Here is a 60,077-nt window from a genome sequence, read left to right on the forward strand (position 1 = left end):
GTCCTGGAGAAAGAGGAGATAGTGTCACATCCTAAATGGAGTCACCCTTCCAAAATTAACCAGAGCCAGGAGATCAAAAGAAAAGAGTTGGGCTGGGAAGGTGGCTCAGTGGTAGAGTGCTTGCCTTGTATGCATGAGGTCCTGGGTTTGATTCCTCAGCACCACATAAGCAGAAAAAGCCAGAAGTGGCACTGTGGCTCAAGTGGTAGAGCACCAGCCTTGAGCTGAAGAGCTGAGGGACAGTGCCTAGGCCCACAGTTTAGGCCCCATGACTGACAAAAAATAAAAAATAGTTAATAAGCTTGCCCATCTAATGTCCATACTTGCCTACCTTCTAACTAGACAGGAACTTACATTCTTACCTTTGTTACCTGCTATTTACAGGAAATGATCAAGGCCTCTCACTGGACCCTTAATCACTCTAAATCAATATGGACTCACGCTCCAAATAGAACTTTTCTAGCTTGTGCTCAGGGTGTGTTTTACTGTCATTCATATCAACCATCCTGCCACCTTGTCAGCCTTTCACCTGATCTCACGTTTTTCAAAGGTTTCTCTTTAACAGTATAACAGCTCTCACTCAAAACACAACCTGGGAGCAAGTCAAGGCCATCCTATTACTGCAGGCAACCGGAGGACTCGCCTGCACTGCCCTGCCCTGCCCAGCACAGACCTAGACCCTGAAGACCCCAGCCCCAGTGACTCCTGGACGCACCATGTCAGCAAGAAGTAGCCAAAAGACAACTTTGGGGGGGGGGGGAGGGAAGAGCTTTCTTCAGTCTCCCCTCTGGGCCCAACTTTTTTTTTTTTCCTGAGGCTTGGGTGCTGTCCTGACAGCACTATTTCTGGTTTTCTAGTGGTTTTAACTGGAGATAAGAGTCTCATGAACTTTCTGCTTGGGCTGGCTTTGAACTGCGATCCTCAGATTTTACCCTCTTGAGTAGCCACTGGTTCCAGGCTCCAACTTTTAATGTATCCAAAGATGCTATATGAAAGACTTGCCTCTCTCCCCTCGGCCCAATCTTTTTTATATATCTAAAGATGAAATATGAAGGATTGTTTCCTGACTTATTCCCCCAGGTCAAGCAAGACACCAGGTGCACACCAACAGGCTTGACCACATGCCTGGCCGCAGGCAGGTTATTCTGACCTAGGCCGGCCACCAGTCCCCCTCACCCCAGGCAGAGCCTAGGCCTGGCCAAGGACAGCGCCCTGGGCCCCCAAGAGACCATGTCCCTTTTATTATTTTATTTTTTTCTTTCTAGCTGGGTGCTGGTGGCTCGTGCCTGTAATCCTAGCTACTCAGGAGGATTGTGGTTCAAAGCCAGCTCCGGCGGGAAAGTCCACGAGACTCTTATGTCCAATAAACGACCAGAAAACCGGAAGTGGCGCTGTGGCTCAACTGGTAGAGCATTTGCCTTGAGCTGAAGGACAGCGCCCAAGCCCAGAGTTCAAGCCCCACAACCAACAACAACAACAAATCTGCTTCCTTATTCAGCCCTACACAAAGCCCACCCCCAAATCCAGTCTCTTGCACAACCTCCGAGTATGTGGGAAGGTCTGTGCCCCTCACTGGCAATGAGCAGCCCTAGTCTGTTGACAATTGAGTCTAGCCTATTCCTTTTCCATTCTCCTCCATTTTCCTAAGGATAAGCAGCTCAGGCATGAGTCAAACAATCCTCCTGTCTCAGCCACCTGCATGCTGGGGTCACAGATCTGAACCACCACAACTGGCTCTGGGACATGAAGTTTGACTAGGACTCAGCCCAGTACTACTTGACTTTTTCTTTCTTTCATCCTCTCCCTACATCTCAGACAAATCTGTGTCATGTATGTGGGACACGTGTGTGTGTGTGTGTGTGTAAATGGGGCTTGAACTCAGGGTCTAGGGACTGTCCTTAGCTTTTTTCACTCAAATCGGGTGCTCAATCATTTGAGCCACACATCCACTTCTGGCTTCTTTTTTTCTTTTGGTCCTTGGGCCTGGGTGCTGTCCCTGAGCTCTTCAGCTTCACTTGAGCCACAGTGCCACTTCTGGATTTTTCTGCTTCTGTGGTGCTGAGGAATGGAACCCAGGGCCTCATGCATGCAAGGCAAGCGCTCTACCACTGAGCCACCTTCCCAGCCCCTTCCTTCTTTCTTTTCTTTCTTTTTTTGGTCATGGGGCTTGAACTCAGCCTGGGCGCTAGCGCTCCACCACTTTGAGCCACAGCACCACTTCCGGCTTTCTGGTGGTTAACTAGAGATAAGAGTCGCATAGACTTTCCGGCCCTCCGTCTTCCTCTGGAGCAGCTAAGATTACAAGCATGAGCCACCAGCACAGCCCAGGCTGGTCTGGAACCCAGCCCCTCCCGCCTCAGCCTCCCGGGGGCTGGGATTGCAGGCAGCCGCCACGACGCGGGGCTGACTTGATTATTAACGTCACAGAGCAGAGAACCCAGGCTACCCAGCCTGATCGTGGACGCAGCGCGGAGCCAGCCGGAAAAAAATAAACACAAAAAACCCATAGGGCTCGATGGCCCGGTCGGGTCCCACGGAGCCCACGGGTAGCACAGATCAGTCACACCGGCCCCACGGGTCTCAGGTTTCTGGTCGGCTCTTCCTGTTATTCTAAAAACTGCAGCCGGAGAGGAGAGTGGAACGGAAACTACAACTTCCGAGAGCCCTTGCGGCCAAGGACCGCGATGTCTACCTAGGCGAGGTTTCCCGAAGCCAAGCTCCACCTTGTTGCCCTTAGCACTGCCTTCCCAAATATTGCTACATTTAGGCATTCTCTGGGACAGCCTTCCGCGGAGCGGAGTAAAAGGAACTAACCCGGCGTTCGGCGCAGGCGCAGTGCCTACGGGTCCTGACTGGCGCATGCGTGGTTGCTAAACCTGGCAGCGACATGGACGACGAGGAGGAAACCTATCGGCTGTGGAAGATCCGCAAGACTATCATGCAGGCAAGCAGGGAAATCCGGCCATAGCGCTCGTGGCGCGTCTCCTTCCCCCGGGTGTGGCCGTCACTGCGAGTCCCCTTCCCCGGGCCGAGCCGTGGTTGTGGGTCCCCCTCTCCCTGGCCTAGCCGTATCTGAGTCCCCCCGGGCTCAGCCGCGGCGGGGTCGCTCCTGCGGGCGCAGTGTGCGTGACACCCGGCCCGGAAACTATCCGCAGCTCGCCCTGGCCTTTTTATGCGTGTGCCAGTCCTGGGGCTTGAACTCAGGGCCTAGGTGCTATCTTTTGTGGGGTGTTTTTGCTTAAGACTGGTGCTCTTCCACTTGAGCCACAACTACTCGTCTGGATTTTTTTTTTTTTTTCTGGTTAATATGGAGTCTGCTTGGGCAGGCTTCAAACCATGATTCTGAGATCTCAGCCTCTTGAGAAGCTAGGATTCCAAGCATGCGCCACTGTACCCGATTCCCATTCTTTTTGTCCTGTGTGTGCGCGCACCAATACCAGGACTTGAACTCAGGGCCTTATGTTCGCTTACAGCTGGTGTTCTACTTCCAGCTCAATTTTTTTTTTTTTTTTTTTTGCCAGTCCTGGGGCTTGAGCTTGGCCTGGGTACTGTCCCTGAGCTGCTTTTGCTCAAGGCTAGTGCTTTTATCACTTGAGCCACAGCACCACTTCTGCTTATGTGGTACTAAGAAATCAAACCCAGGGTTTCTTTCATGGTAGGCAAGCACTTTCCTACTGAGCCACATTCCCAGCCCTCAGCCCAGTATTTTTGCTTGTTAATTGGAGATAAAGTTTCTTAGCCGCCAGGTGCTGATGGCTTAAGCCTGTAATCCTAGCTACTTGAGAGGATTTAGGATCACAGTTTTAAGCCAGTCCAGGCAGAAAAGTATCCCTGAGACTTATCTCCAATTAACCACTCAAAAACCACAGGTGGTGCGTGGCTCAAGTGGTAGAGCACTAGCCTTGACCACAAAGAGGCTTAGGCGCAGCACTCAAGCCCTGAGTTCAAGCCCCACAACTGGAAAAAATAGTCTCTTGGCCTTTTCTGCCCAGACTGGCTTCAGACCTGAATTGTTGAGTAGATAGGATTATAAGTGTGAGCCACCAGGCTCTGTATCTTTTCTGAGTAAAGTACCCACCAGCCTGATCATCTCTCTGTACCCTCACACTAGCCAGAAGTTACAGCTCTCTCCATCTCTGTCTTTGGAGTCACTTTGCAGAGCAGCAAAGGATTGGCTATCACTACTTGAGTATAGTCCCAGACAACTGTGGGGATAGGTGATCTTTGTCAAGATTGAGGACTTTGGGGCTATTAGTCTCACCCTGTGGGTGATGAGATGGTGGCTCAGTCATTTGGCCCATAATCTGTGCTCTGTGACCTCTCTATCTTAACGCTCAACAGCTAGCATCACTGAGGCTGTGCTTCAGCCATATTGACCTTCAGGATTTGTTTACTGCAGTGGTGACTTGCTTGGGCTCCTCCTTCTGCCAAGGTCAGCTGGTTGTTTCTCTCTGCAGCTGTGCCACGATCGAGGCTACCTAGTGACCCAGGATGAACTGGACCAGACACTGGAGGAGTTCAAAGCCCAGTTTGGGGACAAACCAAGCGAAGGGCGGCCACGGCGCACTGACCTTACTGTGCTGGTAGCCCACAATGATGACCCTACTGACCAGATGTTTGTCTTCTTCCCAGGTGAGGCACCTTGGTGGTCCTGGTCGGTGACAGTAATTTTCCCCTGAAGGTGTCATAGTTCTCATGGTTCATCTCCGCAGATGAGCATATCACAGGCCCAGACCCCTAGTAACCTACCTGTGATTTCAGGACCTAGTGATCTGGCTTTATCCCTTTCCTCTTGCACCTGCCTCCAGAGCCCTGGCAGTTCCTCCCTCCTTGCTTTGCCAGCCTTTGCTCCTCTGGCATTGGCTTCAGATGCTTCTTCCAGGAACAGCACTCAGTCTCATCAGGACCCCTAGTTCCTGTCTTGTTACTTACTCAGCAGTGCTGCTCTTCTCCCCACTCTACCCCCTTTCCTGTCTCACTGTAATGCCCTGGAAGGTCGGAGGCATGACTCAGTGTTTGAAATGAAGGGAATGGGCAGGCAGTAACATACTGAATGGCTTCAGGTAACCCTTTGCAAGGGGTCCTCTGTGGCTGAATTGTTTATTGGAAGATACTGGTACACAGTTGCTTATCTCCGTATTGAGTTTGGTCTCGGGACAGTGGGACATCACTACTATCTGGTATACCGTAGTGCAGGGTTGAGGCTCAAATACTAGACTTTTTTCTCAAAGTCCTGAAGGCCAGAAGGCCCAAGTCAAGGTATCAATACAGCTGGTTGCTCCAGAGCCTCCTTTGCTAATAAGTGGCTTCTCCCTGTGTCATTTGGACTGTATCTATGTGCTGGACATCAGTCTGTGCAGTAGGACACTAATCTTCCCTGTACCTTTTTTTTTCTTTTTTTGTCAGTCCTGGGGCTTGAATTCAGGTTCTGAGCACTGTCCCTGAGCTACTTTTGCTCAAGGCTAGCACTAGCACTTGAGCCACAGTGCCACTTCCGGCTTTTTCTGTGTATGTGATACTGAGGAATTGAACCCAAGGCTTCATGTAAGCACTCTACCACTAAGTCACATTCCCAGCCCTCTTCCCTGTATTTTAATTACCTTAAAATTTCCTGTTCAAAGCCTGAGGCTGGTAACGTATGCCTGTAATCCTAGCTACTCAGGAGGCTGAGACACGAGGATTGCAGTTCAAAGTCAGCCCGGGATAGAAAAGTTCCTGAGATTTTTTTTTTTTTTCCCCCTGTGGTGGGGCTTGAACTCTGGGTCTGGGCACTGTCCCTGATCTCTTCAGCTCAAGGCAAGCACTCTACCACTTGAGCCACAGTGCCACTTCTGGTTTTCTGGTAGGTTAATGGTGATAAGAGTCTGACGGACTTTCCTGCTCAGGCTGGCTTTGAGTTGCAATCCTCAGATCTCAGCCTCCTGAGTAGCTAGGATTATAGGCGTAAGCCACCGGTGCCCAGCTGAGACTTTTTTTTTTTTGTCGGTCATGGAGTTTGAACCCTGTGCCTGGGTGCTATCCTCTAGCTCTTCAGTTCAAGGAGAGCACACTACCACTAGACCTACAGCACCACTTCTGGTTTTCTGAGTAGTTTTTTTTTATTGGAGATAAGAGTCTTGCAGACTTTCTTGCCTGGGCTGGCTTTGAACTGTGATCCTAAGATCTCAGCCTGCTGAGTAGCTAGGATTACAGGCGTGAGCCACCGGCACCGGGCCCAGCTGAGGCTTTTTTTTATCTCTAGTTTTCCCACAAAAAGATGAAAGTGGAGGTATGACTCAAGTGGTAGAGTGCTAGGCAGCCTTAAGGGGAAAAACCAAGCAAGGGTGTGACTTCAAGCCCTAGTACTAGCCTCAAAAAACAAACAAAAAGAAAGTTTTTTTTTTTTTTCAAACAATGCCATTGTGATGTGGGATTCAGGGTTTAGTGTGTGAACTTAGAGAGCACAGTCCTGACATAATGCCCCTGCCTGAGGAGAGTTACTGTGAGCAAGCAGACATGTTTATCATGCACATTAATTTTTTTTTTTTGGTTGGTCATGGGGCTTGAACTCTGGGCGTGGGCGCTGTCTCTGTGCTCTTCAGCTCAAGGTGAGTGCTCTACTGCTTGAGACACAGCTCTACTTCCAGTTTTCTAGTGGTTTATTGGAGATAAGAGTCTCATGGACTTTCTTGCCAGGGCTGGCTTTGAACCATGATCCTCAGATCTCAGCCTCCTGAGTAGCTAGGATTACAGGCATGAGCCACTGGTGCCCGGCAGCACATTAATTCTTATGCTCCTGGGTGACCTGCCTGTGCCCTATCTGAGGGCAGTGTGGAAACCAGTGGCCCTTTTCACCCTGGTCACTCAGCCAGCTTTCATCTCAATGTGAGCAGCTGGCCATTCTCTCTTAGGAGTCAGTGAGACATGACTCAGATGACTCCCAAGTCTCAAACACTTGGGGCCCCAAGATCCAGGACAGGAACCTGAAGACTAGGGGAACTCAGTTCCCTTTGGCTTCCTAGTGCTGAGGCAGCCAATCCTTGACAGCTTTTTCAGCTCAAGTGTTGCCTGGTGAATGGGGAAACTGACTCCAATGAAGGCTAGCCAGTCCGAAAGCAGGCTAGAACCAACTTGGGGCTGGTGGGTGTGGGTGGGGGGGACAGCAACCTCAGGTGCTTGTGTCCCCAGAGGAGCCCAAGGTCGGGATCAAGACCATCAAGGTGTACTGCCAGCGCATGCAGGAGGAGAACATCACACGGGCGCTCATCGTGGTGCAGCAGGGGATGACGCCCTCTGCCAAGCAGGTGGGTAAGGGACAAGTTTGGTGGAGGGCTGGAGGGAGGTGACCGGTATTCACAGGGGCCCAGCTATAGTCTGTGTACCTCGGCCCCTGTGCCTCACTTCCTTTCCCCTTTCCTCATCCCAGGCTTCTCACGAGACAGTTTCATCTTGGGTATTTATTGCCCTTCCAATTGGAGGGGGGCTGGGGTGGCAGGTGCCATACCCTTCAGCCCCTGAGTGTTGGTGTGGTTGGGACACTCAGAGGCTCTCTGTCTGGTAGGCCTCTGAGCTGTTGCTTTGCCTGGGTGGGGTGGGACTCTGCAGAGGGGCCCTGCAGTCCCACGCTGGCTTGGTCAGGAGAAGGACCAAGGCCTGGGATCCCCAGGGAGGCCTCTGCAGTGTGTGACATTGGGATAGAACTTAGCCCAGAAGGCTTGTGGAGTCGCAAGCATTTCTGTCCTTGGCCAGCCTGGACTGTGGTGTTCAGGTGGTCACAGGAAGGCACCTCTTTATTGGGGAGAGGGTCATCATATCTCAGGATGACTTGACCGGCAGAAGGCATCACACGGGTTGCCTGGAATACTGGTCTGGGCAGTGATGAGGTGGGTGGGAGGAGGAACATAGACGGGGGGGACTTAACTCAAGCACCATGGCCAGGCTCCGTGTGACCAGTTTGTATTTTGCAGTCTCTGGTGGACATGGCTCCTAAGTACATCCTGGAGCAGTTCTTACAACAGGAGCTGCTCATCAACATCACGGAGCACGAGGTGGGCAGGGCGGCTGGGGAGGGGTGGGCGAGGGGACTAGAGCAGGTTCCCACCTGCTGCAGAACAAGAGATGGGTTGGGGGCAGAATCTGTGCTTGGGTTGCAGTATTCATTCCACAGAACCCCTAGGTGATTTCCTGGCCCCTTCCACCTCCCTCTTGCCCCCACCATCTCCCTGGGGTCCCAGTGTAGTCTGTTTCCATCCCTCAGTGATGACTAGGGGCTTGCTTTCTCCACAGCTGGTCCCAGAGCACGTGGTCATGACCAAGGAGGAGGTGACAGAACTTCTGGCTCGATAGTATCCTTTATCAGGTCCTCCTGTGTACAGCCCCTTCCTGCCCTGTCCTTGGAGCCCCTTAAATCCCACCTCCACCCAGACTCCTGCCTGGCTTTTCCCTGACTGCCTTCCAGTAAACTTCGAGAAAACCAGCTGCCCAGGATCCAGGCTGGGGACCCTGTGGCCCGCTACTTTGGGATAAAGCGAGGGCAGGTGAGGCCCTACTGCTCTGTACCTGCCGACAGAGGCCGGGACTTTGTTCCCATACCCTTGAGGCCTGGAAGAGCCTTGGGACCCAACTGTTCACTTACGGCACAGCAGAAGGCTGCTAGGAGCTGGCGCCTGGGCCATATGCCCTGCCCACTGTTGGCATGACCACAAGAGGCCCTGCTGCTGCAACTCTGCGCATTCTTCCACAGGTGGTGAAGATCATCCGGCCCAGCGAGACAGCAGGCAGGTACATCACTTACCGCCTGGTGCAGTAGCGGCGCCCCATCAGGTGAGACGTGGTGAGGTCACAGGCCGGCTGGAGGAGGCCGTCTTCTCCATACTGGCCTCAGGCAGGTTTCAGCTCTGTCCTTGGAAGGGATCCATCTGTCACTCAACCCAGCCAGGATTCTGAGTGAGGCCTGCACACTGCAGCTCCTGCTTATGCCCTGCCCCCCCTTCCGGAACTCAGGTTCCTGACATGCAAGGTGTCCCTACCTTCACTGGTGTCTTGTCTAGGTTAGAAGTAGGAGCTGAGCTGAGTGCTGGTGATTCATGCCTGTAATCCTAGCTCCTCAGGAGGCTGAGATCTGAGGGTGGCAGTTCAAAGCCAGCCCAGACAGGAAGGTTCATGAGACCTTGTCTTCAATTAATGACCAAAAAAGATGTGAACCAAGTTCAAGCCCCATTATTGCACACAAAAAAACAAGAGCTGTCATTCATGTGGCAGGGGACTGAACCCCCCCACCTCCATCTGGGCCTGTAGGAAGGAGACTTGAAACCCCGCTCCTGGATGGACGCAGAGTTAGGAAAGCAGCATGTGTGCCAATGAGAGCTTCCCCTGCCCCTGGGCCCTGGCAGGCTGTCCTCTTTGGCTCTGACTAGATGCAGCTGTGGTCCCTATGTCTGGGTGGCCTGGTGGTTGCTGGGTTCCAGCCTCTGAGTTCAGGGGTTGCCCTATAGTTAGATGGTCTGGGCATATGTGCCTGCCCTGTGCCTGGCTCATGTGTCATTTTACTCCTCTTGCCCAGCCTCCAAAATGGATGGGACAGATGGATGTGAGCTCTATCTCCTCCAAGATGGATGCCCCCACCTGCTCTGGAGGGATCTGCCTGTACCTCCCTCCCATCGTGGCTACCACCTCCTTTTACGTGTCCTGGGGTGAGGGTGTCTGTAGCCCACTGGGCCCGGAGGCCAGCTGGTGTTCAACAGTAGCCCCAGGACCTTGTACAGGCCAGCGCTGGCTCCACAGGCTGAACCCACAGGGAAGCTCCCTGACCCGGGTGGCCTTGGAGCTCACGGTGAATCAGCCTCCATGTGTGCCTGGGCTGGGATGTACACCTCACTTGGAGTTCAACTATCAGAGAACGTTTCGTGTTTGAAAAATGAAAACTATTTTGTGTAAATAAAAGTTTGAAAAGCCAAGAATACACAAGTTTTTTTTCCTTGCTCTGATCCCAAAGGGTCAGCTGGGTGGGTTCCTAGCTGGCTTCATCTGTCTATGGGGCCTTAGGCTTTCCAGTAAATCCTGTCTCGCCTCACCCCAAGGGGTGCTTACTTAAGTGATCCTGTCCCTTTTACAAGAGCAGATGGAGGCCCTGTGCCAAGGACTTTTCTAGTTCTCTAGTTGCTTCTGTGGGGAAGGTTGGTCTGTCCATCTGCTTATTTCTGTTTGCCTGAACAGGGTCTTGAACTCTGGTTCTTATGTGCCCTTGGCTGCCATCCTACCATTTGATTCATGCCTACAGTCTAGCATTTTGCCAGTTAGAGGTGAAAGCCAGGCACCAGTGGCTCATGCCTATAATCTCAGTTACTCAGGAGGCTGAGCCCTGAGGCTCACAGCTCAAAGCCAGCTCAGACAGGAATGTCCATGGGACTCTTCAATTAGTGGAGCTGTGGCTCAAGTGGTAGACTGCTAGCCTTGAGCTGAAGAGCTCAGGGACCAGCACCAAAAAAGGATGGAAATGACATTTCAGATTTTTCTGCCCAAGCTGGCTTCAAACTTTAATCCCTCAGATCTCAGCCTCCTAAGTAATTACAGGCGTGAGCCACTGGCACCTGGTTCAATTGTTCTTTTTAATAACCATGTGTGTGGGTGTTTGTGTGTGGGTGAGAGAGAGAGACAGACTGTCATGTAGCCCAGGCAGGACTGAGAATTCTAGGCTGGTCCTGGTGTGACTGAGTGGGTGAACCACACTGGATAAAGGGTGCTGTGCGTGTCCATCAGTCCATGGCTGCTTATCCTGTCCCCACCTGGCTGCTCTTCATGGTACTGCCATGAACATCCACGTGCTAGCTGTTTTCTCTTTTTTCCTCTCATTCTGGGGATGGGTCCCAGGCTTCCCTCACATGTAAGCACTAGGTAAGCATTCCGCCACTGAGCTCTTCCACCAACCTTATTCCTGTTTGACATGGAACATCTTCATTTCTTTTGGGTACACACCAGGCGTGGGTGGCATATTTGAGGCATGCCAGGCTCACGTGGCATGCACTTGGCCTACCAGGCCTATACCGATATCTGCTGAATGTGGTTGGTTACGTCTTAGGAAGGAGGTGTATTGTGGCTTCAAGTTGCTTTTCCCAGATTGAGCTGGAGGAAGTGGAGGTTAGCTCAAGTAGTAAGAGTATCAATCGAGTGAAAAAGCCAAGTGAGAACATGAGGCCCTACGTTCCAACTCAACAATAGTTTACCTGTCTAGCAAGTGTGAGAGGCCCCAATATCATCAGATCAATAAGATTTTGGAAAGCATGTATCTGGTGACATAATATCTATAATATTTTTTAAAAACTATGATTCAATAATAAAGACAGCTAGGCATAGTGATGCATGCCTGTAGCCTTAGTTACTTAAGTTGAGGGTAAGAGAATAGAATTCACTGGTGTGGGTTCCATAGCAAGAAAAAATACAAAGACCAGCAATCCAATTAATAGGTAAAGAATGCAGATATGTGGGTGGGGAATGTGGCTTAGTGGTAGAGTACTTGCCTAGATGCATGAAGCCCTAGGTTCGATTCCTCAGTATCACATAAAGAGAAAAAAGCCAGAAGTGGTACATGGCTCAAGTGAGAGAGTACTAGCCTTGAGCAAAGAAGTTCAGCAACAGTGCTCAGGCCCTGAGTTCAAGCCCCAGGACTTGCAAAATAAATAAAATGCAGAGATGGCTGGGCACTGGTGCTCACATCTGTAATCGTAACCTCAGGAGGCTGAGATCTTCCGATTGCAGTTCAAAGTCAGCCCAGGCAGGAAAGACCATGAGGCTCTTTATCTCCCAACTACTAAAAAGCAGGAAGTGGCACTATGGCTCAAAAGGTATAATACTTAACCTTAAGCGAGCAAAAGAACTTAGGGACAGAGCTCAGGCCCTGAATTCAAGCCCCATGATTGACACAAAAGCACAAAAAAGCCTGTTTCAAAACCAAAATACGAGCTGAGATGACTCAGGTAGAGGTCCTGCATTCATCTCTGTCACACACACACACACACAAAAGCTTCAAAGCCCTGTTTACAAGAAGCACAAGGTTCTAGTGGCTTTCTCATGACATTTACTGTGTGAGTAATGCTAAGCACTGCACAGTTCCATTTCCTTAATTCTTGTGACCTCTCAAAAAAACGTAAATTGAGCTGAGGTTGTGACTCAGTGGTGGCTACACTTAGTGTGCACAAGGTCCTTGGTTTCTATCCCTAGCACAAGAAAAACAAAACTGTAGATTGGGGATCAACAAATTTGTGTGTGTGTGTGTGTGTGGTTTTTTGTTTTTGTTTTTGTGTGTGTGGGGGGGGGGGGGAGCTTGAACTCAGGGCCTAGTCACTGTCCCTGAGGTCTTTTTTTTTTTTTTTTGTCGGTCATGGGGCTTGAACTCTGGGCCTGGGCGCTGTCCCTCAGCTCTTCAGCTCAAGGCGAGCGCTCTACCACTTGAACTACAGCACCACTTCCGGTTTTCTAGTGGTTTATTGGAGATAGGAGTCTCCCGGTCTTTTCTGCCCGGGCTGGCTTTGAACCACGATTCTCAGATCTCAGCTTCCTGAGTAGCTAGGATTACAGGCGTGAGCCACCGGCGCCCGGCTGCCCCTGAGGTCTTTTGCTTGCTCAAGACTAGTACTGCTACCTACGACTTGAGCCATAGTGCTGTTTCCAGCATTTTAGTAGTTAGTTGGCGGTAAGAGCCTCACGGACTTTCCTGCTTGGCTTGGAATTGAACCACAATCCTTATATCTCGGCCTCCTGGGTAGCTAGGATTACAAATGTGAGCCACCAATGCCTGGCTCTGTGTGTGGGGGTGTGTGTTGGAACTGGGATTTTAACTCAGGGCTTGGGTACACTGTCACTTGCCTTTTTCACTCAAGGCTTGTATTTTACCACAGCTCCATAAGCCTGGCTTAACCAATTATGGATTTTTGTTTTTTTCAGTCCTGGGGCTTGAACTCAGGGCTGGGCGTTGCCGCTGAACCTCTTTTGCTCAAGGCTAGCACTCTACCACTTCTGGCTTTTTCTGTGTATGTGGTACTAAGGAATCAAACCCAGGCTTCATACATGGTAGGCAAGCACTCTACCACTGAGCCACATATCTAGCCCTGTTGTTTTCTTTTGGTAAAGAACCAGACAGTATTTTCAACTTCACATGTGAGACAGTGTGTGACACATTTCCTCAACTCTGCTTGTGGCATGAAAGTGACCACAGGCAACTTGCAGGCACCAAGACCTGGCTGAGTGCCAGGTGTCTGTTTACCCAGAGAGCCGGGCTCTCTGCAGCATGCTGGCTATGCATCTCCTCACCCCCTCCCAAGGCTGCTCCTCCGGTCTTCCCAAGGAGTATCAGGTTGCTTATCTGGGCCTGACGGCTACTGCTTCACAGGAAGGACTAGCAAAGCCAGGGCCTGCAGGCGGTTATCTTCAGCAGCCATGAATCCCGCCAGCTTTCCCTGCCTGTAACAGCCCCTAGGCCCATCCCCTGGGTAAAGACTGGTCCAAGGGACAGGAACCCCTATTCTTGGCCTGAGGCTCCCAGCTGAATGTGTGAGAGTGTAGCTGAGTATCGAGTGCTGCATAGCATGCAAAGGCTTCGGGCCTGTCCCCGAAAAAATCTGAAGGCAAGTGTCAGTGTACATCACGCCTGATTCTAGCTACTCTGGAGTTAGATCTGGAGATCTGTGGTTTAAGAGCCAGCCCAAAGAAAAACAGTCTGTGAAATTCCATCTCAAAAATAACAAGGCAGCCAGGCACTGGTGGCTCACACCTGTAATCCTAGCTACTCAGAAGGCTGAGATCTAAGGATCACAGTTCAAAGCCAGCCCAGGCAGGAAAGCCCGTGAGACTCTTATCTGTAATATAACCACCAGAAAACTGGAAGTTGTCCTGTGGCTCAAGTGGTAGAGTGCTAACTTTGAGATGAAGAGCTGAAGGACAGTGCCCAGACCCAGAGTTCAAGCCCCCTGACAAAAATAAATAAGGTGGGCACTGGTGCCTCACACCTGTAATTTTAGCTATTCAAGAGGCTGAAATCTGGATTGTGGTTCGAAGCCAGCCTGGTCAGGAAAGTCTAAGACTCCAATTAACCACCAGAAAGCCAGAAGTGGATCAATGCGTGACTTAAGTGGTAGACTGCTAGCCTTAGAAAAAAAGAAAAAAAAAACCCAAAAACTTAGCAGCAGTGTACCAGTAGCTCATGCTTGTAATTCTAGCTACTCAGGTTGAGACCTGGAGGATCCCAGTTCAAAGCCAGCCCAGGCAGAAAATTCATGAGACTTATTGCCAACTAACCAGCAAAAATCTGGAAGTTCTATGATTCAGGCAGTAGAGCACCAACCTTGAGCTTTGAAAGTCAAGTGGGAAGGGGATGCCCTAAGTTCAAACTCTGATACTAGCAAATTTTTTTTTAAATTGCAGTGTCCAGTTCTACATTGGTAATGATTCTAGCCCTTGGTGTCCAAAGACCTGACACAGGGACCCCATAGCTGGAGAACATAGGCTGCACGCAAATGGACAATTCCACTGCACAGTCCCAAACTGTGAGTCAGGAAGCAGTCATCTGACAGCCATGTGGGCTTGTCACCTCCCTGGGACAGTGGCAGGGATTTGTGCCCCACAACCCTGGGCTTTGAGGAAGTGAAGACATTGCCATAGCCGCCTCCCCATTGTCCCCCGCACTGGCCTCTGCCCCAGGCTGCCACTGTCACAGAAAACAGACAAGATTTTAAAACTTTATTGTAAGCAAAATAGATGTGTGTCAGAGAACTACATAGTGACCTGTAAGCGATTTTGCAGTGTTCCTAACCCCAGGTGTCCAAACCAGCCCTGCAGCCGCATCTGCTGGCTCAGCCTCCATCTCCAGCCCCACAGCGCCCAGCATGGGCACCCACTCAAGGCACTGCACTTCCCCAAGACTACAGCAAGAAGAGGCTACGATGGGTTCTGCACCCCCAGAAAGTAGGAGGCGGGGTGGAGGGAGTTCTCTGGGTGTGTCCACACAAGCTTGTGGTATAAGAAAGCCAAGACTTCACCCAAGAGCAAAGACTTGCCCAGCTGAGCCAGGGCCAGCTTGGGTGTGGAGAAGACACAGGTGCCTTCCACAGGCCCACTGTCCCCTGTGTTGCCGGAAGCTTCTGGGAGGAGGTGGCCGGTGATGTCCAATTCCAGTGATCCTGGGCATCAGACTGAGCCGTGCTTCAAAGCTCAGGATAGTCCAGAGAGGCAGAGCCCAGAGGGAAAGTGGCCAGCAATGGTCCCTACCATCATCTCTTACACAAACTGAGGCCTCCTTTGCTGGCAGATGCCCGCCGCAAGATGCCCACCTCGGAGCCTCATGGTGGGCAGTGGGGCTGGTGCCACGTTGTTGGAATGGTTGGTATTGTATGTGGACAGCTGTTGAGCCCCACCCACCTCATCCTCGCTACCCAGCTGCTCCTCGCTGCCCCTGTGGCTTTGGGGACCCCCTTCCAGTCCAGCCTCATCCTCCTGCTTGTCGGAGAAGCTAAGCTGGTGCAGGGCGCTGGCATCTGACGATGACAGGGGGTCTGAGGTCTCCTCTAGCTCTGAGTCTGAATCATTGGAGGCAACTTGGGATTCTAGGAAGGCAAGGTAGAGACAGACAGACATCCTGTGATGAGAAGGGCACCTGGCTTGGACACCCCAGATAGCCTTGGGGCTGGAACGCCGCACCTCGGTGCTGTCTTTGAGCTTTTGCACTCTACCACTTGAACCACAGCTCCCCTTCCAGCTTTTTGGAGGTTAATTGGAGATATGAGTCTCATGGACTTTCCCACCAGGGCTGGCTTTGAACCACAATCCTCAGATCTCAGCCTCCTGAGTAGTTTAGGATTACAGGCGTGAGCCACCAGCACCTGATTATCCAGCTTTATTCCCTCTTGAAACCTAGACTTCAGTAAAGTGTCCTGGCCTGGTGCTTGTACCCAGAGACTCAACACACACAGGCATCATTCATTATATGCTCCTTTTCTGGCACAGGTGACCATCTTGGAGAAGAGCTGTGTTGCTTGTGCTTACACCACATTAAAGGAGCCAGTGAACAGCTGATGTCCCACAGGACATACCTCCCACTGTATCACGTGTACTCACTGGTCAGAGCCACCCACTCACCTTGGCCTCCATCCTCAGCCTCCTCCTGTAGGGTGAAGGCAGCCTCCACACCCGTCTCCAAGTGGGGCATCAGCACCACCACCTCGGCCCGCTGGTTACATGGTCCACCCTGCAGCAGGGAAGGAGTCATGGAAGAGCCTCACTCACCCAGCCCCATCCTAGCTGTTTTCTTCCAGGGGAGTGTTTTTAAAACAGGCCTGGCCCTGCTTTTTCTTTTGGTACTGCTACTGGGGCTTGAATTCAGGGCCTTGTGCTCTTCCTTTGCTCTTTTGCTCAAGGCAGGCACTTTACCACTTGAGCATTACCTCCACTTTTGGCTCTTTACTGGTTAACTGGAGATAAGAATCTCTGGCTTCAAACCTTGACTCTCAGATCTCAGTCTCTGGAGTAGCTAGATTATGGGCATGAGCCACTAGCAGCGCAGCTAGTCAACGCTGGCTCTTACAGGATCAGGAGACACCACGTGCCTGTCCCCCAACCCCATGGGAGCTTCTCCTCAGTGCTCTTTCATTGAGTAGATACTCTAACCAGATGGCCAAGCCCAGCACAGATGCCGGCACTGGAGCCCCAGGCTGCAAACTCTGGGGTTCGGGACTCACAGCTTCCCGGGCTCATAGGGTCCCACTTAGGTTGGCAGCCAGAGGAAACCCAAAGACACCAAGAGATACCCAGAGATAGGTAACAAAATACAAGGGAGAAAGAATAAACAGTTTCTAAAGCTTGAAAAAAGGGGGGGGGGCAAAAAACTAAAACAGAGCAGTAAGCCAGGTACCAGTGGCTCACGCCTGTAATCCTAGCTACTCAGGAGGCTGAGATCTGAGGATCATGGTTCAAAGGCCGCTTGGGTAGAAAAGTTCCTGAGACATCTCCAACTAACCACCAGAAAACCAGAAGTGGAACTGTGGCTCGACTGGAATAGTGCGAGCCTTGAGCAGAAAAGCTAAGGGACAGTGCCCAGGCCTTGAGTTCAAGCCCCAGTACTGGCACCAAAAAAACAAAAAGCAACCCATAGGGCTGGGAAGGTGGCTCAGTGGTAGTGTTTGTCTTGCATGCATGAGGCCCTGGGTTCGATTCCTCAGCACCACATAAGCAGAAAAGGCTGGAAATGGCGCTATGGTTCTAGTGGTAGAGTGCTAGCCTTGAGCTGAACAGCTGAGGGACAGCACCCAGGCCCAGAGTTCAAGCCCCATGACAGAAGGGAAAAAAAAAAACCCATCAATGAGGTATAGTGCTCATGGCAGACACTGCTGGGGATGGACAAGCAATAGGAAATAGAGTTCTGGTTTGAGGGAAGGGACCACAGGGTCTTTGCACCTCCTATGGCTCTCCTTTTTTTCCTGCTTATGTGGTGCTGAGGAATTGAACCCAGGGCTTCGTGCATGTGAGGCAAGCACTCTACCACTGAGCCAACTTCCCAACCCCTCCTGAGGCTCTCCTTTAGGACTCACGTTTCATCCAGTTCTCTGCTTACCACACCTCACTGGCCTCTCTGGCTGATTAGTCCAAACCAGCCTTTCCAAGTATGCTTTGTGTCTCCATCCCATAAGTCAGTGGTACTCATTTTCCCAGGAGGACAGCTCAGTCAGACCCAAGCCTCACCTGGCCCTCGGGTGCCTCCTCAGACTCCTCCTCAAAGACCAGGCTGTAGTGGACGATGAGGGCCTCGATCACGCGGGCCTGGTGGGGATAGTCCACCAGGGATGAGAGGGAGACGGTGGCCTCAGTAGGCCGGGGCCGCAGCAGCGTGGGTCCAAAGACGATCCCCAGATTCCCTGGGGTCATCTTGTTGTCCTCCTCTACCTCCACGATCCTGAGGGTCCAGGAGGGTGCAGGATGTTGTGTGAGGGGTTTCCCAGGGATTCCTGCCACCCTGCCTGGGGATGGGGGGGGGGACTCACCTGCGCAGGTGTCGCAACAGGTACTGCAGCGTGGCCCGGTTCTTGGCTGGCAGGTCCTGCAGGAGCTCTCGTAGGCGGCCCACCATGGCTTCAGTAGCTGCCTCGCTCTCGGACCCATCCTGCCGGCCCCGGGATGCGGCTTTGGCCTCGGCTTCAGCCTTCAGGCTCTCCTTGGCCAGGCCCACGAGCTCGTGGTAAAGGCGAAAGGAGATGAGCGGCTCGGGTAGCTACAAAGCAATGTGTGTCAGGACCTGGTTAAGTGGCCTATATCCTAGCAAGACTCCTGCTCCAGCCACACCCACCAGCCACAGGGCGTGGCTCCATAGGCTGTCCAGCTTCAGGCCTGAGTTTGCCTTCCTTGCCCGCCCCCACACCCCAAGCCAGACTTGTATAACGTTCCAGGTGCCCCGGCCCCGCCCCCTCTCATCAGGCCCCACCCACTGCTGCACCAGCCACTACCTTATCCTAGCAGTTTTGCCCCTGTCAATTGCTCCTGCCCACCCAGTTCTAGCCTCACCTCCACCGATCCTGCCCACACTGATCCAGCCTCGCCGCCAGCCTAACACACTTTGCCTGGCCACAATTCTCCCCGTTGCTAGCTCTGCAGTCAGCCTCGACGTTAGCCCACCTTCCCATCTCACCTGGCGCAGGTAGAGCTTGAGGACGTTGCTGATGTCGTGGGGCAAGGCCTGTGACAGTTCCACCAGCTCCTTGCCATTCTCAAAAGCCTGGCACAGCTTCTCTACACGCGTTTTCACGCCGTTCACCCGGTAGATGCCCTGAGGAGATGCCATCACCTGCTGCTCCGCCCACGCTCCCAGCCCCCCCCGGACACCGCACCCCCCTGCGCCACAGTGTCACACCTTGGTGCGCAGCGCACGCCGCTCAATCTCACAGACGCACTTCTTAATGATGAAGGGCACGCCGTCTGGGGTGCCCTGGGCTGCCTGGCTGAAGTCCTGGCCAAAGAGCTGCAGACGGCCCTGCAGTTTCTTGTGGCCACACTGGATGGCCAGAGTCTCCAGACATTTCTTGTGACAGGCCAGGCAGCACTAGAGGACCAGGAAAAAGTGAACGCCAATCCCTCTCGACACTCAGTTCAGATGCTGGGCTTCACCTGCCTCTTCCCTGAAATTCCTCATTGTACCTTCTGAAAACACAAGCCCGACTCCTGCCTGGCTACACGAAATCCCTTTTGGTTGGAAGGAAATTCCAACCCTTTGGTTTTTCTACCACAACCCCAGGACCTTCGCACTAGCCATGCTCTTTGCCTGAGATAACATATCTATCCCCACAAAGCCCATCTGTGTTTCTGGAGGTACTGACGCTTGAACTTAAGGTCTCCTACTTTTTAGGCAGGTGTCTTACTACTTCAGCCATATCCCCACCCTTTCTTTACCCTATCCTAGGCCTGCCACGTACTTCCTCGCATTCTGCCCCCTGGAAGTAGACATAGCTGTTACACTCCCGGCACTTGGCAGGCGTGCGGAGCTTCCTCAGCCGATGTGTGCGGGCTGCCTTGGACAGTCCCACGTGGCGGAAAGGCCCACTGGGCACGGCCACGGGCAGCTCCGGGGTGATGTCACTGAGGTCAGCTAGAGGCAGGATGGGAAGCCAGCATCACAGACTGGAAGGGGGTGGACCCATGGAGCATGCCCAGATTCCCTGTCCCACCCCCACCCAAGTGTTCAAAGGCCAACGCACCGTCACCACCCTCCTGCTCCACCAACTCCTCGCTGGATGACATGGTGCCACTGGACGACGTCCGTTCAAACTTCTTGAAATCTCCTGGGCAGGGAACAGGGCCATCAGATTCATGGTACCAGGTCTAGGAGCTCTAGGACAAACATCTTGTGTTGTTGTTGTTGTTAGTTGAGGGCTTGAACTCTGGGCCTGGGCGCTGCCCTTGAGCTCTTCAGCTAAAGGCGAGCGCTCTACCACTTGAGCCACAGCGCCATTTCCGGTTTTCTAGTGGTTTATTGGAGATAAGAGTCTCATAGACTTTCCTGCCCAGGCTGGCTTTGAACCGCGATCCTCAGATCTCAGCCTCCTGAGTAGCTAGGATTACAGGCATGAGCCACTGGTGCCCAGCTTAGGACAAACACCTTTGACCCCCACAGTGAGAAAAGCCAGTGGAGCCCAGAGGCAGGGGAGGGGGCATCTGAACCCCATTGTGCATAGTCCCTTCACCTGAGCCAGGGCTGGGGTCAAGGCCACTGTCGGAGTCTGAGATGGAGATTGGCCATGATTTGTGCACCTGGTGTCCTCGTCCACCTGCAGCGAAGAAGAGACGGCAGTGGAGGCATCTCTCAGAGAAAAGTGGCAGGGCCACAGGACATCAGCACGGCCCAGGCTCCTGCAGGCACTCACCCCTGCGCTCCTTGGCTGGTGACCCTTCACTGGGCCCACCTTCCTCTGGGGGGTTGCTGGGAGTCTGGGCTCCTGCTGTGTCACCAACATTGAAGCTGCCCTTCCGGGCACGCAGGACTGGAGACCTGGAGGTAAGGGGTTTAAGGATGGGGGGAGGTCATGGTGAGCTAGGTAGGTCCTCCCATGCCCACCTTTGCAGGGGGTGGGTCTGGATTCCGCTGCGGTACCAGGCATTGGCTGAGATGTGCGGCTCGAAGTCGTAGCGTACGTCAGGCTCCTCCCCACGCTGCAGCTGGCGTACATGGGATGCATACTGCTGGCCCAGGTCATAGAGTTTGCTGCTTTCACACAGCATCTGGAAGTGGACGGGCAGGGGCGCCGTCTGCATGTGCATCAGCTGGTAGTAGGAGATGGTGGCCTGTGGGTAGCAGCAAGGACACACCGTCAGCAGGGCTGGACCTCAGCCCGGCCCCCCACATACCCAGCCCCCCTCACACACAGGCACACACCGTCTTGATGGTCTGGTCACTCTGCTGGATCACCTCTTGGAGCTGTCGCAGCGCGGTCACCTTGGTGTCCTCCAGCTCCTGCTTCTGTGTCTTTGCGTCAGCCACACACGTGCGATAGGTGGCCATGGCTTCCTCTGCCTGCGGTGGGGTGGATGGGCTCAGCCTGGGCTCAGTCCTCAGGGCCTAGCCAGAAGTGACACAGAAAAACCCCACCGAGGAACCGGGCAGGAAGGGCAGGAAAGACATTTCTGGAAGACTATTCAGTCCTGGCAAAGGCCTGGAGGTGGGAAATTTCATGATGCATCAAAAGCCTTGATCTGAGAGCTGGTGCCTCACACCTGTAATCTTAGGCTCCTCAGGAGGCTGAGATCTGAGGATCATGCATCGAAGCCAGCTCAGGCAGGAAAGTCTATGAGACGCCTCTCTCCAATGAACCAGCAAAAAACTGGAAGTGGAGGTATGACTCAAGTGGTAGAGGGTCAGCCTTAACTGCAAAAGCTAAGGGACAGCACCCAGACCCTGAGCTCAAGCACTACAATGGGTATGCACACACACACACACAAGCGCGTGCACTGCCCTGCCCTTGGGCTCAGCTTTGACCCTCCCCTCTGCTGCCCATCCACCATCACCTTGTTCTTAGCCTCCTCCTCTAGGCGTCGCCGTTTGTCCAGGGTCTTGGAGGCTGCACTGCCCACCCCGGGGCCAGCACCTGCCTGTTCCTCCTCAGCCTTGGCCATCAAGAAGCGGGCCTTGTCGTGGTCCTCACAGCGCTGAACGTAACCCTGCTTGGCCTTGCGTAGGTTGGATTCTGCCTCTTGCTGTAAAAGGATGGAGCTCATTCTCCTCCTCCCCAGCTCCTTCCTCCCTCCCCAACCACATCCTGGGAGCAGCGGCCACAGACCAAAGACAGGGATCATAGTTGCGGCCACCTGCAGCAGAACCCTTGCAAGAAAGCAGTGCCTTCTTATTTTATCTGTGCTGGTACTGGGGCTTGAACTCAGGGCCTTGCACTCTTGGCTTTTCTACTCAAGGCTGGTGCTCTAGCACTGGAGCTACAATTCACTTCCAGCTTTCTGCTGGTTAATGGGAGATAGGAGTCTCAAAGACTTGCCTGCTTTGGCTGGCTTCAAATCAGCAGCCTCAGATCTCAGCCTCTTGAGTAGCTAGGATTTCAGGCTTGAGCCATCGGCACCTAGCTTTCACTGCCCATGTTATAGTCAAGGAAACTGAGACATAAGTCAGCTCTTTATAAAAGCACCAGCCGCTCACGCTGGAGAGGGCAGGCCTCCTGCACCTAGGTTGTTTTCACTTCCTTTCTCACAGATGAAAACAGAGGCTGCCCAGACAGGAAGCCAGGCACCCTCAGGGAGGCAGGAAGTACTTATTCCCCCCCTTGGGTGGGGGACATGTTAGATAGTACAAGCCTGTAATCCTAGCTACTCAGGAGGCTGAGATTAGAGATCATGGTTCAAAGCCAGTCCCAGCAGAAAGGAAAGTCCATGAGACTCTTTATCTCCAATTAACTACCAAAAAGCTGGAAGTGAAGCTGTGGCTTAAGTGGTAAAGTGCTAGCTTTAAATACAGTGCCCAGGCCCTGTGTTCAAGCCCTAGCATGCACACACACACATACACACACACACACACACACACACGTAGAAGAGTTCCAGGACCTGGGAGTGTAGATCAGTGGTAAGGCAGGTGCTTAGCCTGGGCCCAATCCTCAAGCACCAAAATCAGACGATTTCAATGCTAGCCTCAGCTATGCTGAGGAGATGCTGCCTGAATTCTCCCCTCCTGTGAGGGGTGGGGGGTTGGGTGGGAGTCAACAGGGAAAGCAAAAAAAGGGAATCAAAGCGTTGCAGTCTCTATTCTGTAGTATGTAAAGAGCTCTGGAAAATCAATACGAAACAAGTCACTTCCCAAATGAGTGAGCAAAATATGAACCAAGGGTTCCCAGGAATTGAGAAGCACAACTGTGACATGTGAGGGGAACTGTACGCTCTTCAGCCAACCCATTCATTTGGGGGCACTGATCTAACATAAGTTCTCTCACAATTTACTGGCGGGACAGAGCCTGTCACCGCAACAATGTTTACTACCCAACTGCTCAGAAACAGTCAGGGTTAAATTCAAAAACCAGGAAGGCCTGGCACATGGCTCAAGCAGCAGAGTATCAGCTCTGAGTTCAAATCCCAGTACTGCTTAAAAAAAAAAATATTCAATTTGGTGGCATATAGGTATTGATTTAAAAAAAAAAAAAAGAGGTAAATTCAACTGGCTCCAGTGGCTCATGCCTGTAATCCTAGCTACTCAGGCGACTGAGATTTGAGGATTGCAGTTGGAAGCCAAACCAGGCAGGAAAGTCTGTGAAATTTATCTCCAATTAATTGCAGAAAAAGCTGTGGCTCAAGTAGTAGAACACTCCCCTTGAACAAAAAGAAGCTCGGGGGCCAGCACCCAGGCCCAGAGTTCAAGCCTCAGGACTAGCAAAATAACAACAACAATAATAAATAAATTGCCAGTTGCTAGTGGCTCATAATTATAATCCTAGCTACTCAGGAGGCTGAGATCTGACCATCAAGGTTCAAAGCCAGACCACACAAGAAAGGAAAAGTCCATGAGACTCATCTAATTACCAGCATAATGCCAGAAGTGGAGCTGTGGCTCCAGTGGTACCTGCCAACCTTGAGTGACAAAGGTCAGGGACAGGTCCCAGGCCCTGAGTGCAAGCCTCCTCACTCTACTCAAAACACACACACATGCACACACACACACACGCGCGCGCGCGCACGAACCTGGAGCCTGCACCAGACCTGAGGCTGAACCGCAGCCTCCTCCATCCTGGGGACCTGGGAACCGCCATTTCTGCCCCCAGCACGTGCTGGACCAAGTGGGCATCTTTGGCGCCCTATCTGACGCACGCGCAGTAGCCTGCAGCTCAGCTTCAGCGGCGTGCGCATGCGCAGCGCCCCACCTGCGCACGCCGTCCCTTCGCCTCCACGCCCCCGTCCCCACCTGCTGCCCCTACCAGCTTCCGCTGAGCACGGTGCCACGATTCCTTGATCTCCTTCCTGCGTCTCTCATGCTCCTGCCGCCGCACAGTCAGGGGCTGAGGGGGAAAGAGACCATAAGTGGGGAGACCCAGTCACAATCCCCGCCCAGCCTGGCTCTCCCGGGCTGCGCCTACCTGCATGAAAGTCTGATTCTGCAGCGTGCTGGCCGCCTGCACCATGCCATGGCCAAACTCCAGGTCCTGCTCCAGGGCCAGCGAGTAGATGGACAAGAGGGGCATGTGGGGCTGTGGGGGAAGGGTGGCCAAAGTTACTGAGTGTGGGGACGATGAGGGCAGAGGCAATCCCCGCACCCTAAAACCTTCCCAACTCCGCGGCCAGCCAGTGTTCGCGCCCGGGGCACAGAGGGGAAGCTCCAGCCTCAGGCCTGCGGGGCAACCCCAGTGGATCTCACCTCATGCATGATGCTCTGTCTGCAGTTATGGACCACCTTCTGCAGGCCTTTGGCAAATTCCATCTCTGCAGGGTGCACGGTACAAAAATGAGACAGTGAGTGCACTTAAACTGCCTCACGCCTGTCATCCTAGCTACGCAGGAGGAGGAGATCTGAGGATCACGGTTCAAAGGCAGTGCAGGCAGGAAAGTCTGTGAGACTCTTAACTCCAATTAACCGGAAGTAGAGCTGTGGCCCAAGCGGGTAGAGCGCTAGCCTTGAGCAAATAGAACTCAGGGACAGTGCCCAGACTCCAAGTTCAAGCTCCACAACAAAAGTAATAATAATTGCCCTCTGCCAGCCTCGCCCCGGCCCACCCTGGCTCTCACCCAGCGTGGTCCGCTTTTCCAGGTAGCCAATGAGATCCTTCATGTACTTCGCCATGTTCTTGGCATACTGCAGCGCAGCGTCCACACCTCCCTCACAGCGCTGAAGCAGCAGGTCCACTTCCTCCGGGGGCAGGCAGCCTGAAGAAGAGCTGCTCAGCCCTAACCCCATCCCCAGAGGCCCCCCTCAACCACCTTGCCATCTGAGTACAATGGGGGACGCTCACCTTCCTCGCAGTCCTCAGAGCCCGGTGCTGGAGCCTCACTGCCCTGTCCATACAGGTTCTCCATGGACTGCACGGGCAGGAGATGGAGGGTGTGGGACCCCTGGCTGAGGTCCATTATCCCCACCCTGCCGATGCTGGGCTAGTCCCGGGCGTGGCCCAGAGCCACACTGCCTCTGCCCACCTTGGCTCACCTGGCTGGAATCCCCAGGAGGCACAGACAGGAGGGTGCTGCTATCAACCTCACCCATGAGGAACTCAGACACTCTGCAGGGCCAGAAGAGCAGCATCCGTGGACATATGGACACCTGTGACCACCCCCAAGCCCCTGCCCATAGGTTCCCACACTCACGTGCTACTGAATGACACGGCCATGGTCTCCAGAGCCTTCTCAAACTCCCTCTTGTCTGATTCATTGTTACACTCATAATGGAAGGCTGGGAGGGAAAGACCAAGCATGGTCCACTCAGACTATCTCCATATCTAACTATCAGAAACTCTCAGCCTCTGGGCACTAAGGGCTCACACCTGTAATCCTAGCTACTCAGGTGGCTGAGATCTGAGGAACTTGGTTTGAAGCCAGCCCCAGCAGCAAAGTCCATTAGACTCTTATCTCCAATGAACCACCATAAAACCAGACGTGGCACTGTGGCTCAAAGTGGTAGAGCTCTACCCTTGAGCAAAAGAACAGACATTGTGCAGGCTCAGTGTGCAGGAATGGCACATACAATAATATAAAACTTTGTGTGTGTGTGTGTGGGGGGGGTCATAGGGCCTGAACTCTGGGCTTGGGCACTGTCCCTCAGCATTTCAGCTCAAGGCTAGCGCTCTACCACTTGAGCCACAGCACCACTTCCCACTTTTTCTGCTTATGTGGTGCTGTGGAATTGAACCTCATGCATACAAGGCAAGCACTCTACCACTGAGCCATCTTCCCAGCCCCATGACACTCATTTTTGATAGCCCCTTCCCAGAAAGTCCTTCCTGCCAAGCACAGAGGCCTTGCTGTTCCATCCCAGTTGGCTGACCTTTGATCTTGGCGATGAGGGTGCCGGCCGCTGTCAGTGTCTCCACAGTGTTCAACAGTGGGTACTTGGAGATCACCTGGCGCATCACACGCAGGGTCTCACCCAGGCATTCATGGGCCAGTGGCCGCCGGGCCTCGAGAAGATCTGCTGAGCAGAAAGAATGTGAGTTGGGGCGGGAGAGTCTTCCCAGCTCCTCCTCCTCCAAACCCCTGTCCCCAGGTGTGAAATGGAGGCAGAGGTGAGCAAGGGCAGCTGGGGGATTGAATGCAGGCCACTGCCACTCCCTGCGCTACTAGTTAGATCAGCGAAGGCTAGACCTTGGCTTGGTTGGTCCTTTCTGACTAGAACACTTTTTTTGTCCCTCCAGAAAGCAAAAACTCCCACTTCTCCTTCAAGCCTCAGTCCTCCTGGGTGCTGATGGCTCACGGTGGTAGTAACTACTTAGGAGGCTGAGAACTGGAGGATCACAGTCTGTTACTAACCTGGGCAGAAAAGTATGCTATACTCTATTTCCAAACATCTTTTTTTCTTTTTAAAGCAGGTTTGGTGACGTGGCTCAAGCAGTAGAATGCCAAGCATCGCCAAATCTAGCCAAGCATAGACCCTGAGGTCAAACCCTAACACAGCCCCACCAAAGAGAAAGCTGTAGCCCTAGGTCTCTTCCTCCAGGCAGTCCTACTCCCTTTTGGGGCCTCATTCTTCAGCCTGCTCCTGGCCGCACCCCACCTGTCTAGGGACTAGGCCTAAGCAATCCTGATCCCTCACTGTCCTGGAAGCTACTACCCCAGGAGACAGGCACTATGACCACCCTTATTTTGCAGATGAGGAAACTGAGGTACAGAGAAAAAAACCTCTCTCTCTCTTGCTGGAGGAGGGTGGTTCTGCCTATCCTAGGGCTTGAACTCAGGGCCTGGGCTGTCCCTGAGCTTTTTTGTTCAAAGCTAGTATTCTACCACTTGAGCTTACAGCTCCACTTTTGGCTTTTTAGTGGCTCATTGAAGATGAGAGTCTCAGGAACTTTCTGCCTGGGCTGGCCTCGAACCAGGATGTTTATCAGATCTCAGTCTCCAGAGTAGCTAGGATTACAGGCGTGAGCCACCAGTGCTCGGCTATGGAAGCCATTTCTTAAGGATCAAACAGTTTCTTTTTTTAGTTTTTTTTTTTTATTTCCAGTTGTGGGGCCTGAACTCTGGGCCTGGGCACTGTCCCTCAGCTCTTCAGCTCAAGGCTAGCGCTCTACCACTTGAGCCACAGCACCACTTCTGGCTTTTTTCTTTTTTGCGTATGTGGTGCTGAGGAATCGAACCTAGGGCCTCAGGCATGCAAGGCAAGCACTCTACCACTGAGCCAACTTCCCAGCCCAGGATCAAACAGTTTTGTTGGGCTGGGAAGGTGGCTCAGTGATAGAGCGCTAGCCTTCCATGCATGAAGGGTTCGATTCTTCAGCACTACATACGCATAAAGAAAAAGTCAGAAGTGGCGCTGTGGCTCAAGTGGTAGAGCGCTCACCTTATGCTGAAGAGCTGAGGGACAGCGCCCAGGCCCAGAGTTCAAGCCCCACAACCGGACCCAAAAAAAAAAAAAAACCAAAACAGTTTTGTCATCTGAAGACATGAGAGGGCTGGACAGAAAAAGTGCCTGGCTTGATTTCCTGGGCAGCAGTGAGCCATACTGGCTATCAGCACGAAGAAGAGTGATGGTCGGCCGCAGAGGGCAAGCCGTTCTCAAGCATTCTAAGTTGGAAGAGATTTGTTGCTTTTTGCAATGGGGTATACACACGCCGGTGTGCTCAAGACGCAGCAGTCTTAGGAAGGGGCTTGAGTGACCACGAGGACCTTGAGATGAGAGTGGCCCGGTAGGTGGCATCCCTCCTCTGTGCCGAGACCCCCTCGGAAGGCCCCCCCAGAGTTGTGACACCTCTAGTCTCTCACACCAGAACTCCCCCATTTGCTGCCCGGGTCCCAGGCAGTGGCCAAGAGCTGAAAGGGACTCCAGGAATTCAGAGAAGGCGCCAGGAAGGCCGCACCCCTGCCTGGGACATTCCTTCACTCACTCCTCCCCTTGGGTCACCATAAAGTCCCCCACAGCACCCCTAATTTGACAAAGCCCCCTGACAAGGCAGGACACCAGCAAAGCGATCAGACTCCAGCTTGGCACCGCTGACCCCCTCCCCCACCCCCCCCCACCCCTGCCCAGATGTCCCAGCTGGCCAGGCTGGGGACCTCCAGGCCCCTCTCCACTGTCCCCTCACCTCGGGGCCCCACTTGGCAGTGTCCTGGGACATCATCCAGAGGTGGATGCACGTTCCCGCAGATACACATGGCCCGAGCGCAGAGCGGGACGGAGGTGTGGGTGGCTGGCTAGTGGCCAAACCGGCTCTGGCCAGTTCTCAAGCCCCGCCCCCACGTCCCTAGGCTGGGGTCCTGCGGATGCTTGGCTCTCCTTACTCCCAAAGGCAGGGATCTTGGATCCCGGGCAGCACAGTTCCAAGGGGGATGGGTGCAGAATGACTGGGAAACTGAGGCCGAAGGTGTGAGAAGGCTCAGGTAAGCTGCCGCTGCGGCCACCGCCAGGACGCCACTGTACCTTCTTGGCTATCTGGGGACCAGAGTCCCCAACTCAGGCAGGCCGATTCTTTACAGACCCCAGGCGTATGAGATCTCCTTTGTGGAACAAGGTAGCTCCGGAGCGAACTGTCACCCATGTCCTGCCTATCAGGTCCTTTCCCCTAGAGCAAAGAGGGTAACTCTGTCCCCAAGCCCAGTCTTCAGGCCACACAGCAGCATCCTGCCCAGGCCGGGCCTCCAAGGAAGCCCGGGAAAGCACTGGAGATTAGCGCTTCCCCAGGAAGCCAGTTCCCCCCTCCACCCAGATATAACCCAGGGGGCTTCCACCCTCTCAGCTACACAGGGCCTGGTTATTAGCCCCAGGGTGGGGGTGGGGTGCTCAGGCCTCTCTAAGGCCTCAGTCTCCTCATCTGTGAAATGGGTGCAGGCCAGAATACTTCGGCACAGCCCCTGGCACTGTGGTTTCCGGGAGCTGACACTAAGAACTGAAGACGTTACATGAAGTGTTATGCCTGGCCCAGCTAGAGGTGCCCGCCTGGCCTGCCAGGAACAAACAGGAAGCAGATGAAAATAACTCGGCAGGAAGCAGGGCTGTCAGCAGCCCTGTGGAGGAGAAAACGGAACTGCTATCCCGCAGCCCAAAGCTACTTACTCCTCTGCACCTCCTACAGTGTAGGAGTACAGAGTACTCCTGGGCTTCACCACCCAGCCCTCAGCCCACTTCCGGTCCATAGGGTTCCAAAATGCAGACGGGACTCAATTCATCCTCTGCTCTAATGCTTACTGCCCTTGAGGTAACTTCTAGGGTGATGCCTTTGCCCCACACCACCCTTCACCTTTAAATATATTTTCCATTGCCAGTGCACCAGACATTTTCTCTGCTAGCATATTTTTCCCTCTTACTTGTGCCCAAACTCCTACACATCCTTCAAAACCCAAGCTGTCATGGCTTAGCACACGCAGCTCTCCCTGAAGTTCCAAGTTTCTTTCCCTAAGTCCTCTCTTGAAAAGATCTGTGCTGTGCTCTGCTTTCCACCCAGGCCTTCATGTCCCGGTTGGTCCTCACCATCACGCAACACACACTCCTTGAGTTTTTCTAGGCCCTCGGCGAAGCGGGCCACGTCAGCCAGCAGGTTTGAGATGTCTTCCACGGCATCCAGGGAAGGGCCCTCGGTGGGCAGCTCCGCAGGGCTGGTGGCTGTCAGGGGGCTTCGGTAGCCCCTGCCAAGGGTCCAGGAGGCAGTACCAGAGAGGGGGAAGCCAGCAGCGCTGGCATGGCGGCTCAGGCTGGTGGGCCGCTTGAGCGTGCCAGTGGCCTTGGCACTGGAGGCTGAAGCTGGAGGCTCCAGGCTGGGTGCAGAGAAGATGGCATCAGCGCCATCTTTCCTGGTGAGCTCCTGGGAAGGCCAAGAAAACCGTAAGGGGGTGGGGGGGGATGTGACAGCCTGAGTGCTGCCTCAGTTTCCCGACAATGAAATGATTCCGCAAGGGTCAAAGGCCAGAGGGCTGAGATTTGGGGCGGTGTGCCCCCCCACAAACACACCTGTTACCCAACATCCTCTTCCCTAGAGCTTTCACAAACAACGGTCCCTGCCCAAACCACAGCCAGGGGCGGGGCTGACAGGGGCGGGGGAGGGGCACCCCACTTCCTGCTGGGGGTGGAGAAGCGGGAGGGGAGGGGGGGTCCTCAGCCTCCAGCCCCCTCAACTTCTGCAGACGTGGATCCTTCCAGAAGGGCATTTCTGAGACCATTTCTGTGCCCTGGAGGGTCCCCCTCCCAGTCCCGTGGACACACCCAAGCCTTGGACACAGATACCTGAAAACTTCACACACACCTCCAGTTTCGTAGACGCCCCCCCCCCGGGCCTCCAGACACCCCAGAGTCCTCCACGCCCCGGATCCACGCGCCAGGTCCCGTTAGATTGCCCACAGCTTCGCAAGCTTCCAATCCAGCCCCCGCCCCGCAGCGCCGGGGGCGCCCCCACACTGCCCGAACCCCCATCCCGCACAGCGCCAAGCCCTCCCAACCCTCGAGCCCCCCTACCGTGAGCCGGACACCCCCGTCCCGGGGCGGCGCGCGCAGCCGCGCGGCCCGCGGGGGGCTGTAGCTGGTGCGGGACCCCGGCCGCCGGCCCAGCATGGTGCCCGGTGCGGGGCTCCGACCCCGCGCGCGCGTGCGCGTCCGGACCCGGGAGCCCCTGCCGTGCGGTGCGCGCGGCGCCGAGCCCGCGCCGGGTCCCGCCCGCCCCGGACCCAACTCACCCCCGAGGGCTGCGGGCTGGGGCTTCCCGCCCGGTTCTTTTTGGAGATGGAAGGGGTTTTCATGAGCTCGCGTTTCTTCCTGGAGAACATAGTGTGCGGCGGCCGGGCGGCCCGAGGTGGGGCGCGGATGGGGTCCGGGCTCAGCTCCCCGCGCGCCCGCCGGCTCGGCAGCACCTGGCCGCGGGCCGCCCGCCCCGGCTGTCAGCCCCGCGTGACGGCCGCCGCCCTCATTGGCTGCGCCCGGCGCAGGAAAAGGCCGCGGAGGCGCGGCCCGCCCCGCGCCCGGCTCGCCGGCCTCGGCCTGCCGCTCCGCGGAGTGGGCGCGAGCGCCCCGCGCCGCCGCCGCGCCCCGCCCCCGACTTCCGCTCCCGGGAGCTGGGCGCCCTCCGCGGGGGGCCCCACCCCACCCCGATCCTCATCCGGACGCTCCCGCGGGACCAGGGGCGCGCAGAGCGTCGTGCGCCCGGACGCGCAGGGGGACGCGGCTCCTCACGTGTGTGTGTGTGTGTGTGTGTGTGTGTGTGTGTTGGGGGGGCAGTGGAGAGCCTCCTCCCGGGTGCTGACCACACAGACTCCACCTGAACCGCCCTCTCCTGCCTCTTCTGGTCAGCCCTGCCACGCCACTCACTTCCATTTCGGCTCCCCGCTTCCCATCCACTCTCAAAGCGCCCAGCTGGCCGGCAGCTTAGAACCCACAGCTGAGCTGAGGGACACAGACACAGAAGGCTGACCACTCCCTTCCAAGGACAGTCAGCACTGGATGGAGAGATTCATCCGAGGGCTATAGATCCTTCCTTCCCTCCCCCCACCCCACCCCACGGGGGTTTTAGCTCAGGGCTCTGCCTCTGAGCTCTTTTGCTCAACGCCAGCGGTCTACCATTCTGAGGTACAGCTCCACTTCCGGGTTTCTGGTGGTTCGTTGGAGATAAAGAGTCTCACAGCCTCTCCTGCTTGGGCTGGGCTTGAACCATGATCCTCAGAGCTCAGCCTCCTGAGTAGCTAGGATTACAGGTGTGAGCCCCCGGTGCTTGGCTCACTTCTAGCTTTTTGCTGGTTAATTGCAGATAAGAGCCTCATGGATATCTGCCTGGAGTGGGCTTTGAACTACAATCCTCAGATCTCAAGTCTCCCAAATAGCTATGACTACAGAAGTGAGCCACAGGCCCTGGGCGTGGATCCCCTTCTGGACTCTCCCAGGACTCTTCCTTTAATCCAACTGCCCCAACCCGCTGGCCCTGCCAACCCCCTCCCCTACTGACCTCTGATGGCAGGGGTGGCTCTCCAGGGCACAAGCCTGGAAGGCCACAGCCCCCGGTGCTGAATTCAGTTCTCCAAGCCCTGGTCCAACCACAAACCCATCCTAGTAGCCCCTTGAGGACCTTCTGTCTCCTGCTCATTGCTCTGTCAGCTGGGATTGGGGAAAGTGCTCGCTGGCTGGAGGGTACACTGCTTTGGCCTGGCCGGAAGGGCTGGGCTTCGGTCTCTTCTTAGCTGCTTGGAACATTCCCCAGCCCTGACTTCATCCCACTTCACAGTCAGGTGCACTCACAGCTACTGCCCTTAGGCACCAGACCCACGTGGGCACACAGGACTCTGGGTACCAGTGAGTGACCAGGTCCTAGGAGGCCCTACATTGTATGCCTTTTGTGTGGGTTTCCTCATTGATTGGGGTCAAAGCAGCTGTGGCTGAGCTTAGGCCTGCTCCACAAGTGACCCCCACAGCCACATACACTCAGCATGCAAAGGGTCTGTGTTGTGCAAATGTCACCTGCCACAGAGACACACAGTTTTGCCATGCCACCACTGCAGACTTCTCTTTATTTTCTCCGGGGATGCTTGAGCTCTACAGCTTGGAGCTTAGGCACCAGGCCTTCTACTTTGACTTTGCCTCTCAGGGCCTCCCAAGAGCGCCCCTCTCCTCTCCCCTCCCCCAATCAGGGAGGCTCACAGCATGGTCTCCACCATGCTGGGGTCCTCTAGGAACCGGTTGATGCGTTTGGGACGTAGCGGGCCTGGTGGGGTGTCCGTCTCCCCTTCAGCTTCTGGCTGGTGATCCTCATCTTCATCTTTTCCCTGGTCTTTGGAGAAGTATAGGAATACCTGGCAGGTGGGTGGCACAGGGGGGGCAGGAAAAGACAGGAGGGGCTGTCAGTCGAGGGTGGGGACTCCAGTCCCTCTTCCAGTCCCATCCTGCCTCTGCGGTCACCTCCTCCAGAGTGGTTTGGCTCACGGAAAAGTCCTCCACGCCGTGGTCTGCGCCATGCGCGGCTAACTCTCCAAAGACGTGCGCCAGAGCGCAGCGCCCTCCCGGCGGCAGCTGGAAGCGCAGGCGGCCTCCGTGCACCTCTCGAAGCTCGGCCCCTGGGAACGCCGCCGCCACGAAGGCCGCTGCCCGCTCGGGTTGGTCCGCCGGGACCCTCAGGGTCAGTGTGTGGCCAGACCCGAATCTGGAGGGGCCGGGACCAGGGCTACCAGACACGCCCACACAGCCTCCCCGGTCTGCTAGCCTAGCTCCCCACGATCTACAGCCACATGGCCTTTTCCTACCTTCCTCTAAAGAGGCTCCCGGCCCTACCCGCCAGCTCACCCCGTCCGGTCCGGCTCACCCGTGAGCCCCACCCACTCACCAGACCCTACCGGCCTCGGCCTGCGGATACTTTACTCCTCCCAGCTCCATCTGTCACCCCGCCCAGAGCCCAGAGCCCCCTTACCACTCGCTCTCTGCCCCCCCTCCCCGCACCCAACAAGCGATCCCATCCCCACACTTGGCAGCCCAGCCCTTCCAGCCCGGGTCCAGTCCAAAGCCATCCAACCCTGCCCAGCCACTCTTCTTTCCCGGTCTCCCCCGCAGGCCACGCCCATTCCCTCTGGCCCCGCCCACAGCCAAGCTCTCCTCTGTGGCTCCACCTCCACGCAGCCTGATTACCGCTTCTACCAATCAGGTCTCACCTCCCCCTAGGACAGGCACCCAGGAAGCCCGTTGGCTCCGCCCCTTTATCCAGCTCTGGGATAATTCATAATCCCAGCCAATTACAGACCACTTCTCCTCCCCCATGCCCAATCCTCCTCCTGTCTGATGTCTCCACACTTGCTTTGAGACCTTGCTGCCCACCTGCTCTTGAGATGCTGCGCGCTGCCCAGGCAACGGAATCGCCCATTCACCATGATGGCCAGGCGTGTGCAAAGAGCTTCACACTCCTCCATGCTGTGGAAAGCCCCGCTCCATGAGCTTGGTGAGGCGTGGATCAGCCAAGCCTGGCATAGCGTTACCCAAGCCAGAGCCTTCCCCCTCCAGGGTGATCCCGCTTCTCTGGACAATTGCTGCTGGGCCTACACTGGGTACCATCTGAGGCTGGGTACCATCAGCAGGTGTTCCTTGGCCATGGGGTCCCACAAACTCGGTAAGGGGATGTGATCAAGAGCGCCCCCTTGGGGATGGTCCTGTGTTCTGAACAGCCTCTCCCTAGAGCCTGCTAGGTCCTCTGCCCTGGGTATCTGGTGGGGAGGGAGGGGGCTGAGGAGGGGGAAAGGTACCTGTGCGAGGTGAGCACCACGGAGTGCCCCTCCCGCACTACGGCCAGGAGGCTGTTCCAGAGGAAGCGCCGTGCACTGGGGTCCATGCCGGTGGTGGGCTCATCCTGGGAAGAGAGGACATGTCCTAGGCCAGGCCATGTAGATGCCCCAGACCCCACTCTGCCCACCCCACACCCCACACACCAGAAAGACCACAGCAGGATCTCCAACCAGGGCAATAGCTGTCGCCAGCTTCCGTTTGTTGCCTCCACTGTAGGTGCCTGCAGGTCTGTCCGCGTAACGTGGGAGCCCCAGGCGGGCCAGGCCCAGGCTGGCTATCTGTGGAGCAGGCCCAGAATAAGCATGAGGCAGTCACGCACAGATGGATCATGCCTGTAATCCTAGTTACTCAAGAGGCTACCGAGCAGCCAGGCGCCGGTGGCTCACACCTGTAATTCTAGCTACTCAGGAGGCTGAGATCTGAGGATCACGGTTCAAAGCTAGCCTGGGCAGGAAAGTCTGTGAGACTCTTATCTCCAATAAACCACTAGAAAACCAGAAGTGGCGGTGTGGGCTCAAGAGGTAGAGCGCTCACCTTGAGCTGAAGGGCTGAGGGACAGCGCCCAGTCCCAGAGTTCAAGCCCCACAATGACCAAAAAAAAAATAAAAAAAGAGGCTACAGTTTGAAGACTGCCCTGGCAAGAAAGTCCGTAATACTCTTTATCTCTAGTTAACTAGCAAAACGCTGGAAGCGGAATTATGAGTCAAGTGCTACAAGCCCAACCTTCAGCATGAAAATTCCGGGACAGGGCCCAGGCTCTGAGTTCAAGCCCCGGGGCTGGCTGGCTTGCATGTGTGTGTGTGTGTGTGTGTGTGTGTGTGTGTATGTGTGCGTGTGTAAACACACACACACGAGGCAGGGCCAAAAAAGCTTCCTAGGACCAGAATGAGCACATGACTGGGCTTCGGGTGATGTGAAATGAGACCACAGTGAGTTTTGGGTCACATCAGAGTGAGCTTTTGGGGTGGGACCAGAGATTGTGGGGCGGGGCAGGGTGGGCAGGGATGGGGGTCGGGGAGGTGGGCGGGGCAGGCCAAGGAGAAGGTGAAAGGTAAAGTGAAGCAGCTGGGGATGGTCAGGAAAGAAAGCAGGACATCAAGCAAAAGGTGCGAAGCCCTAAACCCAGACAGGACAGCAGGAATGCATGGAAAGGGCTGATGACCCAAAGTGAACTTAGGAGCTTGGTAGGGTGGGGCATAGACTAGAAAGAATACTTCTGATTGGACGGTTTGGTAGGGGCGGAGCCGAGAGTGAGAATGCTTAGGATTGGACTTAAGTTTGGGCGTGGCTAATGGGAGCCCTGGATCTGGGCTGGTCCAGGCTCCTTCAGCTAGGAGCCTCCGGGAGCCTGGGCGGGCAAGGTTGAAGGTGGAGGTCTCACCTGTGCCACTTGAGCCTCAGGAACACCGTGCAAGCGTGCGAAGAATTCCAGGTGTTCGCGACCTGTTAGCAAGTCGAAGATGGCATCCGACTGAGGACAGTAACCCATGCGGCGGTGCGCTTCAGCTGGTTCCTTGGCCACACTGGGAGATGGGGGACAGGACGCTCAGAGACCTGGCTTGTAGCAGGCCCAGGCCATACTGGTAGCATACACAGGGGCCTCAGGGTTCACCTATCCAGGACCACCATGGTAATGGACAGGGTGTTTCAGAGCCTGGTTTACAGGTTGGAGATCCTAGGCCATGCTAGGAAGGGGTAAGGACAGGGAAAAAACAAGAATTTCCCACATCTCGTTCCGATGTGGAGCTCCCGCACCTGTGGCCTGCCAGCACTGCTTCGCCTCTGCTGGGCAATGTGTCCCCAGTCACCATGCGAAAGGTGGATGTTTTTCCTGCTCCATTCACTCCTAGAAGCCCGAAACACTGTGAGGGACACACAGAAACCTGCAATCAGTGAGGCCCCAGGTCCTCACTCCAGGGGCTTATCACTATGTGGCTTTGTTTCTGATTTCTGCATGGAGGGTTGGTGGGCTACAGAAAGGCTTAGGACAGAAATACTGGGGTTGGGGCTGGGAAGGTGGCTCAGGGGTAGAGTGCTTGCCTTGCATGCATGAGGCTCTGGGTTCGATTCCTCAGCACCACATAGGCAGAAAAAGACAGAAGTGAGGCTGAGGCTCAAGTGGTAGAGCGCTAGCCTTGAGCTGAAGAGCTGAGGACAGTGCCCAGGCCCAGAGTTCAGGCCCCATGACTGACAAGAAGAAAGAAAGAAAGAAAGAGAAAGAAAGAAAGAAAGACTGGGGTAAAGCTGGGCGCTGGTGGCTCACACCTGCCATCCCAGCCACTCACCAGGCTGAGACCTGAGGATCATGGCTCAAAGCCAGCCTGGACAGTAAAGTCTGACTCATCTCCAGTTAAACATCAAAAAGCCAGAGTAGATGTGTGGTTCAAGTGTTAGAGTGCTAGTCTGGAGCAAAACAACAACAACAACAACTCAGGGATAGACAGACCCAGGCCCTGAACTTAAGTCCCATCACACACACACACACACACACACACACACACACACACACACAGGAAAAAAAATATCTGGGGTATGTGGAGAAGTTTTAAGCTGTTACCTAACAGGGAATTTTTTTGGGGGGAGGAGGGGGTCTGGTCGTGGGCCTGAACTCTGGGTCTGGGCACTGTCCCTCAGCTCTTCAGCTCAAGGCTAGCGCTCTACCACTTGAGCCACAGCACTACTTCCAGCTTTTTGTTTTTTCTGCTTATGTGGTGCTGAGGAATCAAACCCAGGGCCTCACGCATGCAAGGCAAGCACTCTACCACTGAGCCACCTTCCCAGCCCAAGGAATAATTTTTTACCTACAGGATATATTTAATAGATTCTGGCACATAATACAAACAAAGGGATTGGAGGCATGGTTCAGTTGGTAGAGTGCCAGCCAATAAGCAAAGCATCAGGTACAGAGTTTGAGCCTGCTGGGTGCCAGTGGCTCACATCTGTAATCCTAGCTACTCAGGAGGCTGAGATCTGAGGATCGTGGTTCAAAGCCAGCTGGGGCAGGGATGGCCATGAGACTCTTATCTCCAATTAATCACCAGAAAACTGGAAGTGGCACTGTGGCTCAAGTGCTAGAGCAAGTATAAGAGCTGAGAGACAGCTCCCAGGCCCAGAGTTCAAGCCCCATGACCAACAAAACAAAAAATAAACAAACAAAAAAAAAAAACCACACACACACACACAAAAACAGAGTTCAAGTCCTAGTCTTGGAACAAACAACAACAACAAAAAGACCAAGCAAGGAACTCAACCAATACTCCATCAGCATAAGATTTCTAAATGTTCTTGAGTACACAGGGGTAGTTAATGAAAAACGGCCCGATGACTATTCAGGCTGGGAAATCAGCCAGAGGTGGAACGGTGGCCCAAGACATTGTAGTAGCTTGGTAAAGAGATTGCAGGCCTGGAGCCAGTGGCTCACACCTGTAACTCTAGCTACTCAGGATTCTGAGATGTGAGGATCCAGTTCAAATCCAGCTTGAGCAAAAGTTCTCAAGAATCCGATCTCCAATTAGCCAGCAAAGAGAGAGAAATGGAGTTGTGGGCTCAAATGGTAGAGCACCATCCATGAGCAAAAAAGCTGAGCAAGAGCAAGAGGCTTTCAATTCAAGTCCTAGTAGAGGCATGTGCGTGCATGTACATACACACACACACACACACACACACACACACACATTCACACACAAACACATACAATATGCTAAAAGCTGACAAAAGTGGCGAGCATAATGAGTGCTCAACAAATGTAAGCATGCAGTAAGTGCTTAATAAAGACTTGTTAGCTCAAAATAAGAGCTGGACATAGACCAGTGGTAGAGCAAGGCCTTGGATTCCACTCCTAGCACTTCAAAAAGAGGGACTCATAATAACAATAATAAATATATTTTTTTCTTTAAAAAAAAAGAGGCACTAGCTGCGCACCAGTGGCTCACGCCTGTATCCTAGCTGCTCAGGAGGCTGAGATCTGAGGATCATAATTCAAAGCCAGCCCCGGCAGGAAAGTCCGTGAGACTCTTATCTCCAATAAACCACCAGAAAACCAGAAGTGGTGCTGTGGCTTAAGCAGTAGAGCGCTCGCCTTGAGCTGAAGAGCACAGGGACAGCACCCAGGCCCAGAGTTCAAGCCCCACGACCGACAAAAAAAAAAAGAGTCCCAGAAAGTGTTCAACAACAAAAGTGGAGAGTTAGCCAGGCACTGGTAGCTCTTGCCTGTAATCCTAGCTATTTAGGAAGCTGAGATCTGAGAATTACAATATAATTCAAAGGTAGCCTGTGCGAAAAGTCCATGAGATTCTTTTTTTTTTTTTTGTCAGTTGTGGTGCCTGAACTCTGGGCCTGGGGGCTGTCCCTCAGCTCTTCAGCTCAAGGGTAGAACTCTACCACTTGAGCTACAGTGCCACTTCTGGCCTTTTCTGTTTATGTGGTGCAGAGGAATCAAACCCAGGGCCTCATACATGCAAGGCAAGCACTCTACCACTGAGCCACTTTCCCAGCCCCGTGAAATTCTTATCTCCAATAAAATACTCAGAAAAAGCTGGAAGTGGTGCTATGGCTCAAGTGGTAGAGCACTAGCCTTGAACACAAAGAAGCTTAGGGACAGTGACCAGGCACTAAATTCAAGCCCCAGGACCAGAGAAATAAAAAAAGCCTAAAACAGAAATAAACAGGTAACTGGCTGGGAATGTGGCTTAGTGGTAGAGTACTTGCCTTGCATGCATGAAGCTCTAGGTTCAACTTCTTAGTACCACATAAACAGAAAAAGCTGGAAGTGGCACAGTGGTTCAAGTGGTAGAATTATAGCCTTGAGCAAAAGAAGCTCAGGGAGGGGCTGGGAAGGTGGCTCAGTGGTAGAGCGCTTGCCTTGCATGCACAAGGCCCTGGGTTCAATTCCTCAGCACCACATAAGCAGAAAAGGCCAGAAGTGGCGCTGTGACTCAAGTGGTAGAGTGCTAGCCTTGAGCTAAAGAGCTGAGGGACAGCGCCTAGACCCAGAGTTCAGGCCCCACAACCAACAAAGAAGGAGGAGGAGGAGGAAGAAGAAGCAGCAGCAGCAGCAGCAGCAGCAGCAGCCACCACCACCTAGGCCTTGAGTTCCCTAGGACTGACAAAATAAATAAATACATAAACAAATGTTGGCAAACACACAGCCACTCCTTGCCCTGGCATTGAGTTCTCCACTCCAGACTTACCTCCCCAGGGGGAATTCCGAGACACAGGCGGTCTACAGCTGGCATCTTCTGCCCATGGTATACCTGGAAGGGTTCAGGTCCTTGAGAAAGTAAGATGGGCCTACAAAGTCTTTCCACGCAGAACTCTGCCCTCCTCTACCTACCTTGGTCAGTTCCTTGAGCACCAACACATCCCCCTCAGTGCTCCCTTTGATAACTCGCTTCCGCTCCCGTGCCACATCCTCATCTTCCTCTCCCAATGGTGGCAGAAGCCTAACCTTGGGTCTGAAGACAGAGACAGGAGTGGCACCAAGTTAGGTCTTTGGTGCCTGGCTTCTACATCACCCACCCCTGATCCCCACTGACTGTGGCAGGAGACGGCTGCGGTGCTGGAGAAACAGCGTGAAGAGGAGGAAGAGAGGCCCCTGCACCACCATGGCCAAGAGGTTCTTGCCGACCACTTCCCAGCGCAGGGGGGACTGGAACTGCCTGTCTCCTGAGAAGATTAAAATAAAAAGGACTTGGAGCCGGGCACTGGTGGCTCATACCTGTAATCCAAGTACTTATAAGGCTGAGATCTGAGGACTGAGGTTCAAAGCCAGCCAGACTTTTTTTTTTTTTTTTTTGGGTCCGGTTGTGGGATCTGAACTCTGGGCCTGGGCGCTGTCCCTCAGCTCTTCAGCTCAAGGCTAGCGCTCTACCACTTGAGCCACAGCACCACTTCCAGCTTTTTTTCTTTTTGCTTATGTGGTGCTGGGGAATCGAACCCAGGGCCTCATGCATGCAAGGCAAGCGCTCTACCACTGAGCTACTTTCCCAGCCCCATCTGTAAGACTCTTATCTCTACTTAACTACCCCAAATATCTGAAGTAAAGCTGTGGCTCAAAGTGGTAGAGCCCTAGCCTTGAATAAAAGAGCTCAGGGACAGTGCCCCAGCCCTGAGTTTAAGTCTCATGACCAACAGTATTTTTTTAAAAAAAGGATTTGGTAGAGCACTAGCCAATGAGCATAAACATCACATACCAAATTTGGGTCCTGGACCTGGATTTGTCTACCTGGGATAGTTTTGAATTACAATGATCAGATCTCAGCCTCTTGAATAGCTAAGAGTACAGGCATGAGCCACTGGTGCCCAGTACCAAAGGATTCTTTTTAATATTTATTTATTTTTGTTGGTCATGGGGCTTGAACTCTGGGCCTGGGCTCTGTCCCTGAGCTCTTCAACTCAAGGCTAGCGCTCTACCTCTTAAACCACAGTGCCACTTTCATATCTATTCTTTTCTTTTTTTCTTTCTTTTTTCTTTCTTTCTTTCCTTTTCTTTCTTTCTTTCTCTCTCTCTTTCTCTCTCTCTCTTCCTTCCTCCTTCCTTTCTTCCTTTCTTTCTTTCTTTTTTTTTTTTTGGTGGTGTTACTTGGACATGAACTAAGAACCTGGGCATTCTCCCTTACTTTTTTCACTCAAGGTTGGTGCTACTACTTCTGGCATTTTGCTGGCTAACTGGAGATAAGTCATATACTTTAGTGCCCAGGCTGATGTCAAACATCAGTCCTCAGATTTCTGGCTCTGAAGTAGCTAGGATAATAGGTGTAAGTCACCAGCTAAGTCACTAGCATTCAGCTACCAATATATTTTGTTTTGTTGTTGTTGGTGGTGGTGGTGGTCATGAGGCTTGAATTCAGGGCCTGGGTGCTGTCCCTGAGCTCTTTTTTGCTCAAATCTAGTGCTCTACCACTTTAAGTCACAGCGCCACTTCTGGTTTTCTGGAGGTTATGGGAGATAAGAATCTCACAATCTTTTCTGCCCAAGGTGGCTTTGAACCATGATCCTCAAATCTCAGATTCCTGAGTAGCTTGTATTACAAGCGTGAGCCACTAGCACCTGGCACCAATGTATTCTTAAGGGAAAGCACTGAGACCTGATAAGATGCTCAACTGGGGGTCTAATTGACATAGTGTCTCTATTTCCCTTATTTTGGAGCCTTAGATTCCTCCCAAAAGAACTGAAGATTGCATTAACTCTTTTTCTTTTCTTTTTTTTTTCTTTTTCTTTTTTTTTTTTTGGTGCAAGACCAAGATTCAAACTCTGTACCTGACATGTTTGCTCATTGACTAGCGCTCTACCACTTGAGCCTCAGCTCCACTTCTGGCTTTTGGGATAGAAAACTAGAGATGAGACTCATGAACTCCTGCCCAGGCTGGCTTTGGACTACAATCCTCAGGTCTCAGTAGCTAGGATGAGAGGCATGAGTCACCAAGTGCTTGGTATCACTGCTTTTTTTTTAATGCACCTCTAACCTGAAGGAATCTTAGAGCCATCTAAAATCCCTGGTTCTCTCCCTTGGAAACATTTTGTCCCCAGCCTATAAAGTCAACTCTAGGGTGGGAGGCATTTTCAAGGGTACTGGCTACAGCTCCCCCCAACACCAAGTTCTCACCCAGGCGCTCAAAGGCATCAGCCATGGCCTGGTTCCGCACCATGTCAATTAGCCCTCGGCCCAGGCAGAAATGGGGGAAGATCAGGAAGACTCTTTTCAAGATACGGCTCACTTCCTGCAGCTTCTGCTCTGGGTCAAGAGGAGGCAGATGGGTCAGGTGGAATGAGACCGACACCCTTCACCTAGCCCCAACCTCAGCTCTGCACAGCCCCACCTGGTCAGAGAAGAGCTCAAGCACAAAGGTGGCCATGCTGCTATTGATGCCAATGAAGAGGTTGATGCAAGTGAGCACCACGTAGGCCGTGCTGGGCACGGAGAAGAAGAAGGAGGCTGGATACATGAGTGGCGTGATCGACCAGCTAGGAGGATAAGAGGAGTCATCTGATAACTATGAGCACTGGCTAAAAGCACAGATCTCCCCTCCCGTCTTCTGTCTCATGACTTGATTCATAGGAATGAGGATGTGAGGAGCTTTTAAGGCCACAATGGCACCATCTTGAATTCAATCACCCTCCACATCTTCTCCTGAAGATGCTGCAGAGTCCCTCCACAGAGCAGGTAGGAGGTCAGAAAGTGCAGGCCTTGCCTTACCCATACAGCAGTAGCAAGAGCAGGAGAGCAGGCAGGTTTGCAGGAGCCACGTACGCCTTCTGCTGGAAGGCCAGGAAGATGAGCACCACTATGCAGACAGCCACCAAGTAGTTACACTGCATTGGAGACAGAGTTACCTCAACACGTGAAGGGGCAGGAACTTCAGCCTCCCCTAACCCCCATCACTTCTTTGTTTTTTGGGTGCTACAGATGGAGGCCAGGATTTCATACATGCAAGGCAAAGTGCTCTATCACCAAGCTACATTCCCCAATCCCAGCCTCCCCGCTTTTTGGTGCAGAAGAGTAAGAAACTTCCCACAATCCTCCAGACCTTGCTCATGTCATCTTGCCTAAGCCCCTCCCCTGCTGGAAGAGGCAAGGACAAGCAGTTCTGTTCCCCGCCCTACCCCAGCCAGGCCAGCCCTCGCACCATGTCCCAGAGAAAGTTGCTGAGCCAGTAAAGGGTCGGGGAAAGGCCCCCAAGGAGCTGCAGGTGTTTGGCTCGAGTGACACGCTCCTCGATGAGCACAAGGGTGAAGCTGGCTGGGACGAAGGACATGGCGAAGACCACACAGATGGAGACAAGGACGTCCACTGAGGAGGCCATCCTGGGAGTGAGGGTGCAAGGGTTCTCAGAGCGGATCTTGTGCATGCAACAGAGGGGACAAAGGTCTGCTGTGCCCATTGGTGGTAGGGAGAGGAGAAGGGATATCTGGGGACATGGGTGGGAGAGTCCTCTTTGGGGGGAGGGGACAAGTTGGGTTTTCTTTGGCTGGGAAGGTGGCTTAGTGGTAGAGTGCTTGGCTAGCACGCGAGAAGCCCTAGGTTGATTCCTCGGTACCACAGAGGCAGAAAAAGCCAGAAGTGGTGCTGTGGCTTAAGTCGTAGAGTGCCAGCCTTAAGCAAAAAAGAAGTTCAAGGACAGTGCCCAGGCCTTGAGTTCAAGCCCCAGGACTGGCAAAAAAAAAAAAAAAAGTTGTTTGTTTTTGTGCAGGTACTGGGGCTTGAACTCGGGGTCTAAGTGCTGTCCCTTAGCTTTTTTTTGGTTGGTCGTGGGCCTGAACTCTGGGCCTGGGCGCTGTGTCTCAGCTCTTCAGCTCAAGGCTAGGGCTCTATCACTTGAGTCACAGCACCACTTCTGGCTTTTTCTGCTTATGTGGTGCTGAGGATTCAAACTCAGGGCCTTGAGCATGCAAGGCAAGCGCTCTACCACTGAGCCACCTTCCCAGCCCATCCCTCAGCTTTTCTGTTCAAGGCACTCTACCACTTGAGCCACAACTCCACTTCCAGCTTTGTTTTGGTGTTTCATTGGAGATAAGAATGTCATAGACTTTTCCTGCCCAGGTTGGCTTCAAACTGTGATCCTCAGATCTCAGCCTCCTGAGTAGCTAGAATTACCAGCATGAGCCATTGGTACCCAGCTGGAATGATAAAAATTGGTAGGGAAAAGGATATTCAGGCGGCTAGGAAAGCCTCCAGCCTGATGATAGCTCTCTTACAAAGAACATATGGACAGAATTCTGATCCAGTCCCCACAACCCAGAATCCACCACCACCGTGACCAGGGAGGCTGCGCCAGCAGAGACTCACAGTGCAGCCTCAGACAGTTGCTCTTTGGTCAGGTTCAGCGGGTGGTTGAGTGTGGTGATGCTGTGGGCCTGGCGGGCGGGGCCTGGGGGCAGGTGGGCCTGTAGGAGTGCATTGTTGGCTCTGTTGATGAAGGCCACCATGGCATGCCAGCCCTTGTTGTTGAACCAGATCTGGGTGGAGAAAAGGCCATGGCGTTAGGGAAGATAGACAGAGACACGACTCCAGCTGGCTGTTGCCTGCTGCCTTCAGCTCCTACCTTGAAGTTTTTCTGCCCATCCAGGCCATGAGCCCATTTTGTGAGGTTGTTCAGGATCCTGTCCAGGGCTCCACCGGCCTGGGGGGTCAGCAGCGACTGGAGTAACTCCACCGTGTGGCCCACCTCATGCCCTGTGGGGAGGTCCAGATCTCGGCTCCCTAGTGAGAAGCCCCCATATCTGGGGGGAGGGGAGGGCCAGTGGAGCCACTGGCGAGCATGGGGAAAGGAACAGAGTAGGGAACCCCCGACTCCAGGTCGCTCCTTACCTGACCTCATTTACCCACTTCTTAGTCTTCAGGCTGTGGAGAGTCAGGAAGGAGGGGGCCAGTGAGATGGGAAGGTTGGAGGTGTGGAAGAGCTAAGGGGAGAGAGGCAGCAGGCGAGGGTGGAGGGCCCTGGGGAGTCCCCGTTGGGAGTCCCTGGCACCGCATCCTTGAAGCCAGACCCAGACCCAGTGGTGGCTCACCCTTCGTGTACCAGGCGTGGGTAGGTCTTCACCAGGAAATCGCTCACGTTTCGGCCTGTCAGGTTCTGCACCACCTCCCCCGAGCTGGCCACAGCCTGGGGTGGTGGGGGGCCACCGGCTCCAGCGGGACAGTCAGGGAGCAGACGGCGGGCACCAGGCTGGCTGCACTGGCAAGCCGGGGATGGGAATTCCAGAGTCCAGTTGCCACGGGCCAAGGCTTGGGCCACATCAGCAGGAACCTTGGGGACAGAGAATCGGCAGGCAGGACGCTGTGTGTGCTCAGGCTCCCTGTAGGCGTCAATACAGACATGAACACCAGCAACCTCTACTAGGCATGCTGTGTGCTCGCCCCAGAACCCAGGAGGGAAACTGGAGTCAGAGCTCAGGGGGGAAACTGAGGCCAGCCTCAAAGAAGCAACTGAGGCTAGATCCCAGGGGGGGAAACTGAGACCAGAGCTCCCCCCCCCCCGAGGTGAGAGGGAAGAAGAGGACTGGCACCCAGAGAAGAAACTAGAACTAGAGCCCAGAGATGAGTGGAGGGGGGAGAAAAATAAAAGCCGGAGGGAGCAGGACCAGGCTGAAGGCATCACCTGGTGGAGGTGTTCTGCAGGCAGGGCCCATCCAGCCCTGCCTCTCTAAGCAGGGCCTCAAGCAGCCGGGCCTGAACAGGGTCCCATGGTGCATCCTCACTGAAGGGGAAGGGGATGCGGGGTCAAGTTTGTGACTCCAGGGTCCTAGCTCTCCCTCCCCCCACCAGGCCCTCCTTCCCTGCACCCACCTGAAGAAGGAGACCTGGGCACCGTACATGTCAGGACTGAGCCGCAGAGCTGGGTAGTGGCCAAAAGGAGGCACGATGAGGCTGAACACCAGAGCCAGGCCCACAAACAGGGAGGGCAGCACGATCTGGGAGTACCAGACCATGAGCTGCAGCCTCCACTCCTGCTCTAGAACCAGCCCTGAACCCCCCCCCTCACCCCCCCCCATAAACAGGCATGCAGTGAAGCTGGGTCCCCCTCACCTGGGCAAACAGGCCACGGCGGCTGCGACACGCCAGCAGAAAACGCTTGAGAAGCAGCGCCCAGAGCTGCCGGTGGATCAACGCAGCACCGCATGCCCGGCCTGCAGCCACTGTCCCGCAGCCCCGCAGGGCCTGACTCTGTGGGCATGGCCCAGCTGTGAAGGACACGAAGGTCAGGGGTCAGTCTCATACTATGAAGACCTGGAGAGGGCCAGGGCATGGAGAAGAGACTCACCTGGCTCCCCATTCTCCAGCGCTGAGGTCTCTGGCAGTGTCTTGCGCCGAAGGGCGGCGATTCGGGTACTCAGATGCTGCCCTGAGCTGCCATCTGCCAAGCCAACAGCGACCAGAGACCGAGATTAGTGTGTCAGGATGGGATCAGGGTCAAGGGAAAGGGTTATGAAGGAAGAGGTCAGGACTCAGGGCTAGGCACAAAGGACAGACTCAATCAAGGGTTGGGACTTGGATTTAGGCCAGGGTCAGCTGAGGGTCAGGGTCAAGGGTGAAAGGTCAGGGAACCTGGCCGCACCCTCCTGGTCTGCGTCTACAGCACAGTCCTCCACCACCTTCAGGAAGATCTGGGGAGACAGAACAGGATCTCAGGGACAAGGGGGTTCTGGGAAGGGTCCCTTCAGGCTTCCCCGAGGGATGTCAAGCCTCCTGCCCTGGCCCTGCCTCCTTCCTCCCATGTTCTCCCTAACAGTAAGACTCCCGCCAGGCACTGGTGACTCATGCCCATAATCCTAACCACACTGAGGATCTCTGTTTGAAGCCAGCCCAGGCAGCAAAGTCTGTGAGATGCTTATTTCCAATAAAATACCAAAAAACCTGGAAGTAGAGATGTGACTCAATTGCTAGAGTTCTAGCTTTGAGCAAAATGAAGCTCAGGAACAACATCCAAACCCTGAGTTCAAGTCCCAGGACTGGCCAAATTTAAAAAATATATCAATAAGAAGACTCCTTCCAGGTGCCAGTGACTCACACCGATAATCCTAGCTACTCAGGAGGCTGAGATTGAGGATCATGGTTCAAAGCCAGCCTGGGCAGAAAAGTCTGTGAGACTCATATCTCCAATTAACCACCAAAAAACTGGACATGGAGCTGTGACTCAACTGGTAGAATACCAAAAATCCCATATGAGAGGGAAAGGCCTTGAGTAAGCGTCAATACCAGTAAAAAAAAAAAAAAATGAAGACTCCTATTCATTCTCCAAAGCTCCCTCCTCCAGGGAGGCCCCTCTGCCCTGCACCTCCTCAAGGCTGGTGTCCGAGATCCCATAGCCAGTGAGGCCCAGTGCCGCCAAGCCTTGGTCCAGCTCCTGGAAGAGTGAGGCAAAGCTGCCGTCCAGGGCACCCGCATAGGGCAGGGATAGCACCAGCTCTCGGGGCAGCTCCTCCACCAGCTGTGCCCCTGGCACCACACGCTGCACTAGGGCCAGGAGCTGGGATGAACCTGAAAGAACAGAGGTCTCTCAAGGACCCTGGTAGGCCCAGGACCCCTCCCCAGAGCCCCTGTCTCCCCCCCACCCCCCTGTTCCTCTCAACCCCTGCTCCTTGGGTCAGAGTTAGGAACTTGAGGGGAGGGGTGGGGCCACTTTTGGGGCTCAACTCAGGGTCAAAGTCACCATTCAGCTGCAGCCCAGGATGAGATTATGGGTCCAGTCTGGGATCCCTTGAATTAAACCCCAACCCCGATCCATCCCTTTGCGGGGGGTCTCCCAGCCTAGTCAGTACCCGCTGCACTGTTCTGGTGGCCCGGCTCCCCCTCCTCTCTGGTATCAAGACTGTCCTTTGAGTCAGTGTCACTCTGCAGACAGAAAGGTGATGATTGAAAAAGCCATCAGGCTGACTAGAGCCTGGAGGTCAGAGGTGAGGGGTCAGAGGTCACAAGCCAACTTTGGCCCTCACCTTCTCACTGATATTCAGGGGTGGGGACTTCTTCACCAAGGTCAGATAGTAGCCAGAGCCCAAGTGACGCTGTAGGAAGAGTGGAGACCCACAGCAGCATAGACGGCCACCTGCCACCATGGCCACACGATCTCCCAGTAGCTCTGCCTCATCCAGGTGGTGGGTGGAGAGAATCAATGTGCGACCTGGGGGATGGAGATCCCACCCTTGTGAACCACCAGGCCACCTGGTCTTTTCCCAAGTTGTGGTTCTCTGATAGGAATTGCAAAACCCCTATGTAAGAAACTCCTATTCACCCTGCAAGGCCTGCTCCCACCACTTCCTTGTCAGTAAGTGCCTCCATGCAAGTAGAATGCCAGGGGACCTCAGGCCATTCCTAACTCTTACCTTCTCGGTATTTGAGCAGTAGTTCCCAAATACTGCGGCGGGAAGCGGGATCTACACCAGCAGTAGGCTCATCCAGGATAACCACTTGGGAGCCACCCACAAAAGCAATGGCCACAGACAGCTTCCTCTGCATCCCTCCTGAGTGGGGACAGGGTATCAGTCTCAGTTTGACCCTACCTCCTCTACCCCTTCTACTGTTGCTCTTTCTTTTTGTCTGTATGTGATGGGCCTGGAGCTTAAACTCAGGGCCTGTCCCTGAGCTTTTTTTGCTCAAGGCTAGTGCTCTACCACTTGAGCCACAGCTCTACTCCTGGCTTTTTGGTAGTTAATTGGAGATAAGTGTCTCATGAGCTGGGTGCCAGTGGCTTGCCTGTAATCCTAGCTACTCAAAAGGCAGAGATCTAAAGATCGGGGTTTGAAGCCAGTCCAGATAGGAAAGACAGTGAGGTGCTGATCTCCAATTAAACACCAGAAAACCAGAAGTGGAGGTATGGCTCAAAGTAGTAGAGTGTTAGCCTTGAGCTAGCACTCAAGGGACAGTGCTCAGGCCCTGTGTTCAAGCCCCACAACCAACAAAGAAAAAAGAAAGACTCTCACAGACTTTCCTATCCGAGTTTGCTTCAAACCACAATCTTCAGAGCTCAGCCTCCTCAGTAGCAGGAATTACAGGCATGCGCCACAATGCCTGGCTTTGTGTTGCCCCTTTCACCCTCCCAAGAGACCTCAGCATCCTGGCTTCCTATTATCCTGTCTCTGTTGAGGTAACACTCCAGGCTGGCTCACCAGACAGGTGGCGTGTCTGCGAGAGACGCTTGGGGATGAGTCCTACATCTTGCAGCAGACGTTCCTCCTCCGGGCCTACTGAAGCTGCACTGAGACCCTTCAACCGGCCATAAAACCACACGTGCTCCTCTACTGTCAGCCTGTAGCCAGGGGTGACCAACAGGGTCCCTCATGGTGAGCAGGGTACCCCAGGATGCCCGCTCCTTCCCTCCACCATGGCATGCCAGCCCCACCCAGCACACCATGACGTACATGTCAAACAGCACATTGTACTGTGGGCAGATGCCCAGGTGAGGCCGGATGGCCGCCATGCTGGAGCGCACATCATGGCCCAAGACAAAGGCCGAGCCACCAGTGGGTGGAAAGAGGCCACTCAGGATAGACCTGGGGGTACAGAAGTCTCATGGCAGCATCCCTCCACAGAGAGAAGAACCGCCTGCATTCACATTTACCTTCTGAATGCTCAGCCCTAAGGGGTCTATGTCCCTTTACTATTAGTAGTTGTAGTAATAGTAGTTGTAGTAGTAGTGTGTGTCTGCGCGTGTATATGCTGGTTCTGTGGCTTAACTCAAGGCTTGAACACTGTCCCTGAGCTTTTTTTGTGTTTGTTTGTCAGTGGTAGGGCTTGAACTCAGGCCTGGGCACTGTCCCTGGGCTTTTCTGCTCAATGCTAGCACTCTACCACTTTGACTCATGGTGCCATTTCCAGTTTTTAGGCAACTAACTGCAGATGATTCTCAGACTTTCCTGCCTGGGCTGGCTTTGAACTGTAAACCTCAGCTTCCTGAGTAAAGTTAGGATTACAGGTGTGAGCCATTGGTGCCTGGCTATGTCCCATTTCATAGAGGAACTGAGGTTCAGAGGAAACATACTGAGCACATTTTGTGCCCCAAGGGGCCTGGGGTTCCCACCCACACTGGATCTGCAGGTGCCCTCTGAGGCCAGGGGAGGGAGGAGGTGGCTGGCTCACAGTGTGGTCGTTTTGCCCGCTCCGTTGTGACCCAGGAAGGCAGTGATGTGGCCTTGGTAGAAATCCAGGCTGAGTCCTCGCAGGGCTGGCTGTGCACTGCCAGGAAACCGCTTCTCCAGACCACGAATGGAGACTCCAGGGTTCAGGCCAGGTGGAGCCTCTTCTACCAGCACTGTGGAGGGAGAAAGGGAGGGCCAGGTCATCCCCGGGATCCTGGGGGTCATCAGAGCTGGTCCCTGTCCCCATGGTGGTGGGGGGGGGTCTGTCCCAGAGGGCTGAAGCACATGTATCATCTAGGAGCTAGGGTATCCACAGAATTGAAATGAGTATTTGCAAACATCATTGTCCCCCCCCCCACCCTTTTGGGATGTGTATGTGTCTGTGTGTGTGTATCCTGGAGCTTGAACCCAGGGCCTTGGAACTGCCCTAAGTTTTCGTGCTCAAGGCTGGCATTCTACCGCTTGAGCCAAAGCTCCACTTCCAACTTTTTGGTGCTATGGGGCTGCAGAGGTGGCTCTATGGTAGAGCGCTTGCCTTGCATGCATGAGGCCCTGAGTTCGATTCCTCGGTACCACATAAGCAGAAAAAAAAAGCCAGAAGTAGCACTGTGGCTCAAGTAGTAGACCGCTAGCCTTGAGCTGAAGAGCTGAGGGACAGCGCCCAGGCCCAGAGTTCAGGCCCCACAACCGGACCCTCCCCCCAACTTTTTGGTGCTTCATTGGAGATAAGAGTCTCACAGCTGGGCAACAGTAGCTTACACCTGAATCCTAGCTACTCAGGAGGCTGAGATCTGAGGACTGCCATTCAGAGCCAGGCTAGACAGAAAAGTCCCTGTGAGACACCATCACTCAAAAAACTGAAAGTGGCACTGTGGCTCAAATTGATAGAGTGCTAGCCTTGAATAAAAGAGTTCAGGGAGGGGCTGGGAAGGTGGGTCAGTGGTGAAAGTGGCTCAGTGGCAGAGCGCTTGCCCTGCATGCCTGAGGCCCTGGGTTCGATTCCTCAGCACCACATAAGAAAAAAGAAAAAAGCCGGAAGTGGCACTGTGGCTCAAGTGGTAGAGCACTAGCCTTGAGCTGAAGAGGTGAAGGACAGCGCCCAGGCCCAGAGTTCAGGCCCCACAACCGGACCCTCCCCCCCCCCACCCAAAAAAAAAAAGAGTTCAGGGACAGTGCCCAGGCCCTGAGTTCAAGCCCCATGACTGGGGAAAAAAAAAGTCTCACAGACTTTCCTGCCCAGGCTGGCTTCCCACTGCAATCCTCGGATCTCAGCCTCCTGAATAGCTAAGATTACAGGTGTAAACCACCAGTGCCCAGCTGATCCTGTTTTTTTGTTTTTAATTTGGGGTGGGGTTGGGGCTGAGAAATCCAAATAGGGGAACAGTTGCTAAAGCTCCTAGGCCTCACCTTTGGGGTCTTGTGGGGCAGGGGCTGGGGCAGGACCCTTGGGGGCTCCAGGTCCGCACCAGTAGCTCCTCTGGAAGGGAAAATTCCATGGTTCGGGGATCCCGTACTGCCCTGCAGAAGGAGACGCCTGTCATTCCCCATGGGGTGTGCCAATGACTGGCCACACACATTGGAAGATGCAGTCCCTGTGTGTAGGTGCAGGAACCCCATCTTGTAGCCCCGCCCCTTCTGGGGGATAACCTGGATTCCAGCTTCCAGCTTCCAGGAAGGTACCAGCCTCTCCTCTCCTCCCCTCCCCCCCCTTCGCCCGCCCCCCCCCCCCCCCCCCCCCCCGCTACAGCACACCTGGGCACACAGCCTCCAGATACCAGAGGACGAGGCCATAGAGTGCAGCATCCAGCAGCAGGAGGCCCGAGACCTGTGCCAGGCTGAAGACGTCACCCGCGGGCCCAATGCCCAGGTTGTGCCACTGTGCACCCTCGCCCTGCTCCTCCAGCAGTGCCAGGCTCTCGCACCCGAAGCCGAAGGCCACAGGGGACAGCAAACTCTGCGGGAGGGCACGAGGGGTCAGGGATGGATCGAGCACGGCCCAGGGCACCCTGCCCCCTCGACCCCCAAAGGCACCACCTGACTCACTGCGGCCACACGGCCCGCGGTGGGCAGCTGCTCCCGCCAAGCCACGCACAGTACATAGGGTAGATAGAGTGAGAAGTAGATGAGGCCCCCACAGGCGGCTGCCAAGTTGGCATGGGAGAAGAAGGCGCTCAGCAAGAAGCTCTGGACCACCGTGGCTACCGAGAAGGTTGCCAAGAACAGGAAGATCACCACTGGGTGGCTGTAGGGGAGAATGTCTCCCAGCTGGGAAGGCAAAGGGAGCTCAGACTTCCAAGATGGGGCCTTGGGACACACACACACACACACACACACACACACACACACACACACACACACACACACACACACACACACACACACTGTGGGCGTCCTCCAGCCCAGGAAAGCTGAGCCGCACCCATCTTGATTATCAGCAAAGGCCATGTTGCACCCACCTTGAGTACCATCACGAGCAGTGCAGCACTGAGAAGGAAAGGCCCAAGGCAACTGAGGAACCAGCCCAGCCAGAGAACTGCACGGCTGAGTCCCATGGCACGCATCGTGTCACGAAGTCGTGTTTCCTTCTCACGTACCACGGCCTTCACCGTCAGCGCCACAGAGTAGATCCAAGACAATGTCAGGAAGAGAGGCAGCGACCGGCTTAAGACACGCAAGAACCTGGGGTGCGGGGCACAGGTATAGTCAAGGACCCTGCACAGCCGAGCCGCCTACCCACGCATCTGACATGACCCATTAATCCTGGAATTTCGAGAATTCCAACCAGCTGTGTCCCCTATGCCTTAGAACTCAGATCCTAGGGGCTGGGAAGGTGGCTCAGTGATAGAGTGCTTGCCTGGCATGCATAAGGTCCTAGGTTCAATTCCTCAGCACTACACTGCATAAGCAGAAAAAGCCAGAAGTGGTGCTGTGGCTCAAGTGGTAGAGCACTAGCCTTTTTTTTTTTTTTTTTGGGTCTGGTTGTGGGGCCTGAACTCTGGGCCTGGGCACTGTCCCTCAGCTCTTCAGCTCAAGGCTAGCACTCTACCACTTGAGCCACAGTGCCACTTCCGGCTTTTTTTCTTTTTGCTTATGTGGTGCTGGGGAATCGAACCCAGGGCCTCAGGCATGCAAGGCAAGTGCTCTACCACTGAGCCACCTTCCCAGCCCTTTTTTTTTTTTTTTTTTTTGGGACCGGTCATGGGGCCTGAACTCTGGCCTGGGCGCTGTCCCTTAGCTCTTCAGCTCAAGGCTAGCACTCTACCACTTGAGCCACAGCGCCACTTCTGGCTTTTTTCTTTTTGCTTATGTGGTGCTGGGGAATCGAACCCAGGGCCTCAGGCATGCAAGGCAAGTGCTCTACCACTGAGCCACCTTCCCAGCCCTTTTTTTTTTTTTTTTTGGGTCCGGTCGTGGGGCCTGAACTCTGGGCCTGGGCGCTGTCCCTCAGCTCTTCAGCTCAAGGCTAGCGCTCTACCACTTGAGCCACAGCGCCACTTCTGGCTTTTTTCTTTTTGCTTATGTGGTGCTGAGGAATCAAACTCAGGGCCTCAGGCATACAAGGCAAGCGCTCTACCACTGAGCCACCTTCCCAGCCCGAGTACTAGCCTTGAGCTGAAGAGCTGAGGGACAGCACCCAGGCCCAGAGTTCAGGCCCCATGACCGGACCCAAAAAACAAAACAAAACAAAACCAGAACTCAGATCCAAAGCTAGGAGCTGGTGATTCACACCTGTAATCCCAACTACTTAGAAAGCTGATATCTGAGGGTCACAGTTCAAAGCCAGACTGCAGACAAAGCTGAGAGGTAGTTACTTTTAATTAACCACCAAAAAAAGCCAGAAGTGGGACTGTGGCTCAAGTGACAGAGCACCAGCTTTAAACAAAAAAGCTTAGAAACAGTACCCAGGCCCTGAGTTCAAACCCCAGTACCTGTGCATGCATTCATACACACACACACACACACATACGCACACACACCCCTCCTCAGATCCAGTCTAGCAGTCCCAGCTCTTAGCACAGGCGGTGTTCTTCCTGCACCTGGACATCCTAGACCCAGACCCTCTGGGATCCCAGAACCTCACTTCTACAGGTCACATGGAGTGTTTCCTCCAAACCAGTGGGAAGCTGGTGAATGCTTGAATGTTCTAAACCAAACTCAGGCCCCACTCCAACCCTGGGACTGGCGGCTAAGAGAGCGGAGAGGGGCCAGGAGCTCACACGTCATCAACATAGCAGGGATAGGGCATCTGCTGCAAGTAGAGGCCCACCCGGGGCTGGGTGCCACTTAGCACCCGAACAGCTGCACTCTCCAGCAGATCCTGCAGGTACACGAAGCCGCCCCACACGTAGCGAAGGTCCATCAGAGGATCTGCAGATGGGCCAGGGTCCCAAAACCTTCAAGGGGGGAAAAGGGGTCAGTTATAGGAGGCCTTGCCCATAACAGCCTTGGCTCTGCCCCTCTGACTCTGCTGTGACTCAGTGGGGTAGAATTTTGCGCCTGGCCAGTCCACCCTTAAGCCCTACTAATACCCATTCCCACCTTATCCACTAGACCTTTGGCTCTGCCCCATCATCCTAGGTCACGCCCTTTACGGATCCCAATTGGTCCATGGTGCCCTTGGCTCCACCTACTAGCCCTTTGTCAGTACTGCCCCGCATACTGGGTGTTGCCAATAAGCTAAACTACCTATCTATGATGATCTTCAATAGGCGGTGTCCTTGGCCCCGCCCACCATGCTCTTGGCCCCGCCCACCACGCCTTTGGTTCCACCCCTCACTTGTCCATGATCTTATTGGTCCTGGTGACATCATCGATGTCCATGCGAATCTTGACCCGCACGTGGCCAGGGCCCAAGCCTGAAGCTGGCATCTCTGTGGAATTCTGGGAATCTTCGGGTCCCAGAAAGACGATGCCTGCCCAGAGACGACGCTCAGCAAGCAGCTGCAGGGCCCGTGTCACCAGGGCTGCCTCCGAAGGTGCGGCCTCTAGTTTGTCCAAGGATACACACTGGGAAGGCATTGAATTCCAGGGGCTGAAGTGTGCCTGACCCTCGGACCTGCTAGCCAGCCCTCCTGGACCTAAGGCCAAGCTGATGTCCCCTCCCAGTTCATGGCTGGTTGGTTCCTTTTTCAGTCCACCAAACAATAGGCTGGCCCCCTTCCCAGGCATCTATGAAACCCAAGATGTCATTCTCCTTGGAGGAGGGTTCCCACACTCCTTGTTTCCCGGTATGGCCCCAGGGCAAGACTTATCGTCAAAGTCTGCCATCATCAGGTTGTTTGGCATGTCCCCTTCCTGACAGATCCTCAACTGGCCAGCAACCTCACCTCCATCACTCGGCCCAGGGAGCCCACCAGGCGTCCTATGTCAGCATGGGCATCCTGCCAGCTGTAGCCTCCTCTGCTGGGGTCTAGGAAGGATCTGATCGCCTCAGTTCTGTCTAAGCCACCAGATCCTGGCCTTCTCTGCCCTTTATTCTGCAGTTCCAGGAGCCTCTGGGGAATGCGTGTGAAGGGGGTGGATGTCAGATGAGGAGAGGTCTGTGTGAAGCCTCCTTCTTGCCCTAGGACAACCCCCCCCCCAACCCACCTGTAGCATGGCCATATTGTCACTGTTGTTCATGAAGTCAAAGACCTGTGGACCCAGTGCCCCCCAGACCTCCTTGACATCTCTCAGCAGAGCCAGCTCCTCAAAGGTCCGATTCATCTGTGAGGGAGGGAGGGAAGTCAGGAGATTAATCTAGGGGTCCTCTGAGGACCCCTGTACCTCCCTAGCACCTTCACCTTGCCCCATCTCTGAGCCTTTACACGCTGGTCTCTTTGACATCTGCCACAGTCTGAGGGCCTAGCCCTTCCCCACCTATACTGAGGGCATTGGATGAGTTCTGCAATTCCCCTCCTGCCCCCCAGGTACCAGGCCACCCTCACCTGGGCCATGAGCTGCCGGGTAAAATTTGTGTCAGGTGCAAATAGAATTTTCCCATGGATCAGTGGCTTCAGACGTCTCCAGAGCAGGTGAGAGAGTGGGTGGTCATCCAGGGCCCCCATCAGCTTAGAGCAGTCAGGGCCTGGCGTGGAGGTATCATGAGGCTCTACCCCACATCCTTCACCCACTTTCCAAATGGGGAAACTGAGGTCAGTTACTCACTCAGGCCATCAACCATCAGGGGTGATGCAGGCTCCGGCCCTACCAATTCCTTGATTTGGCTGGCTTCATACCAGTTGAGGGAGAGACCACCTGGGCTGCTGGGCCCCTTGGCACTGCAGAAAGCTTCTGATACCAGCTGCAGAGGGCTCCTGGTCCCCTGGGGTTTCTGCAGTAGAGCTCGGAGCTCTACCAAGCTGGGCAGGGCCAGGAGCTAAAAAGAGGTCACCAGAGGGCACTGGCACCCTTTCCTCCATACCATCCCACTTCCCAGCCTTAAACCAGGGCAAGGAACCAGCTAGGGGCACCTCTCCCTGTCACCATCCCAACTGGGCAGTCTACCCTTATTGCTTCCTGGCTGGAAATGTGGTGGGGGTGGGGTGGGGAGGTGAGGGGGGGGGTGTCTCACCTCCTGGGTTAGGTTCTCAGCAGCTTCCACAAAGCCACTCACGGTTTCCTGGGTTTGGCCTAGGGCCGCCAACAAAGATTCCTGTGGGAAGACGAAAAGAGCAACAAGTAGCCAGACAGGCACAGGTGGCCTGTAATCCTAGCTGCTCAGCAGGCTGAGATCAGAGGACCAAAGTTTGCAACCAGCCTAGGCAGAAAAGTCTTTTGAGACTCTTATCTCCAATTAACCACCAAAAAGCTGGAAGTAAAGCAGTGGCTCAAGTGGTAGAGTGTTAGCTCTCAGTGAAAAAGTTAAGGGACAAGCCAGGCACTGGTGGCTCACACCTGTAATCCTTGCTACTCAGGAGGCTGAGATCTAAGGGTCACAGTTCAAAGCCAGCAGGAAAGTCCGTGAGACTCTTATCTCCAATAAACCACTAGAAAACCGGGAGTGGTGCCGTGGCTCAAGCGTAGAGCACTAGCCTTGAGCTGAAGAGCACAGAGACAGCACCCAAGCCCAGAGTTCAAGCCTCACGACTGACCAAAAAAAAAAAAGTTAAGGGACAGCACCCCGGCACCGAGTTCAAGCCCCAACACTGAAATTAAAAAAAAAAAAAAAGGCAAACAATGAACTTGATGCCAAGTTGACCAAGTGTCCAGACAATCATTCCCATTTTACAAACAAGGAAACTGAGGCTTTGAGAGGTGCAAAGACTTACTCAATTTCTTGACCACCATGCAAGACATTCCCTGTCTGAGTACAAACAGGGCCAAGGGCATGAGTCCACATGCCAGGAACAGCTCTGGAGACTGAAATCAGACCCTAAGATGAAGAGATTCTGGGTCTTCCTGCAAGATTACTCCCCTCCCCCGGCCTTGTCTCACCCCTTGTGACAGCATCCCCAGAAACTCCGTGGCCAGGGAGGGTTGTTCCTGACGTGGGTCACTGTGTTGGGGCCAGGCTGGAGGAAGAAGGCACAGAAACACAAGGCCAGGTGAACCTTGGGTGACAACCCCTGCCTGTACCCATTTCACAGTCAGGCAAGTTGAGGCTCAAGAGTTTCCCAGCTCCCTCACTTTTATTGCCAGCACTCCTCAGCAATGGCATCAGCTTCCCCAGAGCAGTCAGTGTCCTGTGGGCATTGGGGCTCCCCAGCACAGTGTGGGCATCAGCTAAAAGCCGAGAGATTCTGAATACAAGAGAGAGGGCATGATGTAGGGACTCTGGGGCAGGACCTCTCATAAGCCCAGATCCCACTGGCCTGGCTGCCCCAACTGCTGTGACTCACAAGGAGTCCTTGAAGTTGCTATGGAGTCCAGGCTTCTCTCCAGGGGTCAGCCTGGAGAAGCAGGAGTTGTTCACATTGCAAATAAGACCTTGGAGCCACGGCAGGGTGCCCGCTGATGGCAGAGGCTTGTTGGGGAAGTGGCCTGTGAAAAGATACCAGGTTGGCAATCGGTTCCCAATGACTGCACACCTCTAGTGCCGAAGTGAGTGCCTGAGTCAGGCACCGGCTGTGGCTCATGTGCCTGATCCCTGGGGGGGGGGGGGGGGGGGGCTTACATTCATGGTGCTCCAGTGGGGGGTGGGAATGGCGGACGGCCACCAAGATGAAGAAGAGGAAGAGAGGCCAGAGTAATTCCACCAGGAGTTGGATCTGGGGAGAACACAGGCAGGAGATCTCAGTGGTCGTGGGGGCACTCCTGCACCCTAACCTGAACACCCTGGCATTACCGGTTGTCTCCTGCGATACATGAAATTCTTCCAAAGCAGCAACATTAGCTGTGTCCAGAAGGCCATGGTGACCCTGGACGGTGAACAGGATAGAAGGGTCAGGACAAGGGTCGGGCTGAAGTCACGCTGACTTCGAACTGCCTGCTTCTTTCTGAACATCATCCCTCCCCCCCATCCCCACCCCCGCCCCCACCCCGCAGGGCTCAGGGAAGCTCCTTAAGCATTTGAGATGGGAAAATTCTTCAGATGGGGTAAACCAATGGAAAACCCGCCCGCAGCCGTCCACGAAGCTGATTGGTTGTCAGGGCTGTCGATCTCTGAAGGGCCTCCTTAGGCTGAGCTCTAGAAGCCGGTCCTCTAGTACTTAGGGGGCGGAGCCTCGGCTTAGTGCTCCACCCAAGCCCACCCAGAGCCTCCCGGCGATGCGATCTCTGTCCACAGCCTCTGGTCTGATGCGGGAAGGATTCTCTTCGCCCGACTGTCCCACAATGACAAGAACAAAGAATATGTACGGTGCTGAACGTGTCTTACTCCAGGCCAGCAGAACCACAGTGCCGCTTCGTGTTACACAAGTGGAAACTGAAGCTCAAGAGGGATAAACCGCGGGGCGCCGGTGGCTCACGCCTGTCATCCTAGCTACTCAGGAGGCTGAGATCTGAGGATCGCGGTTCAAAGCCAGCCCGGGCAGGAAAGTCCATGAGACTCTTATCTCCATTTAACCACCAGAAAACCAGAAGTGGCGCTGTGGCTCAAGTGGTAGAGTGCTCGCCTTGAGCTGAAGGCTGAGGGACAGCGCCCAGGCCCAGAGTTCAAGCCCCACAACCGACCATAAAAGAAGGGATAAACCACTTGAGTTAGGCCTGTAATCCTAGCTAGCTCGAAGTGGAGCAGTAAAGTCTGTGAGATTTCTTATCTCCACCTAACCTCCAAAATGGAACTGGGGCTCAAGTGATACAGCGCCAACTTTTGGGGGGTGGGGTAGGGAGGAAGAAAACGAATGGACAGCACCTAGGCCCTGAGTTCAAGCCCCAGCACTGACACAAAGACAAAAAAAAACAAAAAACAGAAAGGGACAACGAACCAAAGGAGGAGGCAAAGCCCCAGCTGGAACCAGCAATTCCTGACTCAGTTTCTTGGGACTCCCTAACTCCAGCTTAATTTAGTGTACAAGGGGGGAAATTGAGGCTCCCAGAGGAGCAGAAAGTTGCCAAAGATCAACGAACCTCGCCTAAAGGCCAGAAATCTTTTAGGACCGGGGGAAACGCCCGCATTTGTAAAATGAGAGGCGACTCAGGGCTGTGCTAGCCGAGAGGCTCTGCGGGCGTATGCTGGCCAAGGCCCTTGTAAGTGACCAGAGCTTCATCCCCCTCCCCTCCTAGAATAACTGCTTCAGTCAACCGACCCCCTAATACTCACAGGAAGGACTAGAAGAACCAATGAGAGTCAGCACCCCTAGTTCCTAGGGAATCTGCCGCCTAACATCCCCCAAACTCCCATTCCCGCGGTTCTCGAGTCTTGAGGCTTCTTCCTTCTCTGGATCCATCTCACCGTTCCAGACCCCCCCACCCCGGGGCTCTGGCCACCTTCCTGTCCCACGGCAGCCAGGCACGCGGCCCCTTTAAGAAGAGCCCCAGCCAGGAGCGACGCCTCTGCGGCTGACCCCACTTCTCCTCCCGGTGCCGGCAGCCGCGCCTAGCTCCGCTCCGCCCCCGACCGCGACTATTGGCCGCTATAACCGTCACTCACAAACCGGCGCCTTTGGCACCTCGCGACCGATAAGGAGGCGGGACTACAGCCCAGCGCGGTGAGCCGGGTTTCTTAAAGAGATAGCAGGCCTTCTGCTGCATCACCTTGAGGTGGCAGCTTGCCCAGTTG

General features: G+C 54.3%; 3 protein-coding genes across 5 annotated transcripts; 1 reads left to right on the forward strand and 2 right to left on the reverse strand.

Annotated features, from left to right (window-relative positions):
- Positions 1–2,823: 2,823 nt before the first annotated feature.
- On the forward strand, positions 2,824–9,940 carry Polr2e (RNA polymerase II, I and III subunit E). The gene is made up of 8 exons (XM_042697123.1): positions 2,824–2,944; positions 4,458–4,632; positions 7,168–7,283; positions 7,947–8,027; positions 8,266–8,324; positions 8,438–8,516; positions 8,723–8,802; positions 9,542–9,940. Exons 1-7 carry the CDS (start codon positions 2,888–2,890, stop codon positions 8,786–8,788), a joined length of 633 nt encoding a protein of 210 aa, XP_042553057.1. The 5' UTR covers positions 2,824–2,887; the 3' UTR covers positions 8,789–8,802; positions 9,542–9,940.
- A 4,754-nt stretch (positions 9,941–14,694) lies between these two features.
- On the reverse strand, positions 14,695–30,968 carry Arhgap45 (Rho GTPase activating protein 45). Of its 3 annotated transcripts, none has more exons than XM_042697121.1 (23): positions 30,793–30,968; positions 29,597–29,927; positions 25,964–26,107; positions 25,288–25,372; positions 25,130–25,202; positions 24,939–25,005; positions 24,715–24,852; positions 24,347–24,411; positions 24,069–24,179; positions 23,910–23,990; positions 21,511–21,699; positions 20,882–21,019; positions 20,600–20,790; positions 20,373–20,497; positions 20,193–20,276; positions 19,683–19,790; positions 19,425–19,597; positions 18,866–19,054; positions 18,644–18,781; positions 18,003–18,229; positions 17,704–17,914; positions 16,105–16,213; positions 14,695–15,572 (listed from the first exon to the last, which is right to left on the reverse strand). In XM_042697121.1, the coding sequence occupies exons 1-23, from the start codon at positions 30,880–30,882 to the stop codon at positions 15,247–15,249; spliced, it is 3,393 nt and encodes a 1,130-aa protein (XP_042553055.1). In that variant the 5' UTR covers positions 30,883–30,968; the 3' UTR covers positions 14,695–15,246. The 3 variants fall into 3 exon arrangements, with proteins under 3 accessions (XP_042553055.1, XP_042553056.1, XP_042553054.1); XM_042697122.1 differs by having other exon boundaries at positions 19,707–19,790; positions 25,964–26,110; XM_042697120.1 differs by having other exon boundaries at positions 25,964–26,110.
- Positions 30,969–32,595: 1,627 nt separating this feature from the next.
- On the reverse strand, positions 32,596–59,844 carry Abca7 (ATP binding cassette subfamily A member 7). Its single transcript, XM_042697119.1, has 47 exons — positions 59,619–59,844; positions 58,203–58,275; positions 58,032–58,125; positions 57,757–57,898; positions 57,545–57,657; positions 57,353–57,429; positions 56,490–56,570; positions 56,084–56,294; positions 55,864–56,003; positions 55,526–55,642; positions 55,264–55,431; positions 54,714–54,943; positions 54,154–54,330; positions 52,393–52,615; positions 51,980–52,201; positions 51,689–51,890; positions 51,344–51,454; positions 49,938–50,109; positions 49,220–49,351; positions 48,968–49,107; positions 48,185–48,322; positions 47,798–47,982; positions 47,624–47,696; positions 47,140–47,342; positions 46,420–46,468; positions 46,126–46,218; positions 45,891–46,045; positions 45,651–45,775; positions 45,463–45,561; positions 44,873–45,160; positions 44,673–44,705; positions 44,407–44,584; positions 44,151–44,320; positions 42,991–43,168; positions 42,561–42,676; positions 42,184–42,328; positions 41,970–42,093; positions 39,901–40,030; positions 39,699–39,819; positions 39,556–39,618; positions 36,122–36,228; positions 35,748–35,889; positions 34,510–34,644; positions 34,327–34,430; positions 33,905–33,997; positions 32,999–33,239; positions 32,596–32,892 (listed from the first exon to the last, which is right to left on the reverse strand). The coding sequence occupies exons 2-47, from the start codon at positions 58,266–58,268 to the stop codon at positions 32,737–32,739; spliced, it is 6,462 nt and encodes a 2,153-aa protein (XP_042553053.1). The 5' UTR covers positions 58,269–58,275; positions 59,619–59,844; the 3' UTR covers positions 32,596–32,736.
- Between the last annotated feature and the right edge of the window lie 233 nt (positions 59,845–60,077).

This window comes from Dipodomys spectabilis, unplaced genomic scaffold (genome assembly GCF_019054845.1).
Source record: "Dipodomys spectabilis isolate Male_0828 unplaced genomic scaffold, ASM1905484v1 ptg000215l, whole genome shotgun sequence".
NCBI lineage: Eukaryota > Metazoa > Chordata > Mammalia > Rodentia > Heteromyidae > Dipodomys > Dipodomys spectabilis.

What these genes read in the sequence shown, in the direction of transcription:
- Polr2e (XM_042697123.1), top strand. Translation starts at nt 2,888, where the DNA reads ATGGACGACGAGGAGGAAACCTATCGGCTGTGGAAGATCCGCAAGACT. An exon ending in TCCGCAAGACTATCATGCAG is followed by an intron (nt 2,945 to 4,457) that starts GCAAGCAGGGAA and finishes TTCTCTCTGCAG; the next exon opens with CTGTGCCACGATCGAGGCTA. An exon ending in GATGTTTGTCTTCTTCCCAG is followed by an intron (nt 4,633 to 7,167) that starts GTGAGGCACCTT and finishes TTGTGTCCCCAG; the next exon opens with AGGAGCCCAAGGTCGGGATC.
- Arhgap45 (XM_042697120.1), bottom strand. Translation starts at nt 30,882, where the DNA reads ATGTTCTCCAGGAAGAAACGCGAGCTCATGAAAACCCCTTCCATCTCC. An exon ending in CTCTGAGGACTGCGAGGAAG is followed by an intron (nt 24,853 to 24,938) that starts GTGAGCGTCCCC and finishes GCTCTTCTTCAG; the next exon opens with GCTGCCTGCCCCCGGAGGAA. An exon ending in AGGAGGCACCCGAGGGCCAG is followed by an intron (nt 16,214 to 17,703) that starts GTGAGGCTTGGG and finishes TCCCTGCTGCAG; the next exon opens with GGTGGACCATGTAACCAGCG.
- Abca7 (XM_042697119.1), bottom strand. Translation starts at nt 58,268, where the DNA reads ATGGCCTTCTGGACACAGCTAATGTTGCTGCTTTGGAAGAATTTCATG. An exon ending in GCGGGCAAAACGACCACACT is followed by an intron (nt 49,352 to 49,937) that starts GTGAGCCAGCCA and finishes CTGTACCCCCAG; the next exon opens with GTCTATCCTGAGTGGCCTCT. An exon ending in GCCAAACCACTCTGGAGGAG is followed by an intron (nt 32,893 to 32,998) that starts GTGACCGCAGAG and finishes CCCACCTGCCAG; the next exon opens with GTATTCCTATACTTCTCCAA.